Here is a 72,089-nt window from a genome sequence, read left to right on the forward strand (position 1 = left end):
CGGTATATAATTAAAGAAGTAATGAGTATTTAGAGTTTTAAATCGAGGCAGAAAGTGGGGGAGGATTTGGGAAGAAGCAGCCCCCCATTGTGATGTACATTGTAATTTTGGTAGTTAAGTGATCTGAATAAATTACAGTTTCATCTGGTATTTGTCAACTACATTCCTTCCTACTGTTGGAGAATGGGTGGAATTTAATTCTTTCCATCTTCGACAATAGAACAGTAAGTGAAAGAGTTTTTTGCATCTGCATTTTAATACAAGAAAGAAGAATGCAACTAAACCCTGAAACTCTTAGAGCCCTGTTTCCGCACAGCAACTGACTAAATTTGTAAAATGAATATATTATTTTTATTTTTTTTATTCATATAACATCATTTAATTTTTATTTATTATTTGTCATTTTATTTGTTTATGTTATTTATTTATTTAATTTTTTATTTTTTTTGTGGGTTATGTGTAAAAACAGTGCAGGTTGGTTAGATTCAAGTCTAATATAGTGGACCCACTCAGGACTCCATGTATAAGGTGATATGAAAATTTGAAAAAAACTTTTAGTGGTTCAAAGGTTGATTTTTAATAGCAGAATATATGGTAATAAATGGTTAATGCATAATACCATAAGAAAATCTCCAAAACAATGAACCATAAAGCACACACATTTTATAAATGATATTTGTATTTGATATATATTTTTGATGAGATATGTTGGCGATAAGATCCCAAGAGTGTATTCCAAGCTTACAGTAAGAGTTAGCATTAGCATTAGCAGAGGCATATGATGCAAGAAAGCAAGCTTATTCAGCATCAGCCAAAAAAAAACAAAAAAAAAAAAAAAACCCACTCCCATTTCACCCCTCCGTTCGTTCGAAATACCTGTCCAGTTGAGCTTTAAATTTGTTTAGGCTATCAACTTCAACAACCAGTGATGGAAGTCGGTTCCACCAACCAACCACCCGCTGGCCAAAGGCAAATTTCCGCACATCTATCCGACATCCGTCCTTCCTCAATTTGAATTTATGCCCTCTGAGGTGATTATTCTGAGAAACATGAAGAATCCCATTGGCATAGAGCATGCTCAAACCATTCAAAGCCTTATACACCTCTATCAGATCACCTCGCCGGTGCCTAGTCTCCAGACTCTGTAATTTGCAAAACTTAAGCCTTTCTTCGTAAGAGCAACCCTTTGTTCCATTTACTAATCTTGTTGCCCTTCTCTGTACCCGTTCCAGCAGCTCTACATCCTTCTTGAAATGAGGCCTCCAGACCTGTATACAGTACTCAAGATGTGGCCTTACCATTGCCTTATACAAGGGAATAATCACCTCCTTATCCCTGCTAGAAAAATTCCTGTATATCATTGACAAGACACCATGAGCTACTCTTGCAGCTCGTCTGCACTGCTCAGAGAACTTCATATCTGCCTGCACAATTACCCCCAGGTCCTTTTCATTCTCCACCACTGTCAGTGTAGTACCGCAGAGTTGATACGTTGCTCTGGGGTTACTGTTTCCCATATGCAGCACTTTACATTTGTCGATGTTAAACCTCATTTGCCACCTCTCAGCCCATCTGTTCAACCTGTCCAGATCCTGTTGCAGCAGCATAGCGTCAGTATTGTCCTTAACGACCCTGCCAACCTTTGTATCATCTGCAAACTTGGACATTAAACTTGATATCCCATCATCAATATCATTCATAAACACCGAAAACAACAACGGACCCAACACTGAACCTTGAGGAACTCCACTAATAACATTAGTCCACGTTGAGCAGTGTCCATTGATTACCACTCTCTGTCTTCTGCCACTCAACCATCCCCTTATCCATAGCAGCAATTTGCCTCCAATGCCACATTGCTCCAATTTGTGCAGCAGTCTTCCATGTGCAACAGTATCAAAAGCCTTTCTAAGATCCAAATATATAATATCAAAGTTATTCCCTGCATCCAGTTCTTTTGTGACTACATCATAGTATCCAATCAAATTGGTCAGGCAAGACCTGCCCTTAACAAAACCATGCTGCGTCTGAGCTATAACTGAATTCTTGTCTAGATGATCCTGCAGTGCTTCTTTAACCAGTGCCTCCATTAATTTACCTGGAACAGAAGTTAAACTAACAGGTCTATAATTACTTGTGTCAGCCTTTGAACCTCCTTTGTGAATTGGGGTCACATTTGCACATCTCCAGTCCATAGGTACCTCACCTGAGTCCAAGGAAGCTCTCATAATTATGGCTAAGGGTTTGCTTACTCCCTTTGCTGCCTCCTTTAATATAACTGGATAGATCCCATCCACCCCAGGTGCCTTTTTTATGTTTATCCCCAACAATCTCTCCTCCACTTTCCTCTCAGTTATTACAAAATCATCCAGCTCACTGCCAATGTTTACTTTACCTACATCATTCTCCTTCCTGAATAACTCCTCATGCGTGAATGTAGATGCAAAATACTCGTTTAGATTGTTAGCCACCTGAGCAGGATCCTCAACTGTTGAACCATCAATATCCAGTGGACCAATCTGATTCATCCCTTTCCTTTTCGAGTTCAAGTATGTAAAGAACTCTTTTCTGTTTTTCTTTGCATCCTTTGCCAAGGATTTTTCATAGTCTGCCTTTGCCTGCCTAATCTCCTTTGTGACTTGGTTACAGACCAACTTATATCTGTCATAGGCTTCCATGTCACCCATTAATTTGTATGTATCCCATGCATTTTTCTTCTCTGCCACATGTCTCATTAGTTCATCTGACAACCATTTAGGCCTAAACCTTGAACAATATTTCTTAGTTGGTATGTAAAGCCTGGTAGCCTCCAAGATTAGTTCCTTGAATGCTTCCCATTTTGAGTTTGCTGTTGGTAACATCATCAGTTGGTCCCACTGTATAGAATTTAAATACTGTCTCAGACCATCATAGTCGCCTTTACGAAAACAAAAACCCTTCCCTTTACCTCTGATGGTAGTTACCTCCTTGAGTAAATCCCACTTCAACACACTGTGATCACTGCCACCTAGTGGTTCATTTATCTGCAGGTTCTTAATGCATGAGGAATCACTACTGATAATCAGATCAAGAGTATTGCTCCCTCTTGTTGCCTCACGAACATGCTGATGTAGAAAACAATCATCCAATAAATCCACAAAAGCCTTGCTAGTGTGCGAGTGACCAACCCACAAATTCCAGTCAATATCTGGGAAATTAAAGTCCCCCATTATAAGACTCTCTGATTTACTGGCCCACTCTATTTCCCTGTACAATATCTTATTATACTCATCAGAGTCATTAGGCCTATAGCACACTCCTACTCTCAATTTTGATTTCCCTATGCTTATGTCACACCAAACTGACTCGACGCTGCCCTGTCCATCGATGTCGACTGGCTTCACTTCCTTGGACTTTATGTGTTTCTTAATTAATAGCATAACCCCTCCTCCCCTCCTGTCCTGTCTATCCTTTCTATACACATTGTATTCCCCAAATTCCAGTTCCGCATTACTTATATCTGTGTGACACCACGTCTCTGATATCCCAACAATATCTGCCTTTGATGTTTTGAGCAATACCTCAAATTCATCAAATTTATTTACCAAACTCCTAGCATTGGTGTACACGCAGGTATACATGCACCTGTTTCTATTCTTAGCTACCCTAACACAACCCATGTGTTTACTTGTACCGCAATGACTACCAGCAGTCTCTGAAATATCCTGCATCCTGTTTTTCAGACTTCTGCTCTTTTCAATAAAAGCAGTGCAAGAATCACTTCCACCTCTGCCACTGGCTACTGTTAATCTATTAGTCCTTGTATCCCCCCCAACTAGCAGTTTTCCGACCCACCTAACACTGCCTCGACAGCATCAGCAAAAATTCTTGCACCCTTTCTATTTAAGTGTATCCCATCCCTGTAGAAGCAATCTCTCCTGTTAACAAGTACAGTCCAGGCTGAAAAAAATTCTACCCCTTGAGCCTTGCACAATCCCTCCAGGGCCGAATTGATCGACAAGGCTCTCATCATATACTCCCTCCTATCGTGTCTGGGCAGAATTGCAGACACTTTCAAGTTCAACCCTAATTCACGGCTTTTTTTCAACAGTGACCTGTACTTGCTAAGTAATTCCGCCGGTCTCCTACTCTTAATATCATTAGTGCCAACGTGTACAACTATATCACCTTTTGTGCCCTTAAAAGATGATATCCGCTCTACAACGTCATCAACCTTTGCCCCTGGCAGACATACCCTGGTCCTATTCCACCTATCCTTTTTACAAAGGATGTTCCCCGTTTCCCTGACAATAGAATCACCAACAACTACTAGTTCCTGTGGGACCAGTGCATTCTGCCTAGGGGGCTGCTTCTGTGTTGCCTGATGACCAAGTGCAAGCTCTGGCGTTGATGTGGGCAGCTGAGAGCTTGATGGGCCCCTCAATTTATTTCCTTCGAGGGCATCCACCCTGTCCTTCAAGCTCTCATAAAGGCCCATAACAACGCTGAGTTGTCGCCTGATTTCCTTGCACTCCTTACATCGTGCACACACAAAGACATCCCCCTTGGCAGTATCATGTCCCGTACCCGACTGCTCCGCAAACATCAAGCAAACAGTGCATTTTAATAGACTGTGATTCAGAGGGCAACTGCCCCCCTCAGTTCTCCCCTGAACCACAGCACTCCCATTAGCTTGAGCCTTTTGCTTTGCTGCTCTGGTCAGAGTCATGATTCCGATTTAATTCAATAAAATTCAAAACAAAAATTAAATCCTTAAGTTATATCCCAAAACAGTTATGTTATATATATATTTTTTTCGGTATCTAGTGTTTTCTACGAGTTCCTGAAACACGAGTTTCAGACTACGAGTTGTCTGAAACATTTGGGACAAAGGTCTTTTGGATAATTGATTTTAGATGAAATTAATCTATTTACAATACAAATTGTAAGGGTGTAAAAATTAATCAGAAAAATGTACAGTATTTTCAGATGAAACCATCACAAATAAAACTGTAGTGCTAATTCATATAGACTGTACTAGTTATATTTTCAGACAAAGCCATGTAGTTATGAATACAACTGATGTGCAATTAATGCTTGATTTCTGGATTAATGCATTACTGTTAAAATGTCCAAACAATTTCTTGTTCACCAAACAATTTCGAGTTCATCAAACTGTACAGAGAAAACTCTTGTTTACAAAAAGTTAATTGAGAGACTATACAAATAAAAATTAAAAGAATAAGTCATCTAAAAAGCTAAGGAATTTGTCGCTGTGAAAAAAAAAAAAAAAAAAAAAAAACTGCACTGGTGTGGTGCAGGAAAACTTTACTGAAAAAACTGTCTACGAATTGACCGTTATATAAATTTAATATTGTTTATACATAGCCAGTAGGCATTCAGATGTAACTTAGTTTCACATAGTCACTGCCATTCATTTTAATAGTATTTTAGGTCCCCCATTGGCTATTATGATACTCTACACTCATGGGTAGGCTTTCCACCAATGAACAGTGGGTATAGTAGTAGTAGTAGTGGCACTTGATGCAAGAAAGCAAGTGTAGGAGCTTATGCAGCATCAGCCAAAAAAAAAAAAAAAAAAAATCACACCATACCCTCCAATTGCCTGTCCAGTTCCTCCTTAAATTTATTTAACCTATCAACTTCCACAACGACAGATGGAAGTTTGTTCCAGCAATTAACCACCCGCTGGCTAAAGGCAAATTTCCGCACATCTATTCTACATCTATCCTTTCTTAATTTGAACTTATGTCCCCGTAGGTTCGTATTCTGAACAAGTGGGAGGATCCCATCAGAATTCAGCGTGCTCAACCCTTTCAAGGCCTTATAGACCTCAATCAGATCACCGCGCAGGTGCCTAGTCTCCAGCCACTGCAATTTGCAGAACTTAAGCCTCTCTTGGTAAGAGGATCCCTTCATTCCCCTCACCAATCATGTTGCTCTTCTCTGTACACGCTCAAGCAAATCTACATCCTTCCTAAAATGAGGCCTCCAGACCTGTACGCAGTACTCAAGGCGTGGCCTGACCATTGCCTTATACAGAGGGACAATCACCTCCTTTTCCCTGCTAGCAAAATTCCTATATATCATTGACAAAACCCCATGACCTGCCCTAGCAGCCTATCTACATTGCTCAGAAAACTTCATATCTGACTGCACAATTACTCCCAGGTCTTTTTCATTTTCTACCACCTTAAGTGTAGTACCACACAGTTGGTACGTTTCTCTGGGGTTACTTCTACCCATATGCAGTACTTTGCATTTGTCAAGGTTAAACTTCAGTTGCCACTTCTTAGCCCATCTGCCCAAATTATCTAGATCCTGTTGCAGTAGCACACTGCCATTACTGTCATTAACAACCCTGCCAACCTACATTCCTACATTCCTCCTGAAGAATAGTGATCAGTTGAGCCTCCAGTCATTTGTCAAACTCAAATAGGTAGATAGCCCCCCAGGCTTCCGCCGATATGCTGTTTGTTCAAATGCAGCGACTGTTTCTAAACCTTGTGTGATTAGAATTTATTCCGTCAAGCTGACTTCAACTCACAACAAGAAATTAAAGAATAGTGATCAGTTGAGCCTCCAGCGGGGGAACTGCCAGTCTGACTGTCACGTGATGTTCTAGTTCGTTCTATAGGTGTTCTGTAGAGTTCAAATTGGTCATCTGCTCCAGCCATTCCAACTTTTGTACATTCGTGTACACAAACTGTTCTTGAACACCACTGGCAATATGGCATGGGCATTATCCTGTTGAAACAAATGGATCTCTACCAAAGAACTACCACATTTTGGACAATTTCATTCTTTTGTAAGCACATAGAATTGTCCAAAATGTTAAGATGGGTGTTGACATTTGTGGTTCTCTGCACAACCACCAAAAGTTGGTCTGTACCAGGAAAAACAGCTCTACACTTCCTTTGAAAACTTCATTGTTGTCATAATGCACTCCAGCAGTAGACATTATCCAGGCATCCTTCACACTTGCCCATCTGACCAGAATAAGATTTGTCACTCTGTAGAACTGGTTTCCACTGCTTTGTGGACCAATTGGGGTTGTGTGCCTTATGTGCCACTGCTGCTCTTCATTGAAAAGAAGACTTAGAGCTCCATATGTAGGGTGTTCGTGTGAACGCTAACACCAGTTGACACCTTAAACTCCCAGTTGGTGTTTTCCAGGAATTTTTTTCGAGATTGTCAAATTTTCCTTTCAAGCGCCCTCTGGTCATGTGAAATGAGCTCCTGTCTTCTTGGGCACTTTTGTGTGGTGGTAGTTGTACTAACATGCTTCCATTTCATGATATCACTGATAACTGATTTTGGATGATGTAAACTGTCAGCAATTGTACAAATCAATAAGCCAGAAATGTGACATCTGACAACATTCTTCTTGAAATCAATCAGCTTATACCATCTCAAGAACACCATAGCTTATGTGGACTTATATCTTCATATATCAGTCCAGGTCACATATTTATTTATCCAGGATGAGCCATTTAATGAAATGGGGGGGGGGGGTAGTCATATACTTTTGGGAGTGGGGTAACGTTTTATACATAAGGTAGGGTCATGCAGGTGTAAGGAATTGATACCTAATCAACTTTAAAAAATCAGGTGTTTTTATTATCTTGTCACTCATGTTTGACAATGGTGATTACTGCTTAGAGCACTAGTTGCACTTTATTTTTATTTATTTATTATTTTTTTTTTTTTTCAGTCTCATTAAAAAGCATAAAATTGTACATTGAATTTTTTAAAATTCCATTTCCATATTTCTGTAGCTCCAGGCATTAACTTGGGATACACAGCACCGAATGAACTTACAGCAATGCTACTGTTATTGTGGAGGCCCTGGAGAGTAAGTTTTATGGTGCAACCTTATTTTATTGGTAGAACCTGAGCTTATAAAATCATCTTATAAATGTTTCATAATTATTACTTTTTTTTATGTGAAAGTGATTATTAACCATTTCCCTGATGGGAAAATCAAGCTGTCCAAGCAGTATTCTTGTATTTTATTTTCGTGATTGCATCAAGGAGATAACTTGAAGGAATTTCAGGAATGCTGTCAATGATTAAAAGAGAAGTGTAATGAGTGTATAGAGTCCCATACTTGTTAACAAGCATATAAATTCTGTATATTGATACATTTTGAAGATTTTCATAATAAATTCTGTCTTTATTGTGTAGATTAGGTTACCATGGAGTTCGTTGTTTAGGAATATGTTTTGATTTAAAAAAAAAAATTTGTTTCCAGCCATTTTTTAATTAGGCACACCATTATATTAGCCATTTAGGGCACGCATCTTGCACATTACTACTTACTTACAGGTGAAACATATCCTACTGGACTTTATGCGAAGGAATGACAGAATATTTTTTTCTTTGCCTCCCAACCACAGTGACCTATTCTGCTTATTCATATCATTGCAGACTGCACATTTATCTGAATTCTTATTTTTAAAGGCAATGTGCCTAACCTGGTAGGCATAATATGGCCACAGTAGCCTTTGTGGCTGTAATAAATATACCATACCACACCATGATAAATTCTTGTTGTGAACATTTTTTTAAAGAATTTTACTTTTCTCATTACTTCTCAAATCCCCTGTGGTTAAATTATAATTAAAACAACGCAGTAAAGCTATAAAGGTTGATGTGAAACAAATTGATAGAGCACTGCACATTTCATCACTTGAATTTCACAGAAGGATTTGTTTGGCACATTTTCATGTTACTCGGTCATGATGATAGTTTCGTGCTGATAACATAAAATTTCCATCATTATCCTATTATCCCTTACCTTCATTTAAGAATTTGTTTTGTAATTCAATAAAGCAGTTTTCATCTGAAATCTTTGTTTCATATTGTTCCAAAAGGCACCGCTATCTCCTTTTATTAATCAAGTTTCTTCCTACCATCAAGGTTGAGAAACTTCATATTGTAACATACTTTCATTGCATGTAAGGTTGAAGTTTTTAATTTCAGCTTTTGGAAATCGTGTGTGCGCGTGCACACACACATGAAAGAATTCAAGGCCCGCAATTTGTAAAACCACTTCAATAGCACATCAGTTACTGGAACCCTAAGCATGATTCAACAAGATGAAACATTACTTGCACTAATATTATAACTCACATATAGAATTTATAATTTTTTTAATTGACTTTCCTACATCTCTTTGACTAAGCTTTAAAAACACAACATAAGTGAAATATGTGTTATTAATTGTCCCCAGTTATATCCTTGTGTTTTGTTAATACTATATATATGTGGCTATAAGCATTTTGTGAATGTTGTCACTGTTTAGTTTAACAGGGATCGGTGGTTTGTTCCACATGTTGGAACCACCTACAAAATTTAAGCACCCAAATTAAAGTAATAACAAATCATTAATACTAAAAAAAAAAAAAAAAAAAGAAGTCCTTTCTATACTCTGAAATAGGGCTGGGATTACTTGTTGTTTAGTCGGCAAGTGAAAATTTTATACAGCCACTGGAGACTTGGGTTACTGAAGGGTTTGAGGCTGTCACCAGGAGGAGATGTCTCATCCCACTGCTAGGCTAAGCTTAGCTTGTGGCGAAATCAGCTGGGATCCAGATCCAATGTCCACTCCTCACTTTGCTATAAGGTAACCTTTTACATAGTAGGGAGCTAGCTATATACTGAATGAATGAGGATGGGCTACCAACATGAGACTAAGCCAACCAAATTGGATAAATTACAGGCTTAAATCATATCATTATGGTAAGACAAAACAACTGAGACTCATACTGGCTGGGACATTACATTTGTTCTGTAAATCTCTGAGGTGCTTGTCAGAGAACCAGGACACAGTATATGTCTCCTTTTGGATCAGCCATCATGATAAGTACCATTAACATTAGAAACTTAAATGGGAAGGAGTTGAATGGCTCTGACAACTAGGCTGATGTATTATTGAAACAGAAGGTTTCATAGAAATCAAGAAAATGAACACATGAGGAGCTGCAGCTAAATAAGCAGCAGTGCTACTGTTATTGTGGAGGCCTCATTTGCTATTTTGTGCCCTGAAACATGGATTATTAGCAACTATGACCATATTACGGCCATAATTGCTAATGTGCCAATAAACCCACAATGACAACAGTGCTATTTTCGTGGTTAAACCTAAACCTACAAAATTCAGTACAGTATCTTAAAAATGTATGGCAGCACTTTATCTTAGAAGTAAGATATAGTGCAAGGAAGGAATAGCAGTAATTTACAGAACTAGTTTTAGAGAGAAAGTTTAAATTGGTTTTGAAACACTGTCCAGTTAAAGTTATATAAACAAAATTTAAGATATAAAGTGGGGCATATGGCCTGGTTAAAGGCATAAAAAAAAAAATATATATATATATATATATATATATATATATATATATATATTGATTTATCTAAATGTATGTTGTTTCCATAAGCAGTCCATGTCTGGCTATACAGCTAATGGGAGGCAAAGTTAGGAAAGCACTTAGGATAGCAATAGACACTCCTGCCCTCATATAGCACTAATAGCTCAGAGTGTTGAAGAATTTTTTGGGAAGGACAGTGAAAAGAATATGATTGAAGAAAACACAGTTGGTGCTCAGGTAATCCGGGGGCACAAGTTCCCGTCCGTATTAGTAACAGCCCTGGATTGGGTAGGTTTTTGCAATTTGGAAGGGGGAGGTCTTGGTATCTCTGTATATCTGAAATGTTATGTTAATGTCTACTCTAATGCTCAAATTAACCCTAAAGCTATTAACTATTATAATTAGAAATATATAAACCAGCTAACATTAAGAACTTAAAAATTAAAATTTAGAAGGTAACTGGCAGATATATGCGAAACCGCATCTCTTCAGAATGCCACACTATTTCAGTAAATTGTACTGAAATACAGCCAGGCCTCGTATAATGCGGGTTCGATTAACGTGTTTTTCAGTTACCACTATTTGAAAAAATTATACCACTTTTCACTTTACACGATGCAAATTTCCAGTTAACGCGATCTTTTTTTTTTTTTTTTTTTTTTTTTTTTATTTATGCAATAGTTGAAAAAGATTTGAATCGCGCGTCGGACGGACAATAAACAAACGTTTGCCTCCTGCCCGCCTCAGTTGTGTTCCATTAGCCATTGGAAGAAATGTTACTTGTTTGTTTCCCGCTAATAAAGTCAATGCAGACTTGCATTCAAATTCAAATTTTTAAATGAGGCAAATGAAAATGTTACCGCGAAGGAGATAATGGTAAAAGAACTAGATGAAATCTTTCATATCGCAGAGGACCTCAAACAAAAGGTTTGAGGTTCTCTGCGATATTTATTTCGCCAAGGCCCAGAGAAGCTTGTCGGCTATTGGAAATTGATTGATGAAAAGAGAAAGTCAACACTGTTCAAATATTTCCGCAACAGTCATTTCTACATTGTGTATTTTATGTCAGAGGTTCCCAAACTTTCTCGGTTCAAGGTGCCCTTAGTGTCTTGGTAATTTTTTCATGGCGTACCCATACCAAAAGAAATACCTAACAGTTCCATTTAATAATTAGGTCCAAACAACTTAAGAAATGTTGAAACTGTGAACTATCTCGAGCTAGTAGTTCACGCGGTGTCCGACAGATGTCGAGTATCGCTGTGTTTCCCTCGAAAATTTAAAATATTCCGTGGTCCACAGTTTGGGACCCGCTGTTTTATGCAATAAACATTTTAATTCCATAATTATTTTCATTGTCTTTTACATTGTATACATTAAAAAGTTAATATTTAAAATAAATAAATGCACAAGGCATAATACTTTAAGAGTTTGGTATCTATATAATATTGGTGTTTAGATACACCATAGATAACTCTTAATAAACTACAAAGTAGTTGAAACAGTGCTGTCTGGGTGGTGGTACTCAACTGAGAATAAGTAACAATAGTCTTCTCTATTAGTGAAGAGTTACTTATTCGAAGTAGTGCAATACCATGGCAACTCGTCGTGAAGGCAGAGCACAATATGAGAAACAGCAAATGATGCCTACAACAACTACTTTGTAGTTTATTAAGAGTTATCTATGGTGTATCTAAACACCGATATTATATAGATACCAAACTCTTAAAGTATTATGCCTTGTGCATTTATTTATTTTAAATATTGACATCTACACCTCTTGGCATCTCTCATATTGTGTGATTAACTTCACAACTGGGTCGTCATGTCTGCATTACCAGGGTACCTGCCCACCCACTGATGATCGGCCAATAGCCGTGAAACAGTGCTGTCTGGGTGGTGGTACTCAACTGAGAATAAGTAACAATAGTCTTCTCTATTAGTGAAGAGTTACTTATTCGAAGTAGTGCAATATCATGGCAACTCGTCGTGAAGGCAGAGCACAATATGAGAAACAGCAAATGATGCCTACAACAACTACTTTGTAGTTTATTAAGAGTTATCTATGGTGTATCTAAACACCGATATTATATTAAAAAGTTATTAAAAGGTATTTTTAAAATTCTTTATGGACATTCTAGAAGGTCAAGGACCAATTATAATTTTTCCTATTGATTATTATATTTGATTAACGCGTTTCCGTTTTGTGCAATGCGCTCGTGGGACGAATTAATCGCGTTAATCGAGGCCAGCCTGTAGTCCTCCATATATGCCGCCATTAACATTTCAGTAGTTTCCTATACATATAATTTTGTGTTGGGGCCAAAAATTTTTAAAAGAAAGGAATTTATCTAATGTACAGGAAATTGTGGCATCCACGTTAAGTTACCTATACTTTGAAGCTGTTGACAATTGCTGCTAGTTAGAAATTAACAATATATATATATAAACATTATTAAATAAAGTCGCTGCAAAGATTTACCGAACTGCACGTGGCAGCCAGAACCAAAAAATGAGAATGATTTTTTGAGTTTGCTGCCCTAGTCCTGGACATAGGTGGCAACCTCTTACGGTCCAAGACAAACCAATGTGATGAAGGCATACTACTGTAAAGCTTGTGGGGGGGGGGGATAGAGGAAAACAGGTTTTTTGGCCAAAAAACCTGTTTTCCTTTGCTTTAAAAAGTAAAAAGTTAGCAGCTATATGCATACAACTTCACATTTTATACTTCGAATAGTAAGTTTTAACTTTGGATTTAATATAGCTCGAAAGAATGTGTCTAAAGAAAAGAGGTTCAAAATGATTATTTTTTATTTAAGTCTCTCTCTCTCTCTCTCTCTCTCTCTCTCTCTCTCTCTCTCTCTCTCTCTCTCTCTCTCTCTCTCTCTCTCTCTCTCTCTCTCTCTCTGCAATGTCTCAGATTGAATTGAGACTTTTAGTGTTAACATTAATAGAGGCATACAGTGCAAGAAAGCAAGCTTATGCAACATCAGAAAAAGAAAAAAAACCTCCAATTTCATCCCTCCATTCATTCCAAATGCCTGTCCAGCTCAGGCATTTGGAACGAATGGAGGGATGAAATTAAAGGCAAACTTCTGCACATCCATTCTACAACTGTCTTTCCTCGGGTTCTTAATCTGAGCAAGGGGAAGAATCCCATCAGCATTCAGCTTGCTCAACCCATTCAAGGCCTTATACACCTCAATCATATCACCTCACAGGTGCCTACTGTCCAGGTGCTGCAATTTGCAGAACTTAAGCTTATCTTGGTGAGAGCACCCCTTTTGTTGCCCTTCTTTGTACTCATTTTAGCAACTCTACATCCTTCCTAAAATGAGGACTCCAGACCTGTACAGTACTCTAGATGTGGCCTAACCATTGCCTTGTAAAACGGAATAATCACCTCCCTGTCCCTGCTAGCAAAATTCCTGTATATCATTAACAAAACTCCATGATCTGCCCTGGCCGCCCGTCTGCACTGCTCAGCAAACTTCATATTTGACAGCACAATTACCCCCCCCCCAGGTCTTTTTCACTTTCCACTTCCCTGAGTGTAGTACCACACAGTATGTTTCTCTTTGGTTATTGCTACCCATATGCAGTACTTTGCATTTTCAATGTTAAACTTCAGTTGCCACTTCTCAGCCCATTTTCCCAACTTATCTAGATCCAGTTGGAATAGCATACTGTCTTTACTGTTGTTATCAACCCTGCCAACCTTTGTATCATCTGCAGACTTGGACATTAAACCTGATATACCTTCATCAATATCTTTGATAAATATAAAAACAACAATGGGTCCAACACTGAACCCTAGGGAACTCCACTAATAACATTTGTCCATGAAGAGCAGTGTCCATTGATTTCCACTCTGTCATCTCCCACTCACCCATCCCTTTATCCATTGTAGCAACTTACCCTTAATGCCATACCTGTCCAATTTGTACAGCAGTCTTCCATGTGCAACAGTACCAAAAGTTTTCCTGAAATCCAAATATATGATATCAAAATTATTTTTTGCATCCAGTTCCTTTGTGACCACATCATAGTATCCAGTCAAATTGGTCAGACAAGACATCCCTTTAACAAACCCATGCTGTGCCTTAACTATTACTGCAGTCTTGTCTAGATGATCTTGCAATGCTTTTTTAACCAGTGATTCCATTATTTTCCCCGGAACACAAGTCAAACTAATAGGTCTGTAGTTAATTGTGTCACCTTTTGAACCGCCTTTGTGAATTGGTGATACGTTTGCACACCTCCAGTCCATGGGGACCTCCCCTGAGTCCAAGGAAGCTCTCATAATTATTAGTATTAGTATTTAGTATTAGTAACGGCCGCATGGTGCAAGAAAGCCTATGGCTTATGCTGCACCAGCCAAAAAAAAAATAAAATAAAATAAAAAATAAATAAAAAAAAAAAATAAATCCGAACAAAACAATGATAAAAACAAAAAAATAAAAATAAATAACTAAATAATAATAATTAATAAAATAAAAAATAAATAGAAAGGAAATTAAACCTATCATCCTATGTGCTTCCCTTACCCGAAAGTACTATCCAGATGACCTTTGAATTTCCCCAAACTCTCGGCCTCTACCACCCATGAAGGCAACTTATTCCAGTAATTTATAACTCGCTGGCTAAAATAGAACTTCCTGCAATCCAATCTAAACATTTCCCCCCGTAACTTGAATTTATGTCCCCTAGTTCTAGCATCATTTATAATCTTGAAAATTTCGTCCTCATTCATTTTACTGATGCCTCTCAGAGCCTTAAACACCTCAATCAAATCTCCTCTAAGGTGTCTAGTTTCCAAACTCTGCAACCCACATATTCGAAGTCTTTCTTCATAAGGACGCCCTTTTGCCGATCTCACCAGGCGAGTTACCCTTCTTTGCACCCTTTCAAGAAGCTCGATGTCTTTCTTCAGGTGCGGTCTCCATACTTGAACACAGTATTCCAAGTGTGGTCTAACATAGGCCTTATATAATGGGATTATCACGTCCCTATCTCTACTTGCAAAAGTTCGATAGATCATCGATAGGACACCATGGGCCTTCCTTGCAACCTGTTTACAATGCTCAGAGAATTTCATGTCTGACCGTATCGTAACACCCAAGTCCCTTTCCTCCAGTACTGGCTTTAGTTGAACTCCACCAAGTGAATAAGTTTTTTTGGGATTACTGTTTCCCAGGTGTAATACCTTACACTTTGTTGGATTAAAGCACAGCTGCCATTTTTCTGACCATTCCTGAAGTCTATCTAGGTCTCTCTGAAGAAGCTCAGCTTGACAGTGATCATTAACTACTCTCCCAATTTTAACATCATCTGCAAATTTAGACATCACGCCCTCTATCCCTTCATCAATGTCGTTTATGAAAATTAAAAACAACAGTGGTCCTAATACTGATCCTTGGGGAACTCCACTTCTTACATCAACCCAATCTGAGGAATAGCCATTTATCACAACCCTCTGCCTCCTGCCCTGAAGCTATCTTTCTATCCATCTAAGGATTTTCCCAGTGATTCCAACCTGTTCCAGCTTATAAAGCAACCGCTCATGTGGGACTGAGTCAAAAGCTTTGCTGAAATCTAAATAAACAATGTCGAAATTATTCCCTAAATCCAGCTCGTGAGTGACCCTTTCGAAATAGCGAACCAGATTTGTTAAACATGATTTTCCCTTTACGAAACCATGCTGAGTATCCTTGAGAATTTCAATTCGATCCAAATGATCCTGAATTCCACCCTTGATCATTGCCTCCATGATTTTCCCTACTACTGAAGTCAGACTGACAGGTCGATAATTTCCAACTTCACTTTTAGAGCCACCCTTATGTATGGGAGATACATTTGCACTTTTCCAATCCAAGGGAATCTCCCCAGAGTCTAATGATGCTCGCATAATTAGCCTCAATGGTTCAATGCACTCGCTTGCCGCCTCTCTTAAGATTATAGGGTATATTCCATCAACTCCAGGAGCCTTACTGGTCTGTAGGCTCGAAAGTTTTTTCATTAAATAATCTTGCGAAATTTCAATATCATTAATTACATATTTTTTAACTTCGCTCCCACAATTTCCCTTTGCCACAAAAGGCTTTTCATTTGTAAATATCGATGCAAAATAACTGTTGAGTTCATCTGCAACGGCAGCTGGTGTATTTATTACTATCCCCTTACATAAAGGTCCGATCTGGTTTGTCCTGCTCTTCTTGGCATTTATATATGTGAAGAATTCTTTATCCCCCCTCTTTGCTCTGTTTGCTAGTGATTTCTCATAAACTGCCTTTGCCTGTCGAACCTTTTCTGTGGCTCTATTACACATCACCTTGTAGCTGTTATAGGCTTCAGTACTTTTTATTGTTCTGGCTTTTTTTATTATTTATTATGGCTAAGGGTTTGCTGCCTCCTTTAATATAACTGGATAGTTCCCGTCCACCCCAGTTTATGTTTAACTTCAACAATTTTTCCTCCCAGTTATTACAATCTGTTAGCTCCCTGTTAGCATTTGGTAAACTTTGGCACTCCCCTCATTGAATAACTCCTCATGTGTGAATGTAGATGCAAAATACTCAGTTTATCAGCTACCTGAGCATGATCATCAATAGTCAACCATCTTATTAAGTGGTCCAATCTGATTCATCCCTTTCCTTCTAGAGTTTACAAAAGTAAAGAAATCTTTTTTCTGTTTTTCTTTGGATCCTTTGCCAAAGATTTCTCATAATCTGCCTCTGCCTGCCTAACTTCCTTTGTGACTAGATTACTGACAAGCTTATATCTGCCACGAGCCTCATTAATTCATCTGACCTCCATTTAGGCCTAAATCTTGAACAGTATTTCTTAGTTGGAATGAAATGCCTAGTAGCCTCCAAGATTAAGTCCCTGAAGGTTTCCCATTTTAAATTCAATGTTGGTAACATCAGTTGATCCCACCGTACAGAATTTAAAAACTGTCTGAGACCCCTGTAGTCACTTTTACGAAAGCAAAAGCTCTTCCCTTTAGCCTTGATGGTAGTTACATCTTTTAGTAATTCCCACATCAGTACATTGTGATCACTGTCATCCAGTGGTTCTTTCTTCTGCAAATTCATAATGCATGAATAATCACTGCTGATAATCACATCAAGAGTATTACTCCCTCTGGTTTAATGCTCCTAAAAACCAAATAACAAACAAACTCCCTCTGGTTACCTCGATGCTGCTGTAGAAAACAGTCATCCAAAAAAGTCTTGGTAGTCTACGAGTGACCAACCCACAAGTTCCAGTCATTATCTGGAAATTTAAAATCCCCCATTATAGGACATTCTGATTTACTGGCCCACTCTATTTCTCTGCACAATTGCTCATTATACTCATCAGATTCATTAGGCCTATAACACACATCTACTCTTATTTTTCCTTTCCCTGTGCTTATGTCACACCAAACAAACAACATTGAATTGTTCACCAACAGCTATTGGATGCATTTTCTTAACTAACAGCATAACCCTTCCTCTCTTGTCTATCCTTTCTGTACACATTGTACTCCCCGGATTCCAATTCTGCACGGTTTATATCTGTGTGACACCATATCTCAGATCTAGACCAACACCTCAAATTTTTTAAGTATTCTTACATTGGTACATCCAGATATACATGCACCTGTTTATAATCTTAGTTACTCTAACACAGCCCATGTATTTATTTGTTCCTCTGTGACTCCGAACAGTCCTTGAAATCTCCATTGCCTTGCTTTCCACGTTGCTACTCATTCTAATAGAAGCAGTGCAAGAATCACTTTTGCCTCTGCCTGTGGCCACTGTTAACCTTTTAGTCTGTGTATCCCACCAAGCTAGCAGTTTTCCGACCCACCTAACACTGCCTCGATAGCATCAGAAAATATTCTTGTACTCTTTCTATTTAAGTGTACCCCATCTCTGTAGAAGCAGTCTCTCCTGTCAACAGAGCATAGACCAGGCTGAAAACATTTCTACCTCTTGAGCCTTGCACAATCTTTCCAGGGCCCAATAGATAGGCAAGGCTCTCTTGTACTCCTTATCATGTCTGGACAGAATTGCAGATACTCTCATTCAACCCTAACTCGTCACTTTTTTTCAACGTTGACCTGTACTTGTTGAGTAAATCTGCAGATCTCTTACTCTTAATGTTATTAGTTCCAACAAGTACAACATTATCATCTTTTGTGCCCTTAAAAGATAATATCTGCTCTACAACATCATCAACTGTTGTCCCTGGCAGACATACCCTGTTCCACTTCTCCTTCTTGCATAGTATATTCCCCGTCTCCCTGACAGTAGTCACCAATAATAACTAGTTCCTTTGGGACCAGCGCATTCTACCTTGGAGATTGCCTCTGTGTTGCCTGATGCACAGGAGTCACCCCTGCTATTGAGCTGGGCAGCTGAGAGCTTGATGGCCCTCATTAATTTCTTTGATGGCATTTATCCTACACCTCAAGCTCTCATAGACATCCATCAGAACTCTTAAGTTGGTGCCTAATTTCTTGACACTCTAGGCATCTAGCACACACAAAGACATCCTCCTTGGCTAGATCATGTCCTGTTTTAGAAAGTTCAGCAAACACATCTCGCACATTTTTTGAGACTGATGCGTTGGAGAATCGCCTCCTTCATTTCTCCCCCAAGTTACAGCACTCGCTAGTCTGTGATTTTTGCTTTGCAGCTCTAGTCTGGGTCATGATTTCCGTTTAAATACAGTTTAATTAACAATGGAGTTTAATAAGATTAATAAATATTTTTTATTAATTGATAATACTATACTAAGCTAACAGATTCCTAATACACTGCTTCGTATTATGTTATCTAGTTTTACGTTATACTTACGCTATCAGTTTGAGATATATACGTTGCACTATTTCTTATCGATTACAATATGGTGGCTAGTTCAACATTATTGGTGCCAATACCGGGAGTCGTAACTTCCAAAAATCACTAGTTAAATTCAAAATCAGAAGCTAACGAATGCTACTAAACCTATTTAATATCTTTGTAAAACACAATGTAGTATGTTAATTAATGAAAAATACGGTAAAACTATCTAAATACTTATCCCTTTACAGCAACCAAAAATCCACCGACTGTTCTCTTCCGTGACCAGAGCGCCCTCTCCGTTATATGTATCATGACTGGGCAGAGCACATGAAAACGTGCCAAATATATCCTTCATGAAATTTAGTGATGAAATGTGCAATGCTCTGTCAAAGTATTGTATTGTCTTTAAACACTTTAGCTTTAAGTTTTAATTATGATTTATTAAAGTTAATGATTGCAATTTATATTCAGATTGACTGAAAAGGCAACAAGATAAAAGAAATCTAAAAAGAAAAAAAAATAATAAAGGCAGATATTCAGAAAAAGAATTTATTATGAAAATCATTAAAAACAAGTTTATGCAGTTCTGTGTACCTCTTTTAATTGTTGAAAGAATTCAAAATTTCTCCATAGTTATCTCCTTGGTAGTATGAAATCATTTCACTTTCTTCTTCATTTTTAAATTTGGGAATAGAAAGAAGTAAGCAGGGCCAAAATCTGGTGATTGGGGATTGGGTTTAATTTGAGTAAACCCCTTTTTGTAAAAGAAAAATTTTGAATAATTAACATGGGACTCACAGGTGCATTATGGTAAAAACCAGTTCTCATTCTCGTGAAACTCCAGTCTGATCCATGGAATTCTTTTTATCATTCATATTTAGAAGTTACGGAATGATTGTTACATAGAATTTGATGGATCAGACCAGAATTTCATGAAAATTAAAATTGGCTTTTGTTGCATGACAATGCACTTATGCATTCTCCATTAATCATTCAAAGATTTATTTTGCAAAAGGAATTACTAAGATAACCTCCCACCTTCCATTTATCTGATTTGGCTCCAGATGACTTCAATAATTATAGAATAATATCAATGATTAATTAAACTTCAAAGGTACATTTAAAATAATTTGATCGTTCGTGGATGATCAAATATTTTATAAATACATCTCCATTCAAAGTTATTCATTGTTCATAAACGTTGTTTTTGTGGGCTAATGTATGTAAAGGAAAACAAGAACCGAAAACTACTAAACAAGAATTGAAAAGAAAGGTAATGTTTCATAATTTCTCTGGATATGAAGTCTGGCTATTGCATTGTTTTAGAAAGAGATTCATATTTTAGGTGGTTTTTTTTTTTATTCTAAAGTGAATTTACACCAAGAAAATTACCAAAGGTCTCAGCTGTTAATAATAAATTTGACTAAGTTACTTGAATATTATTGAAATGTTTGTTGAATATCCTTGAAGAAATGGCATGATCATTACATGAGTTTTTCATTGCACTTATTTTTCTGGTTTTTCATCTGCTGCTCTGAACTTCTTGCTGTTGGCAAATTATAGTTTATAGTGTGTAATGAAACCTTTGCATTTTAACTCTTGTGTGCCCCTTCCTACACACACACACACACACACACACACACACACACACACACGCGCGCTCTTTTTTGACATTAATTCACTAATGTTAAACATCACTGTACGACTGATCTTGAGCAGGATGGATGCCTGGTAGGCCAGAGCCCATATGCAACTTAGTTTGCAATTTAAATTTAATAACTCAAATGATGAGCAGAAGAATTGTGACCACAGGCCTGCTTGAGGGACTGACACCTTATGCTGTCCAGTTACCATCCCTACTGTGAGGAGGTGGGTCTCTAGCTCTGGCTATCCTGCAAAAAAGATATTACAAAATCATTAAAGCATTTTAACTCCCTTTGAAAGGGAAATATAACTGGAATAAATTGTTCATATCAAGAATGAAAGTTTCTTTTTCCCTTCCCCCCCCAATCAGCTGACACTTGATGTCAACATAATTAGTGCAGTGAAGCATGGTGTGAACCAGTATATACTCCCCACCATGACTTGTGGAAGTGAAACTTGGGCACTCACCAAAAGAATGGAAGAGAACCTGAAACCACACAGTAAAGAATGGAACGAATTATGTTAGGAATCAGACTGTTAGATAAGAAGAGAAACACGTGGATTAGGCAGAAAACACAAAGGATATTCTTATCAAAACTAAAGAACTGAAATGGCCTTGGGCTGGACACAGCTCGAAGACATGATAACAGATGAACTAAGAAAATAACAGAATGGTACCCAAAAGGAGCTAAAAGAAAACCTGGAAGACAAAAATGGAGATGGACAGATGAAATTCACAAATTTGTGGGTAGTAAATCGATGGCCATTGCACAAAACAGAAGGAACAGGAAAGTTGCTGGAAAGGCCTTCATCCTGCAGTGGATTGAAAATGGCTGATGATGATGGCATGAAGGGCAGTCTCTGGCTCATCACAAGCACAAAGACACATTGTATGAGCTGCAACTGACTAACCCTGGACTTCAAGCCATGTCTGTTTAGGAGGAAGCAGACATCCATCCTAAACTGTAGCCACAGCTTATGCCCATGGTTCCAGTGGAGATGAAACCATGGAAGTTATATCAGGTAACTCTCCCCTTCTCTGAGTTGTCCAAACCATCTTGCCATATAGATATCAACTCATCATTGACTGGGGCTTGTAATCAAACTGAACGGCTATGTTTAGAGAACGTAAAACTATAGACTTTTAAGTGTTCTTTAAAGTTATAACCTTAGTGATTAATGGATAAAGAGATAACTGTTTACTTTTTACTTCTATTAGTCACAGAAAAAAGGAGAAAAATCAATTAAGTTAAGAAAATATTCAAATGTAACACACTGCATATGTTAACTAACTTGTTACATATACGAGCTTGCTCATACCTGAAAGGGATGATAGAGTTTTTTATTTTATTCTCTAGAATTTATACTCCAGATCAGTCGCTTAGTTAAGGGAAATTTATAAAGTAGAGAATTTAAGAACATTACCATATTTAGTAATCATGTGGGCTTGAGTCATAGTCAATGCAAATGCATGACAGTTGTATCTCTGCATTGACCACCCAGCTATATCAGGCTTGGGAAGTACTTTTTGCATCTTGGATCATTTTTATGATGAAAATGTCAAATGTTTCTATATAAATTCCGTTCAGTCTGTATTTGTGTAAAATTTCTGTGCCAATACATTAATGCTAATACTAAACAGTTCAACTTGAATCAGTATAACATCATATAATGAAGGTCAGAATGAGCTTATTATCATAACATGTGCATTGTGTTAAGTATGCTAGCATGCAAGCTACATAGCCCCATATAATGTCTTGATTTTGTTTGACAGTTGATATTCCTCTTGACCTTTTATGATACAAAGTTTCAATTCATTTTATGATTTTTAAAAGGAAAATGGAGAAATTAACTTACCTTTACTTATTTTTAGGTGGTATATGAAAATGTTACAATGCTGTAGGTGCAAACAGTGGTTCCATGAAGGTAAATAAGATTAAAAAACTAAATAAAATAAAAAAATAAATACTGAAAGCATTAAAGGTATTGCATATTCTTAATGATTTGATATGTTAATTAATACTGGCAAAGCCTTTTGATTGTTTCGCATACTTAATCCTTCATATAATGCTTAAAGAGTTTTTTGTACCATATTAGTGGTAAAAAAAAAAAACAGAATTTTGATACTGTTGAACATAAGACTGCTGTACAAACAGGCAATGTTGCATTAAGGACAAATTACTGCTACAGATAAAGGGATGGTTGACTGGAAAGAGACAGAGTGGTTATCAGTGGGCACTGTACTTCATGGAGTAATGTTATTAGTGGAGCCCCTCAAAGTTCAGTGCTGGGCCCACTGTTTTCAGTATTTATTTATGATACTGATGAAGGTATATCAGACTTAATTTCTAAGTTTGCAGACGATACAAAAGTTTGGCAGATTGATTAATAATAGTAATTGGGTGAGCTACTGCAACAAGATTTAGAAAATTTAGGTCAATGGGCTGAGAAATGCCTGTTGAATTTTAACATCGATAGATGCAAGGTACTGCATATGGGTAGTAGTAATCTCAGATTAACATAGCAGCTGTGTGGTTCTACACTCAGAGTAGTGGAAAATGAAAAAGTTGTGGTAATTGTGCAGTGAGATATGAAGTTCTCTGAATAGCGCAGACATGCTGCCAGGACAGCTCATAGGGTTTTGTCAATGACATACAGAAACTTTGCTAGCAGGGGTATGGAGGTGATTATCCCCTTGTACAAGGCCATGGTTAGGCTGCATCTTGCATACTGTAACACATCTGGAGGCCTCACTTTAGGAAGGATGTAGAACTGCTGTAATGGGTGCAAAAAAGGGCAACCAGATTTGTGAAGGGAAAAGTATACCTTTTGTGCCTTTAAAAGATAGCTGCTGTAATATTAGCTATAATAATGCTATGGAATTATATTGAAGACTACTAAATTGCATATGTTGTTCTATAACAATACTATAATCAGTATCATTGCTACGTTGATAGGTTAACAATGCAGCACAACTTTAATTTTTTAAGCAGTTTTGAAAACCAAGTGAACAACTAATTAATCACCTTTGTTAGATAAACACAAGTAACAAGTGTACTACTAATTTTAAACAAAAATATAACAGGATCAGTTATTTTTAAGTAATAAAAAAGTCAACTTGGTAGCTCCCAAAATGTGATCTGTTCCCCATAACCTTGACAGCAAGACAATTATCCTTATGTTAAGGATAAAGTATTTGCAACAGTTCCTGATCTGCTAACATTAAAGACAAGAATAATTAAATTCATGTGAATAATTTCATTGATTTCACCCGAAATGCTAAGCATTATATGGTTAGAGGTCAAGTACTGATTTGCCATCCTCAGAGCTAAAAAGAGACATGTTCGAGTTTATTGATGTACATAAAAACGTTTTGAGCTAATATTTTTGTGAGTTTGCATCTGTTCAAAGCTATAGAATTTTCTAATAATAAATTTTTTTGGTTTTTTTTTTCCCCCAGACACCTATTTTGCAATTAAGATTGCCACTGTGTATGGCTACAGTCCCTTCAGCTTCAGCCTTATTGTAAGGTATAGTTTTTGTGCGCTTTTGATTCTTGCACACTATGCACATGCTGGAAAGAATTCAACACCCCACTCAGTTTTATTTATGTTTAAGTTTACTTGAAATGCAGTGATGTGCAACTTCCTTTTCTTTCAGCCAAAATATGTAAAGAGTAATGGAGAGGGAGAATGTGTGATATCCAAGCACAAACTTAACCGTATCCCCGTCCGCTGGGGTACATACCAGCCCCAACTGGGTTCAGCAAGTTAATTCTATAATTTTTACTCTAATTACAGAGCTGAAACTCGCTATAGTTGGAGCCAGAACTGTTTTCTTGAATTTTCCCACTTAAATTTTCAAAACCTTCTATTGAATTTCACGCAAATGACAAAAATGTGACATCAAGTATGCAATTTTTTAGGCCTTTTCAATAAATTTTTTTTACCCCCGCCCTAACCAGCCTAGAGCTTATGAAACCCGACACTTGATTCGTTTCTTGGTGGAAAGCGCGCGAATTTCTTTTTACGGAGAGGAGCAGTTCTGATAAACAACTCCGCGTGAATACAAGCGAAGCGTGGGAAGTATATAAACAGCTACATCGAGACGGTAAGGGAGAAGTGTAAATAAACAAAAGACGAACAGGAGCTACTGTTTTTGACATAAGAGGCAATAAAGCCATACAGTACCAATAACAGTTTATGGAAGGTGAACAGATCGTATATCCTATCTTCAACGTGTATTGCTCCTACGAACAGAAGATCAAGGAAATTCATCTGTTGGAAACGGGAAAAACTGGTGTAAAACTGATAACACTGCAATGCGCATTTGATTAAAAAAAAAAAAAAAAAAAGTTTACTTTATTGTAATTGTTTTTAGTAAACAATATCAGAACAGCAGTTTCCTGGGTTTGATCTTCTAACCAAATTTCGAGAAAATATTTCTATTTATAGCTGCGTTATAAACTTCGAAACTGGTGCATCAAAAGAAAGGAAAAAAAAATCATCCGCTATGAATTTCTTTCTTTCTTGAAATGCGTATTGTTCACATAACTGCAATATTTGTAACAATACAAAGCTAACAGATTACAACTAACGGCTGCTCAAAAAGTATCGTTAGAAGATATTTGCTTGTTACGCTTTGATGTCATCGCAAAGGGAGAAATTCTGTTTTAGCTCAGAAGACGAATAAATTCACTATCCACGGTCATAATGCTGTTCTGAACTGCAATAAACAGATAAACTCCGCTGACAAATAGACTTACTCCCCATCACTTTTATTGTTTTACTGTGGTTTTTGGCAGATGAGTCGGTGACCTAAATGCAGTGCGGTTTCTTGTATTCTCTCTCTCTCTCTCTCTCTCTCTCTCTCTCTCTCTCTCTCTCTCTCTCTCTCTCTATTTCGGGATCTCTGACCGTGTGGTCATCACGTAATATAAACAGAAAATTTGTTTGTCGGAATGCTGCCCATCAATTATCAACTCTTTTACCGACCTTCTAATGTATGTTGTGTTCAAATAATCCACTTTGCAAAATTCAAAAGTGCTACATCAATTAGGAGCAAAAACGGTTTCCCCAACATAATGAATTACTTTATAGGTATAATAATGATTTTACTGACTGGAAGAAAGTGTCCACAATAAAACAATTGTACAAGGCGAAAACATGCGGTCACTAAAAGGATAAGCAATACAGCGATGTTTGAAATTTATAATGCAGTTCACTAGCTAATATTTCCAGAGGAATTATTCTGGATTTTTTATCAAATGAGCACCAGAACAAAATCGGACTAATTAGTAATTCCGCATCCTAGAATGAACTGACTAATTAGAACTCCAGCATCTGTGATGAAACGTCGTGCACACTGATATCGTTTGCGACAGCAATAATATAAAGAAACGAAGCAAAATATTGTAACAGAGCTATAATGCAAAATAATGTTAGAAAGTAAAAATGCAAAATATTGTTCTCTAAAACAATTGCAGTTTCGGCATCCTAGGATGAAGCTGACTTAGAGCTGCAATGCTGTTTTTTTTTTTTTTTTTTTTATTATTATTATTTATTTTCTTTATTTATTTTTTGTTTTTGTATGGGCGGCTCCTAGAACAAAAGTTCATCTCAGCCTCGTTGCTCTGTTCAGTTTTTACGCATTGTCAGGGTAAGGCCAGTGTGTGTCGGGAAAAAAAAAAAAATCATCCCGCTTAGGAATATCCCATGTTGGATGAAGACAGATGAAAAGGAAGGCAAGAGAGAGAGAAAAAATTTTTTCATTCCGCACGGGAGAAAGTGACAGGAAAGAAAAACTGTTTGTGAGCTTATGTGTGTGTTCTGTATTATGATGTTGTATTTGGGCATTCTGGCTACCTGGAAGCAGCGATCACCTGGACGACTGCCTCCAGGTACTCGTCCCTAGCAGGAGGGCAAGATCTCCCCTACTAACTGCATGCCCTCCTCCCTGGGGAACTACTAGTAGTAGTAGTAGTAGTGGCATGTGATGCAAGAAAGCAAGTGTATGAGCTTATGCAGCATCAGCCAAAAAAAAAAGTTCCCAGGGAGGAAAGAAAAACTTGTATAAGATGAAGAGAGGGAAGGAGAAAAGAGGAGAAGCACTATCCCGGCCCAGGGAAGCCCCAATCCAGGATGGATTGCTAGAATAACACAAGAAAAAAAAATATATATATAATAAAATAAAATAAATAATAATAAATAAAATAAATGAAAGTTAGCGCTCTGGACCTTTGACAATCTCTTGGCCTTCTGCCCACCAAAAGGGTATTTTTTATTTCTCTCTCTCTCTCTCTCTCTCTCTCTCTCTCTCTCTCTCTCTCTCTCTCTCTCCAGGGTCGGACTAGAAAGGGTGGACTCCCTCCCCTAAGGAGTTTTTTCCCCTCAAGTGAAAGAAGGGAATTGGAAATTTCATGAAAATGAACCTTGTTTTTCTTCATTCGGCGAACGGCTACTCTGTCAGCGCAAGAGAAGTGAAATTACATTTGCAGCTCAGAATGGAATTCAAACATTGAAACACATGACATTTTATGGTGAATTTTTCGGGCGTTGTGTGATAATGAAAATTCAATTTTCCTCTGGAAATTTTTTGATGATATCAAATGCATATCAAGGAAATATTGAAGTATTCAATAACAATTACTTACAATTTCCCAATCCCTCACTACGAGTAACGGATTGTTCTCACAATCTGTTACTAGCTGCGCATTTTTTTTTTTTTTTTTTCGTTTGTACACCAGTGAGATGCATGTGAAGTTCCTTCGATATCAGTTTTCGAAGTTTATAACGCAGCTATGAATAGAAATATTTTCTTGAAATTTCGTAAGAAGATCAAATATACATCCATGAAACTGCTGTTCCGATTTAGTCCTCTAGAAACAATTACAATAAAGCGAACTTTTTTTTTATGAAATGCGCATTGTAGTGATCAGTTTTACGACAGTTTTTTTCTTTCCGCTTCCAGTAGATGAATTTCCTTGGTTTTTTTTTAGTAGATAATACATATTGAAGAAAGGAAATGCAATATTTTAGTTTTTCAAAACCAATTCGTTGCAATTCTTTCGTACAACAATTACGAAAAGCAATAAAGCTACTGTTGTGAGTGAGCCATGCAAATTAGTGTTCGCAAGTAATGATGCTCAACTGTTTGTTTTCCACGAAAGTTGTTTACAGTTTCATTTTCTCCTTGGATCACCTTGGTAACGTTAATGACGTAAGCTTGACCAGTCAATTATCTCTCTGCATGCGTTGATTCGTTTTAGCCAGAGGCGCTGAGCTGACGCGCGAATTTTTGAACTAATGAAGTAACGCGTTTTATTTTCAAAGCTTGGATCTTGTTTTGCCGACATCAAAATTTAATAAATTGAAATGTGATCGTACATTTTTGCTGTTTTAGAGTGAATTAATAATTTTTGCTGAGCGCTAAAGGTAGGAAATCAAAGAATATACTTCTGTTTATGTATATTGAGAGTTTCAATTTGGAAAATTGAGTAGAAATTATGAAAATTATTAGTTTTCTTCGGGGGGAGCAACTTTCGAGTTAGGGTTAAAAATTAGACAAAAACAGGGCGGACTTTGACCGGGTTAAATAAGATCATTTGAAATTGACTACTTTAGTCACATTATCTTTCAAAGATAAAGGATGTTACAGCTGTTTTACAGATGGAGAGTACCTAAACCATTTACGATTTGCAGATGACATTGTGGTCATAAGCCATGATCCCAAAAAATTAGAGGAAAATCTTAATCAGTTATGCACAGCTAGTAAGGATTTTGGACTAAAGATGAATATGGCTAAAACAAAAGTAATGATGAACAAGTATGCCACAGAAAGGGAAATAATGATTGAAGGAGCAGTAATTGAAAAGGTGGAGTCATATACTTATCTGGGACAAGTTATTAGCTGTAATAATGATAAATGGCTGGAAGTCAAGAGAAGAATAAATTTTGGATGGATAGCATTCAGGAAATATAGTCACATACTGAAGAGCAATATCCCAGTTTGTCTGAAACGTAAAATAATGGACCAATGTATACCCCCCATCATGACTTATGGAAGTGAAACTTGGGCACTCACCAAAAGAATGGAAGAGAAGCTGAGAACTACACAGCGAAGAATGGAACGAATCATATTGGGAATAAGACTGTTAGATAAGAAGAGAAACACATGGATTAGGCAACAAACTCAAGTAAAGGACATTCTTATCAAAACTAAAGAACTAAAATGGTCTTGGGCAGGACACATAGCTCGAAGACATGATGACAGATGGACTAAGAAAATAACAGAATGGTATCCAAGAGGAGCTAGAAGAAAACCCGGAAGACAAAGGCGGAGATGGATAGATGAAATTCATGAGTTTGTGGATAGTAAATGGATGTCCAGTGCTCAAAACAGAAGGAACTGGAAAGTTGCTGGAGAGGCCTTCATCCTGCAGTGGATTGAAAATGGCTGATGATGACAGCTGTTTTAGAGCATGATGTGAAGAAATAAATGTAAATTTTAAATGTATTACTCAGTAATTGCATGTTGATCAATCAATTACATCAGTATATACTGTGAAAGGAAATCTTAGTGAAAACGATGTTGATATGATGACAATCCCAAGGTAGCATGACACCCACTTTATAAAAATCTGGTTTAGAGATTACTGAAATGCTTTGTCCTTTGTTTCTTTTGCTCATTAAGGTTTATGTTTCCTGGCAGAAAAAAATGCTTCCTTATATAAATTTGTTTAGATAATCTTATCTAAAAAACTTATTCACTTGGAGTTCAACTAAACCCAGTACTGGAGGAAAGGGACTTGGGTGTTACGATACGGTAAGACATGAAATTCTCTGAGCATTGTAAACAGGTTGCAAGGAAGGCCCATGGTGTCCTATCGATGATCTATCGAACTTTTGCAAGTAGAGATAGGGACGTGATAATCCCATTATATAAGGCTTATGTTAGACCACACTTGGAATACTGTGTTCAAGTATGGAGACCGCACCTAAAGAAAGACATCGAGCTTCTTGAAAGGGTGCAAAGAAGGGTAACTCGCCTGGTGAGATCGGCAAAAGGGCGTCCTTATGAAGAAAGACTTCGAATATGTGGGTTGCAGAGTTTGGAAACTAGACACCTTAGAGGAGATTTGATTGAGGTGTTTAAGGCTCTGAGAGGCATCAGTAAAATGAATGAGGACAAAATTTTCAAGATTATAAATGATGCTAGAACTAGGGGACATAAATTCAAGTTACGGGGGAAATGTTTAGATTAGACTGCAGGAAGTTTTATTTTAGCCAGTGAGTTATAAATTACTGGAATAAGTTGCCTTCATGCGTGGTAGAGGCCGACAGTTTGGGGAAATTGAAAGGTCATCTGGATAGTACTTTCGGGTAAGGGAAGTGCATAGGATGATAGGTTTAATTTCCTTTTTATTTATATTTTATTTTATTATTATTTTTTTATTTATTAATTATTATTATTTAGTTATTTATTTTATTTATTTATTTTTTTTTTTTGTTTTTATCATTGTTTTGTTCGGATTTTTTTTTTGGCTGGTGCAGCATAAGCCATAGGCTTTCTTGCACCATGCGGCTGTTACTAATACTAATCTGGATAGGAATTAGTTTTGTTAGATTCTGTTAAATTGATTTTTACAAGTCAGAGCCTATCAGAGTTTCCTAAGTTGCTGACAAGGTTGCTGGTGTGAGAATGCTACAACAAGCTGATGGAACCTTCTGTTAGGCTTTTCATTTCATTTCACAAATTTGCACACTTCTCTAATGTACTAGTGGCAGCATGCAAATGCCTGTTTGTTAGAGCTTTAAAAAATATTCTTTCGATACCAACACGTAATGTAAAATGCACATATTTGCAATTCCTTCCATGTTTTACATAAATATGAATGTGTAGTTGAGGAAAGGTGTCTCCTCCCTCTCGTTACTGTTGGTGAACTCTGAAAAATTAATCAAGTTTGACTTATTAGAAAAATATGCAATTCTTTTCTTTTTTTTTTTCCCTTTTCTTTCTGCATGGAACTGCAGTAGTGTATTTTTATTATTTTTTATATATATAGCCTGTATCCAGTGCCTTGATTTGCCTCTGATGTATGGAGACAGATTTTATATTTTTGTGTGTTCTGTTTGCAATGGTGGACCAGAATATCTTGCAAGGCTTGAGTTGAGGTGGTAAGTACTTCCCTTTTCCTATACCATGTAAGAACTTTTCTATGTTAAGTCTTGATTGATCTCATTAAGGGAGAATATCTTTTTTAATGGAAATTAACTTGCATTTTGTTTTCACTTTGGAAGGTTTTGCTGGCTAGGGTAAAGAAAGCCAACATGAGAACGACGAGAAACGTCGGATAACTTACATGGAAAATTAGTTTCCCGACACCGAACTCTAGTGCTGCTTGCTCAGTAAACAGACGGTAGGTGTTATCGGTCTTGAGCCAAAATCGAGAAGGATGTATTGATTGATGGGTAGGCATGGCAAACAATGAAATGATTGGTGTAGACGCGACAGACGACAAGCTACTGTGTAGTTATTGGTTGGCATTATAATGTGTATTTATGAGTAAAGAATGGTGCATAATAGTTTTGTAATGAACGATAAACTGGTAATAGTAGCGATGAATCTTTTAAAGATGGAAGAATTTTGTAAGGAAAATAAAACGGTTGATTTTTTGATGAAAACTAAAAAGTTTCGTTCCGTTCATTTTTATGTTCTTCATTATGTTGTGGTGTTTTTTTTTTTTCCCTCATCATTGAAAGCAGAGTTCATGAGTATTTTTACTATATTATCGATTTAGGTTTGGTTACAAAAAAGGAAAAGGTATCTTTATATTTCGTAACCTGACCTTAAATGGTAGGTTAGGGAAAGAAAGAAAGATTCTTTATATATATATATATATATATGAAGTCTTTCTTTCTTTTCTATTCGCTATATATATAATGGAAAAAATATCAGTTTGGTAAAGCGGTAGCAGTTTTGGGTGAGATACGGTGCAATATGTGGATGCCTTGTGCATCAAACACCCAAATGTGCATAGGCCAACGCCGGCACTATGGCAAAACCTAGAGATATAATATATGATACAATATCTTTTTGTTTTACGCTCACCTTTTATTATATATTGTATCATATATTGTATCTCTAGGTTTTGCCATAGTGCCGGCATTGGCCTATGCACGTTATTTGGGTGTTTGACGCACAAGGCATCCACATATTGCACCATATCTCACCCAAAACTGCTACCGCTTTACCAAACTGATATTTTTTCCATCATATCTAGTACTTATCAATACAGACCGATGTAATGCATAATCTTACACTTAGATGGCATTAATCGGTGCTGATCTCAATAAACGATCTATAACAACAAAATTCATAAACAATCCTTCCCCTAATACCAATATATATATATATATATATATATATATATATATATATATATATATATATATTATGTGAAGTAAAAGTTAGGCAAAAGTAATAAAAATAAATAAATATGGCTATGTAGCTATCATTAGAGGCAGCAAATGCACATCCTCCACATGATGCCTAATTATATCTGATAATTAAAATAAAACATATTTATTTAAAATAAAAACATCAGCCAGTACTGGCTGATGTACATATTTATTTAAAATAAAAACATCAGCCAGTACTGGCTGATGTTTTTATTTTAAATATCATATTTATTTTAATTATCAGATATAATTAGGCATCATGTGGAGGATGTGCATTTGCTGCCTCTAATGATAGCTACATAGCCATATTTATTTATTTTTATTACTTTTGCCTAACTTTTACTTCACATAATATAAATTAATGGTAGTAGTGGGTTGATATGCTAAATAAGCAGCGCCTGTGCTTCCATCTATTCCTTTCCTTTCTATTATATAAGCTGGTTAAGCTTGCATTATGTCAGTGGTGTGGCTTTGATCTAGAGTGCTGTCTGTTCTATAGATTATTTTTCGCTGCATAAGGACCACCGCCATGCAAATCCTCTGCATTGGTTGATCTATCGGAGAATGGAGGGGTGGTTTGGTTCTTCGATATTTCTGCCTTTGCGATGATTTGTATGACGATTGAAATGCAGTGATTCCATGACCATTATTGGCCTCGTGGTCCTCTGTCGATATGGGGCATGATGGTCAGTCTATTATTTTGATATTTTAGTTTTTTGGTAGTTTCTTTAACCCTTATTTGGTGATATTTCACGTCTTTTGGAACTGGTACCTTCGAGGGGGTTCCGCTAAATTATTTGTAATTGGCATTATTTTAAATTTACATCATGTTCTATTAATTGGGTTTAATGACTTAATTGACTAAATTATACAGGGGATTATCGACTACCTTTTTGTCCTATTATCTCTACTTTCCCTTCCCAGTTTGTTTATTTTATATTATTTTGCGTTTCGTTTCGCTCTGCATTATTGCCGTACACTACTGGCTGATGTTTTTATTTTAAATATCATATTTATTTTAATTATCAGATATATATATATATATATATATATATATAGTGAATAGCTATTGAGGTGTTGTTTGACATCATGATACGTGTGTATCTGCATCAGTGTCTTTAAAAATAAAAGTACAGTAATAAAAAATTAATATTTTGTTAATAAACAATTTATGTGTTAGTCCACCCATGATTCTAAATAAAAAGGGTTAGGTTACCCCTCCATTTCGGGAAGGGTTCAAGCTCCCATGGGATTCAAGTGGTGGTAACCTGACCTATTTTCACCATTAGGGCATATTATTGAACAAGAAAATAAAAATATAGTCATAAAGAAATTTATTTTTTTATGAATGTATTTCTAAATATGACTGTTATTCTAAAGAAAAAAGGTTAGGTTACCCCTCCATTTCGGGAAGGGTTCAAGCTCCCATGGGATTCAAGTGGTGGTAACCTGACCTATTTTCACCATTAGGGCATATTATTGAACAAGAAAATAAAAATATAGTCATAAAGAAATTTATTTTTTTATATAAGTTATCTGCCGTTTCTCGTTCTTGTGTTGACTTTCTTTACCTTTGCCGTTTTGCCTTCTTTCTCTCATTCCACATCTGTAAATGTTTTCTTCTTCATAATATGATAGATGAAGAATAAACATTTATGAAAGATACTGTGTTAATTTAATGATGTTTGAAGGATTAGGACTCCAGCTGTTCAGGAAGTTTGAGAAAGACTATCAGAGTGTGAGAAAAGTTTGTATATTTTGCTAAGGCAGCAAACACCTAGTTTCCTTGCATCTTTTGGGATATACTAAATACTAATACTAAAAATCAATGAAGATCTGGCTTTTTGCTACCTGGTATTGCTGTGCTTGCTAAACAAAATCTGTATTCCCGTTAAGATTTAAATGTATTTTTTAGGGGTTCTTCATTGATTATTAGTATTTAGTATATCCCAAAATATGCAAGGAAACTAAGTGTTTGCTGCCTTAGAAAAATATACAACATATATAAATAAATTTTCTGTTTATACTCCGGGACGACCAAATGATCAGAGGAGTTCACAAGATAGATAGAATACATGAAACAGCACCGTATTCAGCAGTCACGGGCTTGAACCCCGGTCACTCAAGGCACGTGTACTTATGCACCTGCGCGCCTGACCACTAGGCTACGGCGGCCTTCTTATCATTTACCCAGGGAAGCAGTTTATTATGTTCCTTGCCCTTATAATATGATGATAATAATAATAAAGCTCCTCTTCCCTCAGCTTAAGCTCTCACAAGAAACAAATTTTAAATGTCTATTATATATTACTAATTGTGGTTTTATCTTTTTGTATTGTAGTAACTGAAGTATAGTCTCTTACCAGTAACTTTATTTCCTCAGTAGTGGGGGAAAATATTCTGTTTATACCCTCTAGAAACAGTATCCTTCAGTGGCTTGACCTAATTCACCATCAGACCATTCATATTGCTAGTGCATTCAGAACATCTGTCCAAAGCCTATATGTGGAAACAAATGAATCATCCTTATTGCTTCAACAAAAACTCTACGGTATGCTTTTAAGCTGAACTCACTGCCAGACCACCCTGTGTGGATATTGTTTTTGGCAATGATGGAAAATCTGTGTAACACTCATCAAATTGCCAACTATCCACTTAGTGTTTGTATCCATTAGGTATTCAGAGAACTAACATCGTGGTAGACAAGGCTGCCTGATCACCAAGGCAGCCCCTTCCATCCTGGCATCACCTGGACTTCTTTAAGAACTAGATGACGTCTGATACTCTGTCTACCTTCAGTTCCATTCAGCACACGAGGATCTGCTGCTGTCTTTTCAGATGATACTGTATCTGAGCAGATTCCCACCCACCCCCAGTGCAGCATATATACTGCAGACCTGCATGCTACAGAGTTAGCCTTGGATCATAATAAGAATTCTCCAGTATTGATGAAGAATTCTTATTCTCCATCGTGGATGATGACTTTCCTGAGTGCACTACAGGCTTTATCAGCAATAGGATACACTAATCTTCCAACCCTATCTTGGGCTCAGCAGATGATATGCCTGCTCTATAAAGATGGATTCAATATCTGCTTCTGCTGGATCCCCAGTCACATCAGGATTAGCAGAAACAATTTAGCTGATACTGAAGCCAAATCAGCAGCCCACATGAATAATCTACAAAAAGACATATTCGCAGTGGCAAGATTCATGGCATGTGCAGGTAACAAACAAACTATATCAGATTAAGCCTGTGTTTGCAACATGGCAGTCTAGTCTACTCAAGAATTGTAAAGAGGAAATTATTCTTGCTCGGCTCTGTATAGTACACAGTCATCTCACATATTGCTTTCTGCTGAGCTAATGACTCTCCTATGTGCAAGCAAATGTGACACCATTTAATTCATTTTTTTAATTTTCAGTAAATATTTTAATAATACTTGTATTTTCAAGTCTTTCAAAAACCAGAAAGTATATGCTATTCACCTAAAAAAAAAAAAAAAAAAAAAAAAAAAAATTCAGAGGATATACCCTCCACTACAGCCCTGCCATTTACCACATTTATCAGACAGTGGCCATGTGTTGGCAATTTATAAATTTTTACAGGCTGTTAATCTGTATACACATCTATAAAATAGACAATTTATTTTTACTCTTATACTGCCTTTTATTTATTTCTGTACATATAACCTTTCTTCTTTGAAATTTTAACTTTGTCCTTGTTCATTATAGCCTTAGTTGTTTTTGTGCCATTAAAACTAAAATTTATCAGTCAACCAATCTTGTATGAGTATAAAATGCTGTGATTTTTGAATCTGTAGAAGCTCTCAACTTTGCAAGCAGTATAATCAGTGGTGTCCTCTATCACACCACATGGAAAAGGACTAGTTCCACTCAAATTGAGAATACTTCCTATCAGAACAGGAGAACAACTTCAGTAGACTTTGTTGCTCATCCCATGGCAGTTATTCAGTCTTTCAGGTAAAGGTTGCTTGGCTGTTTTTTTGAGAAATTGCTTTTTCATTCCATGGAACTGGTAGACTGGCAAACCATACGATGCACACATTTTGTAGATATGACTTGTGGCCACTTGTAACAAATTCTAAAACAACCCAACTCCTAAAATCAGTACAAGTTTTCTCATCTTCAAACGTAAAGCAATATTCCGTCTACGCAACTTTGCTGATTTTGTCAAGCTTTTTCTTAATATGGCACTTTTTCTTGTGACTTTTTTTTTTTTTTAATTATTATTTCTCCCACAGCTTGAAATTGCTATTTAGCAAGCCAATTGCAAAATTTGATTTTATAATGTCATCATGTACCCACCTCAGTACCTCCAATATGCAGGTGGGCAGGAGCAGTAGTGCGTAGCACACGCTTCTTGATTAGACTGGGGTTCGAGCCCATGACTACAAATACAGAGGATGCGGAAAGGTCAGGGAATGACCACTGCATATCCCCAGAGCAATGTGGCCTTAGTTGCTAATGCTCCTAAAAACCAAATAACAAACAATAACCTCCAATACGTCTACATAAACAAAATAGTGAATTAATGTGAAAATAACTAAATAGTAAAAAAAAGTAAATGAAAGCTATTTTTTCAAGAACAAAGGGATTTTGAAAGAAAAGAGACTGTGAGTAAATCAGCCATAGAAATGTTTGCAAGGGAAGACATAAATGCAGAGCATCCAAACTTTCTCATAGATCCATTTAAGCCATCTTTGTATAATGGAACATAAGAATACTGATGACATGCAGTTTCTCCCATATAAGTATACACTGGTTTGTCTCTACTAAACATATCTAAAGTCACAAGAAGGCCCTTCTGTATATAATTATATTATTTTTTGGGTAAAATAAATGAAAACCCAGCACTTAGAGCCATTGTTACCCTTGTGAATAATCATATTCTAAGTAGTTGATAAGAATTTATTCAATTCCTATCAGCTCCTTTATTTATTCCTATCAGAGGCAATGGCAGTTCAATTTTCACTATGTTCTTTCTTCACTGAATCTTCTGTTTACTTTAACCACCCAGTACTTTATATTATCTGTGATTATATAGATTCCAGATCAGTGTTTTCCAACATTTAATCTTTGTAAATCTCTTTAAAGGGTTAATTTTTTTAAAATGTTTTTTGAATGAATTCAATTTATTAAAAATAAAAAATTTTCTGTTTATACTCCGGCACGACAACCAAGTCAGTAGAGTTTAAAAAATAATTTTCTGTTTATACTCCGGCACGACAACTAAGTCAGTAGAGTTTACAATAAATCGTCAATACAAATATTTATCGTATTTAGTAGTCACGGCTTGAACCCCGGTCCACTCAAGAAACGCGTGCTATGCACTCGCGCTCCTGACCACTGGGCTACGTCAAGCTGTGACACATGCTCTTAGTGTGTATGTAGTCTTTTTAACAATGAATTCTCAGTTTCTAATACTAGCATCAGTTTGCAGTTGGATAATAATAGTAACAGTAATATTAAAATATTTTTGAAACAACAACAAAAAAAAATCACTTAATTAAAATTAAGAACCTGCCTTAAACTTCAGATACACAGAACAGGGTAAAGTCATAAATGTGGCTCTTTATCAAGCTTTTTGTAGTATTTTGGCTTTACTGAAGCATAAGTTGATAATGCTTTTTTATATATTTATAGTACTTAGTTGAAAGGTGAGTAGAGGGAATAAAAAAATAATTGCTTTTTCACAAAGTGCAAATTGAACTGCTTGGATGGTATTTTTTCATACTCATCTGAAAGCTTATTAGAGATTCAGTCTTGAGCAAAGATTTCAGCAGAAAATCAGTTAAAATATCTGTGGAGATTATTTGTTTATTTATTCTAAAGTTACTTGATTAGATATCAACTTTTTGTTTTTATACAATACAAGAAACTGAGTTTTATACTGCTGCTTACAAATCCTTCTCTGCAAATAATATACTGCAATTGAGATTCTTCTTTATCCCTAGTAAATGAAACACCAAACTTGACATAATTGTATTTTCATTTTTCTATATTAGCTTTTGAAGTTCCAGCACTTTCTTATATGGTAGATATAAGCTAGTCTGTAATCAAGTTACAAAGGAGGTTAGGCAAGCGAAGGCAGATTATGAGAAATCTTTGGCAAAGGATGCTAAGAAAAGCAGCAAGGACAACTTTACTTATATAAACTCTAGAAGGAAGGGTATGAATCAGATTGGTCCACTTGATATCTAGGGTTTGACTGTTGATGATCCTGCTCAGATAGCTGACAAACTGAATGAGTATTTTGCATCTACATTCACACATGAGTAATTTTGTAGGGAAGTGGAGGACAGAAACTTATTAAACTATAACAGGGACTTTAATTATTTTGTAATAACTGAGATCAAAGTGGGGGAGGAATTGTTGAAATTAAACATAAGAAAAGCACCTGGAGTGCATGGGATCTATCCAGTTATATTAAAGGCGGCGGCAAAGGAAGTAAGCAAACCGTTAGCCATAATTATGAGAGCATCCTTGGACCCAGGGGAAGTCCCCAAGGACTGGAGATGTGCAAATGTATCCCCAATTCACAAAGGAGGATCAAAGGGTGACACAAGTAATTACAGACCTGTTAATTTAACTTCTGTTTTGGGGAAATTAATGGAGTCACCGGTTAAAGAAGCATTGCAGGATCCTCTAGACAAGGCTGCAGTAATAATTCAGGCACAGCTAAGGGAAAGTCTTGTCTAACAAATTTGATTGGATACTATGATGTGGTTACAAAGGAACTGAATGCAAAAAATAATTTTGATATCATATACTTGGATTTCAGGAAAGCTTTTGACACTGTTGCATATGGAAGACTGCTGTACAAATTGGAGCAGTATGGTATTAAGGGCAAGTTGTTACAATGTATAAAAGGATGGTTGATTGGGAGAAGACAGAGCGGTAATCAGTGGATGCTGCTCTTTGTGGACTAACGTTATTAGTGTAGTCCTCCAGGGTTCGGTGTTGGGCCTACTGTTGTTTTGTATATTTATCAATGATGTTGATGAAGGTATATCTGGCATAATGTCCAAGTTTTTACAGATGATGGTTGGCAGGGTTGTTGATGACAATAATGGCAGTGTGCTACTGCAATGGGATCTAGAAAAGTTGGGCAGAAGTGGCAACTGAAATTTAACATTCACAAATGCAAAGTACTGCATATGGGTAGAAGTAACCCCAGAGAAATGTACCACTGTGTTGTACATTTCTCTGGGGTGGTACACTTAGGGTGGTAGAAAATTAAAAAGACCTGGGAGTAATTGTTCAGTCAGATATGAAGTTTTCTTAGCAATGCAGACAAGACTGCCAGAGCAGGTCATGGGGTATTGTCAGTGATATACAGGAATTTTGTTAGTAGGGAAAAGATAATTATCCCTTTGTATGAGGCAATGGTTAGCCCACACCTTGAGTACTGCCTACAGGTCTGGAGGCCTCATTTTAGGGAGGATGCAGAGTTGCTTGAGCGAGTGCAGAGAAGGGCAACAAGATTGGTGAGGGCAATGAAAGGGTGGTCTTACCAAGAAAGGCTTAAGTTCTGCAAATTGCATTGTGTGGAGAGTAGGCACCTGCGAGGGAATCTTGATTAAGGTGTATAAAGGCCTTAAATGGGTTCAGCAGGCTCAATTCTGATGAGATTCTTCCTCTTGCTTAGATTACAAACCGGAGGGGCATAAATTCAAATTGAGGAAAGATAGTTGTAGAATAGATGTGCAGAAATTTGACTTTAGCCAGCTGGTAGTTGATTGCTGGAACGAACTTCCATCTGTCATTGTGGAAGTTGATAGCTTAAATAAATTCAAGGAGGAACTGGAAAACCTTTAGAAGGAATGGATGTGTGAAACTTTTTTTTTTTTTTTTTTTCACAGTTTGTAATAAATGTGATTACTGATAGTATTATAAGCTTGCTTTTTTACATCACATGCATCTACTACTACTGTATATGAATTTTAAATGATTGATTTCAATTCCTATGTTTGATTAGAACTGTTGTGAAATTAATTTGTAACACTATCACATGGTTGTGCACTGAATTTCATTTTGTATTGAAAACATCAGCTTTTCTGGTAATTCCAATTTTCAACATTTGTCCAACAATAAAATATAATTCTGCACAACGTACAAAACAGAAGCTGGTCTAGTACAGTACTAGCAATACATTTGATACACTCGTTTGAAGTTTACTGCTTTACCCCACCTAACTTTGCTACTTTACCTAACTTACTGCACACTAATCTTGCATGTTACAGTAGTGTAAGCTTATCATATGACTTTTGGATGAACTGGTGAGCAGTTTAATGCCATTGAAGAAATGTGTGATTACAGTTTTATTATTTTTTTTTTTTAGTTTAATTTTTGTCCTCTGTTCATAAATAAGTTACTATTTACAGAAAGAAGTTAACTGTGAAAGATACTTGAAAAGAAAAGATAAGAATTGTCTAATGTTAACATGAAGCTATGCCATCACTAAAATTTTTTTATCTCTCATCTTTTAACATGGCTTAGCAAAGTAGTTTTGAAAATAAAAGGAAACTTCTAAGCATCTCTTCCATAAATAGCTGCCTCAATTTACCTGCACAAATGTTGCGGCATCTGGAAACTAGGCACCTGCTAGGTGATCTGATTGGCATGGTTAATGCTTTGAATGGATTGAGCAAGCTCAGTGCTGATAGGATTTTTCCTCTAACTCAGACTACACACATAAGGAGCATAGAACTTCTTCAGTGTCTGCAAAGACACTAAGGGTTATTATTATGGAATTTTTTAAAAAAATTTTATAGAATTAAAAGTTTTAATAAATTAAACTAAGATCTAATTCAAAGAATTTTGTTTTAGGATTAATTTTTATATATTTTTATTATTGTGAAATTGTTATTTTTATTTACTATATAAAAATTAACCTTAAAACTTTTAATTCTACTAAATTCTGCTCATTTAATTCTACTCATAATAGCAACCCTTAGTTGCTGTCTTTGCAGTCACTGAAAAAGTGGCAAGAAAATACCATGAACATTTAACCCTATTATGTACATATTTCCAATTTGGAAATAAACATAATGGGTACTCCCTCTATAGCAGGTAAATACAATTATATTTAATAAACAACACAGCTGTTGTTTTAATGCAACGCTCATATACATTGAGTAGTAACAATAGTTAGTGGGTGCTATTGAATGAATTAGGTTATCAAATAATTATTTGATAGCAGTAGTAATGGCAAATGATTGAAGAAAGCAAACTCATGTGTCAATAGACACACTACTGTAGCTGAAAATTTTTAGCAGTCTCTTGTGAGAGAAGGGAAGGGGTGTAAACTAGATTATGAAAAAATAGTTTTAAAAACATTTCAAAAAGTTTAAAAAATTGTGTTATTATTTTAAAAAATCTAAAAATTAGATTAAAAAGAAATCATAGACAGAATAGGTGGCAAGATCATAATCATACAGATTAGTCAAATCAAACAGTATCTTTATAAAATTGTCATGCTCAGCATGCCTTTTGCCTATGTATGTTTATAGTTACCATTCAGTAATTTAAATCATTAGCCTTAAAAATTAAAGGACCACTGTTTATATACTGGCTGCCAAAAACAGTTAAAATGAAACTGTATACTCCTTTGGCCACTTTGGGGATGCTTTTAAAATGGTGGCACAGAGATTGTCCAGTTCTGACAGGTTGTAAATGACAACCATTTCGTTAATGGTGTTAATGTTCTATGTCACGATTTTGCAATGGAACAACAAACAAATATCAAATTTTGCTTTAAACTGGGAAAATCTGCAACAGAAACATATGAAATGTTAAAAACTCTTTATGGTAATGAAATGTTAAGTCATACCAGTGTGTTTGAATGGTGTAAGCAGTTCAAAGATGGATGTGAAGATGATCACAATCACCCAAGAAGTATGTGGTCTGCCAGCCTCTCAAAATGAGTTGCAGAAGTTCAGCAGATCGTGTCAAGAGATCATCATTTGAAATGATGATGGCTGATGAGTTGGATATGAATTCAGAATTCAGAATGATGGCCGATGAGTTGGATATGAATAAAAAAGAGACAATTCGTTAAATTCTGCATGAAGATTTAGGGAAAAGGAAGATCTGTGTGAAGACTTCATCCAGACTTGTCAAGATAATCCTGATTTCCTTGACTATTATCACTGGAGATCAGTGTTGCATGTTTCAGTACAACCCAGAGACAAAGCATTAAGCATGCAGTGAACTACAAAATCATCACCAAGGTTTAGAAAGTTTCGTTTACAGAAATCCAAGATTAACACGATGCTCATCATGTTAATCTTGAATTTCTGTAAACGAACACCCTGTTCGCTGAAAAATTTTCAGCAAACAGGGTGTGATTCACAAAGAATTTGTACCTGAAGGGAATAAAGTCAATGCTGCATTCTACATACAGGTACTTCAAGGTGTATTTCTTGGGTGAAGCCACAATTTGAAGAGAATGGCAAAAGAGCAAGACAATGCCCTTGCCCATTCCACACTTGTTATGAAGACATGTCTGATGAATGGCATTTTACAGATCAACCATCCACCTACTCTCCCAATCTGACACCAACAGACTTCTTCCCCTTTCCCAAGGTGAAAACTGCCCTCAAAGCGAGAGATTTCAGAATGCTAAAGATGTAAATAAAAAGTTGACCACTGAACTGAACATAATCTCTTTGGATTCCTTCACTGAGTCTTTTCAGAATGGTGTAATAAATGTGATTACTTTAGATAAAAATAAAAAAAAAATTTTTTTGCTCCTTCACCTTGTGTTCTTTTTATTGCATCAGTCATGGAACTTTATTGCCACACCTCATACGTTTGATTTTCCCTGACTGTTTTCGCTGCAGCAATTTTCTTTGTTCATTTTGGTAATTGTGTATTGTAGGTGGGGGGGATTTGTATTATAAATTTAATAAAAATAAATAGCTTATTATTTTTAAACAGCAAAATTATTTATAATTTTGCTCCAATTGTGCACCATATGCATTGAATGAGAAATTATCTCTCTCAATATCAACAGTTCAATAGTTTTGAGCAGTTGAGTCTGTTTCAGTTGGTTTGTCCCATCCATCTGTTTTTGTGATTGGTGAAAAAAAATAATAAAATAAATTAGTGAAATAAATAAATCAAGAAGCCGTTTTGCAATTCCAGTCAAATTTCATTATATATGAGTGACTCGCATTTTGATTTCTGAACGTGGGCTAAACCAATGCCATGTAGATAGCGTGTTATCAAGGTGCTTGGCTAAACTGACTGAAAACTCAAAAACATTTGCTATTCCTTATACTTAAGTATTTCTATGTTTCAAAAGGCTTTTGGTATGCTGTAGTCTCATGTATCTGCATTTTTCTGCTTTTACCCAAATGAAAAATTGAATGAGTTCACTGTCTTGTTTCGGAGACAAAAGAATATTGCCTGAAAAATAATACAATTAATGTATAATATACAGTTTCATATGTTGGTAGTTTTAAATAGATAAGTTGATGGTTTCATTTGATTGTTCCCATCACTAACATTGGAAGCAACAACAACAACAATGTTATTATGTGTGAGAAATTGAGAAGTATTTCACATATCTTAATACTTTGGGGGTGGTGGGAGAATGGATAAAAATATAACATTTAAAGGTGACCTTACAGTAGCAAATTTTCATTCTAGTTCCATTCAATAGCATCAGCCAAAAAAAAAAAAAAAACTTTCCATTTCACCCATCCACCCACTCCAAATGCTTACGTAGTTCTGCCTTGAACTTATTTAAGTTTTTGACCTCCATTACAACAGATGGAAGTTTGTTCCAACTATCAACCACCCTCTGGCTAAAGGCAAATTTCTGCACATCTGTTCTACAATTGTATTTCCTCAGTTTGAATTTATGTGCCCTCTGGTGAATAATCTGAGCAAGAGGAAGAATCCCATCAGCATTCAGCTTGCTGAAACCATTCAAGGCCTTATACAGCTCAATTATATCACCTTACAGGTGCCTAGTCTTCAGATGCTTCAATCTGCAGAACTTAAGTATTTCTTGGTAAGAGCAACCCTTTGTTCCACTCATCAGTCTCGTTGCCCTTCTGTATTCATTCCAGCAGCTCTTCATCCTTCCTGAAATGAGGCCTCCAGACCTGTATACAGTACTGAAGTTGTGGCCTGACCATTGCCTTATACAAGGAGACAATCGCCTCCTTATCCCTGCTAGAAAAATTTCTGTATATCGTTGACAAGACACCAAGATGCCCTTAATGCCATACTGATCCAATTTGTACAGTAGTCTTCCATGTGCAACAGTATCAAAAGCTTTCCTGAAATCCCAGGTATGTGATATCAAAATTAATTTTTTGCATCCAGTTCCTTTGTGACCATATCGTAGTATCCAATCATATTGGTCAGACAAGGCTTTCCCTTAACAAATCCATGCTGTGTCTGAACTATAACTTCAGTCTTGTCTAGATGATCCTGCAATGCTTCTTTAACCGGTGACTCCATTAATTTCCCCAGAACAGAAGTTAAACTAAAAGGTCTGTAATTACTTGTGTCACCCTTTGATCCTCCTTTGTGAATTGGGGACACATTTGAACATCTCCAGTCCGTGGGGACTTCCCCTGAGTCCAAGGAAGCTTTCATAATTATGGTTAAGGATTAGCTTACTACCTTTGCTGTCTCGTTTAATATAACTGGATAGATCCCATCCACCCCAAGTTGCCTTATTTATGTTCAATTTCAACAATTTCTTCTTCACTTTGCTCTCAGTTATTACAAAATCATTTAGGTCCCTGCTAGTTTGATAAGTTTCTGGCCTCCACTTCCTTACAGATATCCTCATGTGTGAATGTAGATGCAAAATACTCATTTCAGTTTGTCAGCTACCTCAGCAAGTTCATCAACAATCGAACCATCACTATCAAGTGGACCCATCTGATTCATCCTCTTCCTTCTAGAGTTTACATAAGTAAAGAAGTCTGCTGTTTTTCTTTGCACTGTTTGCCAAAGATTTCTCATAATCTGCCTTCACTTGCCTAACCTCCTTTGTCACTTGATTACAGACAATTATTTATATAATTTATATGCATCCCATGCATATTTCTTCTCCGCCACTACTGTCGTTAGTTCATCTGACTTATTTTGAATTATTTGTAATAAAATGCATATAAAACTATTTTGTTAGTTGGGGAATGTAATGATTTCAAAATGCAATTATTTCACATAATCCACTGTCAAATTAACGAGCATATATTATTGTAAAAAGAAATCTGCAACCTTCAAATCATAAAAATTCAGCTTTGCAAACACTGAGTACAGAATTTCACACTACAAGAATAAAGCACACAAACTTATAGGAGCACTTCCTGTTGAGCAGATTATAGCACTCCCAATAGTTTTGTCTGGAATGCAACAAGCTGTCTCCAATTTGGACCAGTTACAAATCATGCTCTATGACCTAAGACTTGTGCTAACCAACCCTTGAGATAACTACAAAAGTATTTTATAAAGCAAGTGATAAAATATTAATAGCTAAGAATGTTAAGTTTTGCTTCAAGCTTACATTATGTTAAGCAATCGTTGATCTATCCCCACCCAATTATTTTAAATTTGTAGGTTTTTCAAAAATCCATGTTCAGTGACCTTTGTTTACTGCTAATTGCAGTGATATTGATATTATATATATATATTTTTTTTTAACTTCAAGAGCACTAAAATTGGCTCAATATTCTGATTATCTACAAGTCCTGAAATAACAGTGTTATAGCCTCAAATGATAATGTGTATATAAATCATAATAACGATAATCCATAAATTAAAATAACACCTGAAATTTTGCATAGGCTTTGGGGAACTTTTTTTTCAGCCTTATTATGTCAGTGTCTTAACTTTTTATGAGAAAAAATTCTCACTAAAATAACTCATTTAATATTTACAGGACAGATATAGCACATCTAGTCTTGTTCAATTTGACAATACAGCATAATAAGAAGTATTTTGATATAGACACTACAATTATGAATTTCATCCATGAAAACTGGCTACTGCTACAACTTCAAGGAGAGGTGAGTAGTGTTCCCTCACCATTCTTAGTAATAATTTTGAATAGGAACCCTAATAATTTAACATACCTTTAGTTACAGTAAAGCTTACTAAAGTTTGTTTGATAATGGTAAGAATTATTATTGTTTCTTAGTGAAAAATACTTTTCACAAAAAGATTATTATCATCATTGTATATTTTCAGTAACTAGAGTAAATGTCTTGCATTATTTTTATAAACCTTTTATGTATTTATCAAAATGAGTATCCCATTTTCTTATCATAAATATTAAAAATCTGCTTTTTTTTCATGAGCTTTCATTACTTAGAAATGTTGTCATTCAAGTGTAGAACATTTTTTTTTTTTTTAAATCCTAATATGATAAAACTAAATTTTTTTTAAAAAATGGATGGTTGTTTTTTTTTTTTTTTTTTTTTTAACTTGCCTGCAGGCCTTAAAGGTGGCAGGGCTTTCCACCTGCAAAATTTAAAAGAAAAAAAAAACATTCATTTTTGTTTAAAATTTTATCATAGGATTTTAAAAATATGTTCTGTACTTTAACATATACTTAACATATTAATATTGCGGAAAAATTAAATATTTAAAAAAAATTCATTTTTCAGTGTGACTTGGATAAGTTATAGGATTTCTTAAAGTGCCGATATGATTGGACTCAAGTTCAAATAGCAAAGCTTAGTAAACGGTACTCACTTTAGATAATCTGCAGTTGTTACATGAGGTAGGATGGATGAATAATTTTGGGGTTTAAGAGGTTTTGAATAATTTAGAGTTTAAATGAGTTAATTAGTGAGGATACGGAATTAAAAATTGAAAACGGAATTAAAATATGCTCAAGGAAGTAGAAGTGCACAACTCCGTCCCTGGTTGTCATTGAAGAATTAATTGATTAAAATATATGAAACCGGTGAAGCCAAAAGTCAAAACGACTGACTTTCGTTTTTTTAACATCTTCAGTTGGCAATGCTAAGTGAGGAGAGAACGCGTGTTTTTAAAGAACTTCTGTGTTCCCGTGATGCTCTTTGTTACAAGCGGGAATCTTAGGTGCGTGAGATTCCAGACCAGGGAAAGGTTGGAGGGTAGTTTCGCATTTATGACATTTAATTTGGAGTGATGGCGGAACCATTCTATAATAAGGGCTTCGTATTGAAAAATTTTGTAACTAGATTTTAATTTTATGATGGTGATGGCTAAATCAACTAAAGGGGGGTGTGGTTGTGGGAATGTACGTGTAGTGTAAGCCTGGTACTGGATTGCCCTGTTCTGAAACTGTTGTAATGGTAATAAGTCTGTGTGTTAGAGGTTTTTGTGGAACCATACTTGGTAGTGGTGCTTCCGATGTAGCAGGCATTGCAATTTTACTGACATTTGATTAAATATACAATATTATTGTATATATAATTGGGTATTTATATGTTTCTTTGTATGTATTAAATAGTGACCCAAGTTTGTTATATGAGGAAAATATAAGTGTAATGTCAGTGCCTGCGAACACTTGACGGAATTGTCTGGCGAGACTACTGTGATAAGGGAGAATGATGCGCATGCTCCCTTTTGTGTTGTGTTTGGGTGAACTATTGGTGTTATTTTTGGAGACTGAAATAATGTGTTGGATTAATTGGAACGGGTATTTCCTAGACATGAACTTTTTTGTAAGATATTTTAGTTCAACAGATAAGTCATCTTGTGAAGAGCTGTATTTAATAGCGTTGTGAATTTGGTTATAAAGAACAGCTTTTTTTGTGCTAAGTGGGTGGTGTGATTCAAAGTAGATATTTACCTGTGAGTGTGTTTTTCCTAAAAATCTTGGTTCCCAGTTTGGTGCCTGTTTTGTATATCGTGAGGTTAAGGAAATTGATTTGTTTGTTAACTTCTGTTTCAAGTGTGTATTTTAGTCTATCATGTATTGAGTTGAATTTAATAAAAAGATTATCAATTGTAGTTCTATTTCTATTAAGAGTATGTCATCTGCATAACGTATATACAGTTTAATCCCTGAAGGGTAAGGCTGTAGTATTTGGTTTTCTATGGTTGCTAAATAAATCTCAGATAAGGGGGCAGAAATTCCAAGACCAAATGTTTGTTGAAATATTTGGTTATGGAACCGGAAGTGTCTAGCATCCAGTAAAAACGAAGTAAGTTCTATGATATTGTTGATGGAGAGAGAGGTGCGGTTGATTAAAGTATTGTCTGTCATTAGGAATTCTTGTAAGGCTTGTAGTGTAAATGGTAAGTGTACATTTGTATATAAAGAAACAACGTCAAAAGAAGCTAAGATGTCTTCACTGGAAATTATGGTAGTATTTATTTTTTCAAATGCTTGATTAGTGTTACTAACTTTGAATTTTGAGACTCTTGTGGGGGGGTATAATTTTTACTAAAAAGGTGGATAGGTTGGCAAAGGCAGATTTGCTAAAGGAAACTATTGGTCTTAGGGGGGGTGGCCAGGTTTGTGTAATTTGGTGATGCTAAACATATGCGGGAGGATGTTGTTACATATACCGATTTGCTGTAATGTGTGTAAATTAATTTCTTTATTTGATCTTAGTCTCCTTAGAATAACAGCGAGTTTATTTTTAAGTTTGGAAATATTGTATGCATTATCAATTTTATAGGTGTCTTGGTTGGAAAGGATCTGTTCCATTTTGTCGATATAGGTGCTTTTATCTAGAATTACAATTGTATCAGCTTTTTGTATAATAATGTCTGGAATATTCTGTGGTTTTTGTATGTCTAATAGTTGTTGTTTTTTCATGTTGAGTTGGGGGGTGAGTTTTGAATTGATAATGGTGTTGGTTTGGTGCATGATTCGCCATTTATCGGGGTGGTTTTCGAGTTTAGTTTGTAACTCTATGATGCAATCTTTTACGGGATAATGGTGGTCCCTTATAGCGAAGTTAAACCCATGTTCCAGTCCTGAAAGCTCAGTGGTAGTGAAGGTTTGTGATGAAATATTAATGGTGGAATTTTGTGGGGGTTTGTATTTTTTGTATGGTGTATTCCATTTTTTAATATGCCTTTGTTCCACGTCTTTGAGGGCAGCATTAATGCGTGTGTCGTTGAAGGTAGTAAATTCTATCCAAGTTTGGGGTGACATTTCTTTTTTAAGATTGAATCTTAACTGATATATTTGATGTAATAATTGATATTTTTTATTGAACCTTTTATGTAATTCTTCCCGTATAATGGCAATTGAGGTTTGATGTATAATGTGTGGATATCTTTTGCAAGTGTTTTTGGGAAAAATACGAGCGAATTTTGGAATTATGTTGAGTAAGGCATTTTTATAAGAATGAAATATGGAGTTTGTTAGTAAAATACGTAACAAGTATTTTTGAAAGGTCTAGCATGTTCAAAAGCATCGAGAATTAAAATAGGCGGTGCAGATAAGGTGTAGATATAATTACCGTTACAACAGTTTCAGAACAGGGCAATCCAGTACCAAGCTTACACTACACGTACATTCCCACAACCACACTCCCTTAGTTGATTCAGCCATTACCATCATAAAATTAAAATCTAGTTACAAAATTTTTCAATACGAAGCCCTTATTATAGAATGGTTCCGCCATCACTCCAAATTAAATGTCATAAATGCGAAACTACCCTCCAATCTTTCCCCTGTCTGGAATCTCACGCACCTAAGGTTCCCGCATGTCACAAAGAGCATCACAGGAACATAAAGTTCTTTAAAAACACACGTTTTCTCCTCACTTAGTATTGCCAACTTAAGACGTTAAAAAAACGAAAGTCAGTCGTTATGACTTTTGGCTTCACCGGTTTCATATATTTTAATCAATTAATTCTTCAATGACAACCAGGGACGGGGGGAGGGGGGGGAGTCTAGGGGAATGAGGTCTTGGAAACTTTGGGGAGCATTCAAATACATCTCCTATCCAGAAACAGGTTTCGTATTGTGGGAACTGCATTCTTTATTTACCTTGCAGTATCAGCACTATACCTGTGAGGTGTAATTTGAAAATAATGAGCACGTGTTAATTGTTGGTTGAAAATAAAAATCTGAGATTTTTCTGTACTTTCCTAAATATAAACAAATTTTTACTTGGGATGGCTTTTGAATTTATTTATTGTTTCTCAGAGTTATAGTGTGAATGCAACAAGCATGTGTAGCCCCACCATATTTGTTCTATTTTTAATTCATAGTAATGCTAGTGGTGAAATCTAACTGCCATTTGGTGCTATGAAGTCTGGAATTATGTTTATTTTAGTTTATGTTTATTTATGTTTATTTTTAGCTCACATTATTCATAAAACTCTCCTGCATGATCTAAAGATTATCAGTAGTTCCAGTGGTCATAAATTTTATATATTTGAAAGTTCACTATTTTTGAATAAAATACAAACATGGAAGACAGGATTCACTTCGAATGGAGAGTTCACAACTTGTATAATATTTAAATTTTGCACATTTCCTGACGTGCCACATCTGAAAGAAATTTTGAAAAAATAATTGTTTAAAACTATATGTATAATAAGTAAAAATATATGCACGTTTTGAATTTCTTAATGTTTTTTAAACTTGAAAATGAAAGAGGCTAATAGCTTCATCTTTATATTAATGCCTAAAATATGTACTATATACAGTAGCTCCAAAAATACAGTAAGTCCCCAACATACGTAAGAGATATGTTCCAGAAATTCTTGTGTAAGTAGAGTTTTACGTAACTCGAGAATGACCAATAAAATATTGCTAGTATATCCCTGATATGCCAAAATTACAAAAACCACATATATCCTCAAAGAATGAAGAAAAATAGTTATATATTTTTAATGAGTTCAATTAAAAGCTTTATCTGGGGACAGCGGTAAAATAGCTGGAGTGGCACATAAGAAAACATAAAAGTAAGAAAATAACGCATGTTATTATACAGTAAAAACTGATATGTATTTCGTAGCCTTGATTATTATAGTTGAATTCATTGGGGCCGATCCCTTCACCACTTGTATTCTGTCTTTCTCCTTTATTATTGTGTTCGCCTTTGACACTGAAAAATCTGAATTCCGTGCAATACTTGTTAATGTTTGACCATTTTCATACATCCTTATTATTTTAATTTTCTGATCCAAATCAATCACTTTCCTTTCCTTGGTAAAGTTACTAGTTGTTGTTTTGTTGGTTTTTAGGAGCATTAGCAACTAAGGCCATATTGCTCCGGGATATGCGGTGGTCATTCCTTGACCTTTCCGCATCCTCCGTATTTGGTGGTGATGGGCTCGAACCCCGGTCTAATCAAGAAGAGTGTGCTGCGCACTGCTGCTCCTTCCCACCTGGCTACGGAGGCGCCTAAAGTTACTAGTACGCTGTCACTTATTCTCTTAGTCGGCACCATGATAACAGTCAGAATGAAATTTTCTGTAAAGACCTCTGCAGGTATTAAGGCGAAAACTCACTGTTATCACCCCACGCGAGCTCACATTTTACTAAAGCACATTTCTGGAGGTCACTCTCATAAAACAGTAAAAACAATTTGGACTTTTTGGGTTATTAGATTTTTTCCATTAGTGCAATTCATTATAAACGGATAGTAAACTCAATCTTATTGCATTTGTGATAATACCTATAGCTGGAATTCTGTGGGTTTTTAAGTTACTATGGTGAAATGTGTCTCCCCTTCACTGAAATCTTTAGTCATATAAAAAAAAAAAAACACAAATAAATTAAGAATCTTCTCTTCATTCCTATTTTTAAACTTGTTACTCTATATCTCACTTGCGCAATTTGTGCGTTCTGTGATTGTCATTATTGTTTGCTTATTATTATTTTATTTTATTTTATTTATTTATTTTTTTTTTTTACTGTTTTAAATTTTACAATCCTAAAAAAAAAAAAAATTGAGTGAAAAAAATTTACGTAAGTCGGGGTCTTACTGTATTGAAAATTGTTCAGCAACCTATGTAAAAAATATGGTAATAGATAAAAAAAACAAAGTTGCCAGGCACTAATCACTTGTCCAATGCAATGCTTCCCTTTATATTTTACGATGTCGATTTTAAATCTAATAGCTTCCCTTTATGTCACATATGGTTTGGTCACCAACATTATAATGGTTCATTACAGATAATAAAGAAATATATATTTATTATAAAAAAAAATTTCAACATCCCTGACATAAATAATGAAACCAAATGTCTTTTTGCAGTGCAGTGGAACACGATTAATTCCATGCACTAAAACAAACTAAACTTTTTTTTTTTTTTTTTTTGAGCAGAGGGTGTGAAGTGAAGACAGTGGGAGTTGCAAGATAATAGGTATGTTAATCTCCCAATGATGTCTTATAATTTCACTTCTTGTCGAGTATTTATGACCTTAGCATTAGTTGAGGCATATGATGCATGAAAGCAAGCTTATAGAGCATTAGCCAAAAAAACCTTCCCATTTCACCCATCCGGTCACTCCAAATGTTTGTCTAGTTCAGCCTTAAATTTATTTAAGCTATCAATTTCCGCACATCTATTCTATAACTGTCTTTTCTCAATTTGAATCTATGCCCCGTCATGTTCTTAATCTCAGCAAGTGGAAGTATCCCATCAGCATTGAGCTTGCTCAAACCATTCAAGGCCTTGTACACAGTGGCGGACTAAGGAAAAATTGGGCCCTAGGCAAGATTCTCATTTCAGGCCCCACCTGGGTTGCCACCTTTCAGAAATTGTAATGGAGGACACAGTTGAATGGGTTAAAAAAGGGTCTTCTATTACTAAATATAAAAATACAGGTCTTGTATTATGTTGAAAGTGATAACTATGGCATCAACTGGGTCAAGTTAAATACGCTTACATTTAGAGTACTTCAAAAACCACAAATCCCGAAACTTGAAACTCACATAAAATTCACTAAAAATTGTTCGAAAGCTCGTTACGTTTAAACATAGAGAATAAAACATTTGAACTCTATTATTGAAGTTGCCAACTTAAATCAAATTGTTCATACGTACAACAGAGACATTGATTAAGTGACTAAATCTACCTAATCAATGTGCGACTAGTGCTATCTGATGAATCATTGTGTATACTGTGCCAGGCACGATATACATGGTGATTCACCAGATAATGCGCCATGCAAAGATGCTTTGATTGATCGGTGTAAAACAAGCAGAACATTATAAATTTATTTAAAATAAATTATGAAAAAATTTATGATAAAACCATTTTATGGGCCCTAGGCATTTGCCTAGTCTGCCTAGGCCAAACTCCACCCATGCTTGTACACCTCATTCAGATCACCTCACAGGTGCCTCGTCTCCAGTTGCTGCAACTGACAGAATTTAAGCCTCTCCTGTAAAGGGAACCCCTTTGTTCCTCTCACCAACCTTGTTGCCCTTCTCTGTACTCGTTCTAGCAACTCTACATCCTTCCTAAAATGAGGCCTCCAGACCTGTATGCAGTACTCAAGGTGTGACCTGACCATTTCCTTATACAAAGGTATAATCACCTCCTTGTCTCTGCTAGAAAAATTCCTATATATCATTGACAAAACTCCATGACCTGCTCTAGCAGCCCGTCTGCACTGCTCAGAGAACTTCATATCCAATTGCTCAATTACCCCCAGGTCTTTTTCATTCTCTACCTCTGAGTGTAGTACCACACAGTTGGTACGTTTCTATTGGGTTACTGCTACCCATATGCAGTACTTTGCATTTGTGAATATTAAACTTCAGTTGCATTGGCCCATCTACCTAACTTTTCTAGGTCCTGTTACAGTGGCATACTGTCTTTACTGTCATTTACAACCCTACCAACCTTTGTAACATCTGCAAACTTGGACACTAAGCCTGATATACCTCCATTGATATCATTAATAAATACACAAACCAACAATGGGCCCAGCACTGAACCATGGGAGAATCCACTAATAACATTAGTCCATATAGAGCAGTGGCGCACTATAGCCTTAGATGCTGATGCACCATAAAAATCCTAATAACCAACCAACCAACCAACCATATGGAGCAGTGTTCATTGATTACCACTCTCTATTGTCTTCCACTCAACCATCCCTTTATCCATTGCAACAACTTGCTCTTAATGCCATACTGCTCCAATTTGTACAGCAGTCATCCATGTGCAACAGCATCAAAAGCTTCTCTGAAATCCAAGTATATGATATCAAAATTATTTTCAGCATCCAGTTGCTTTGTGACCACATCGTGGTATCCAATCAAATTGGTCAGACAAGACTTCCCCATAACAAACCCATGCTGTGTCTGAACTATTACTGCAGTCTTGTCTAGGTGATCCTGCATCACTTCTTTAACCAGTGACTCCATTATTTTCCCTGGAACAGAAGTTACAGGTCTATAATTATTTGCATCACCCTTTGTAAATTGGGGATACATTTGCACATCTCCAGTCCATGGCAAACTCCCCAGAATCTAAGGATGCTCTCTTAATTATGGCCAAGGGTTTGCTTACTTCCCTCACTGCCTACTTCAATATAACGATAAATTACATCTGCCCCAGGTGCCTTTTTTATGTTTAGTTTCAACAATTGCAAAACATCTGTTTATACCTATTCTAGTTATTACTTGAATTTTATGATTTCTGGTTTTTTTTTTTTTTTTTTTGTTAATTTGGAGTCTTGAAGTGTCCCAGTAAATCAAGAGTATGCTGTATATTTTATTTATTATTTTTTAAGTCAGGTGTATGCCACCACTAAAGGGTTATCAATTCAGGCTAACTTTACACAATAACAGTATCATCAAATCTGTAAGGCTTAATTATCCCACAAAAGGAGAATCCCATCACCATACACTGATCTCTGATGAGAATTGTTGCCTTGCTCACTAAACAGTGATGACAGTTTAATCTAAAATTTGCTTTTTAAAATCACTGGTACTGTTCTGAAAATATCACTCACAAAATTGACCTCATCGATCAGGGTTGTCTTCCTGAATCATGTGCAGTAGCAAAGATGTGAAAGGTTTGAATTTTATTTTCTTCAGATTATCATGCTTGACTCAAACAATTCTTGGAAACTCTGTTTTGATACTCTTTTCTTCCTACACCTTTCTGTATTAATGTTGTGAACAGCTGTGTTCTTCAGACTTTGATAGAGGTGTGTTACTGTAGAAAAAGATAGATGTGGCAGAAATGAAAGTATTTACCATCATTCATAGTAAATTAAAGTGGTAACTATAACAGGTTAAATCATAGCATAGCTGCCAGCTCTTTGAATTTATGACGGGGTGACTTAGGTCTTCTCTCCATTCTCTGCTTACCATCTAAAGATTTTTGTGGGAGGGGGGTTACAGGTTTCCTATTAAATTTTCAAAATTTTTTTAAAAAATCTGAATTTGCGCTTGAAATATTGCACCTAGTTTCTAGCAAAATATCCGAAACAAAAAAAAAATATATTGGATACACGGAGTTTCTTTTGCATTAGCAAACCCCCCCCCCCCATGTAGGAATAGACTAGTTTGTGATGATGGTGAAGGTTTAAAGTCAAGAATGGTTAATATAAGATTGTATTTTTCACACATGATGGCAATCAGTTTTTGAGTGTCTGCAAGGAAAAATCAGTTAGCACATAGATCTTTCCAACTTCGAATGTGGAATGATTATGGGAGAAAGACATGCAGATGCCTCTATCTTGACAACAGCCAACATGGTTATGTGCTCCATTCTGTGGTGTCGCAAGTCTACCATGACTGGCTTACAGATGTCAAACAACCATCCAAAGGTAATGCATGGGACAGCCATCTGTGTTGAGCGTTGTCTCATCCTGTAACACAGCATAGTGACCCATCTATCCTCAGTATAACTTAAGAATAGCAAGACCAATATCCACATGGACTATACACCATTAGTTCATATAAAGTTATGGCAGCCAAGGACTGTCACAGGTATCCATACTCACTACGAGACAAAAAATTGTAGCTGGCACGAGCATGTCAGCACCAGCACTGGACCACCAACACGTGGAAATCTGTTGCCTGGTCTCTTGAATCCCATTTCCCACTCTGCCATGCTGATGAGCTTATATTTACATTTAGAGGAAGCAGCATGAGCAACTGGATGCACCGTTGGTGTTTGGCAGGCTGGAGGTTGTGTTGTGGTTTGGGGGCTGTGTTTGTGGCATGCCCAGGGTCCTCCGATCACTGTTAAAATCAACAGCTCAATGAGAATGTCTGGATGGTTATTGCACCATTTCCTGTCGTAGCCCTTATAGGTTGAGAAAAGGTTCGTCTCAAAAATTTTGTTTGAAGATTGGTTCGCAACTTATTTTTGTCCTACAGTCAAACATTATTGCAAGAATAACGGCATAGATTTTAAAAGTTTACTCTTATTAGACAATGCCTCTCCTCATTCCAATTTCATTGCAACTTGAATAAAAATGTTAAAATTGTTTTTCCTATCACCCAACACAACATCATTATTGCAACCAATGGACCAAGGAGTCATTGTTTCGTTTAAGGCCTATTATTTGAGACGAACCTTTTCTCAAGCTATAAAGGCTACAACCGGAAATGCTATTGAAAATATTGGTGACTCTTGGCTTGAAGTAATGGCAAGAAATATGCGGGCTGTATGGCATCGTGTTTTACCACACTGCTAAAGATTCTACGGAATTTGAAATGTAAATTAATAACATTTCTGAAAACATCACTCAGCTTGGAAATGATCTCGGATTTGAGAACTTAAATGCCACAGATATACGCCAACACGTGGAATCACATTCACAAGAGCTTGATGATGAAACTCTTCTGCAAATTGAGGACCAGCGAGCATACAAAGATGAAGAATTTAAAATATATAGGTGTCTACAAGGGAATTTTCATTAAATGATCTTTCGATGTTGCTCAGGAAGATTGAAGATGTTTCTGATTTTCTTATGAATGCTGACCCTAACATCAAAAGAAGCTCTAGAGTTCGACATGCTATAGAAAGTGCAGTTCGTTGTTATAGAGACATGCATAGTGAGAAACAGAAGAAAAAGTGTGTACAAACTTCATTGTTGAACTTTTTTTCAAAACAAAAAATTGTAGCAAAGGTAAAGAAAACCCACACGAGAAGCACACAAAAGTTCGATAAATTTACCGGTAAACGTACTTTGCCATAATGGCATTTGTGCTGTTGGTCGCTCAGTAAACATACAGTGGGTGTTATCAGTCAGGAGTAGAAATTGAATCCCATGGGAGCTTGAACCCCTCCCGAAGTGGAGGGGGGTAACCTGACCTTTTTTTCTTTAGAATCACTGGCGGACTAATGGATAAATTTTTTATTAAGAAAAAAAAAAAGGCAAGGTAAAGGAATCCCACACTAGAAGCATGGCAAACTTCGAAAGATGTTTACCACTAAAACTACATTATGAGTATTTTTACAGTGTCAGAACTTCCGATGACTGTTGTTGATTCAATCACGTAGTTAATTCAATTAGTGATTCTAAAGAAGGAAAAAAATCAGGTTTCCCCCCCCCCTCCCCCACACACACTTCAGGAGGGCCTTCAAGCTCCTGTGGGAATCAACTTCTACTCCAGACCAATAGCACCCCACCATCTGTTTACCAAATGAGCAACAATGCAAATGCTGTTACGCCAGAGTACTTTTAACGGTAAATTTCATCAAACTTTTGCACGCCTCTCCTGTGGACTTTCTCTACCTTAGCCAAAATTGTTTCTGGCTTTCAGTAATAAACATTTCTAAAAGTACATGTTTTTAATTTTTTGGTACCGAATAACAAATAATTGATCGCCGGCAAGGTGTACGTTTGGCAAAATAAAAAAAAACAATCCATTGTATGTAATAATTAGTTTAGAAATGGAAGATTTACCTCTGTCTTTAATTAATAGTTAACAGAGCAGCAATGGCTCAATACGTTCTAAGTTATAAGTAAATTAGTTTAGAAAATAGTATGTAATAATGTATCGATTAGTACGGTTTTCTATAGCGCAGTGCTTCCTTGGAACCAATTAACCGTGTTATACACGGTATTACAGTGTGTTGGGGGGGGGGTGTTTTTTTTACGAAAACCCCAAGCTCGAGAGGTATAACCTATAGTACTTAGTACTATGCATGAGTTGGAGGTTGAGAAGACGAAAGAAGATATTTGTTGACATTAGACTTGAGCTTCTGTAGATTGTAATTTTCAAGAAATATGTATGAAGGAAGGTTTTTCCAAAAAAACGGCAGTTGAGTGAATAAACGAGGAAGATGAAAAGTTGGTTCTGTGAAGTTGGACAGTAAATGGATGTTGGCTGATAGCGGCACATGTTTGGGCTGTTTTGAAAGAGAGTGGGAATTAGAGAAGCCAATTCGGAAGAACAGTGCCCATGAAAGTATCATTAGAAAAGGCATGCAGCAGAAACAGTAAATCTATGAGACAGAGTGGAGAGACTGTTAGAGATGAGTCATTAATTAGCGTAATTGCCCTCTTCTGAATGGAATCTAGAAGCCTTAGAGAGGTTTTGGGGGCACTGCTCCAGATGTGGGAATAGTTCCATGGTAAGGTGGGTTTGCAATTTGTGCAGAGTGAACAGCTGTTTGGAAGAAAGCTGTTTGTCTGTTAGAAAGATAACGCTGAGAGCGAAAGAGAAAACCAAGTTTTTGAGATGCACAGGAAGCAATATTTGTAATGTGTTTGTGCCAATATATGCATATATATTGACTTTTTAAAAGAATAAGAGAAGTTTACCCCAATATGATATGTAGAACACATCCGTATGATACTCTCCAGAAATTAAAACAAAAACAATTTAAAAAATCAAAAAATGCAACATTACAGTCAAAAATAATTAAATCAATTGAACGCAATTAAAAATCAAGTAAAAAATTAATTTAACAAAAAAATTGCAAAACGGTTTTCCTTCCTGAAGCTGATAACGCTTTTCGACCGTATGTTGTGATCACAGGAATGAAAATTACCGAATAGGAATGAGTATGAAACTTAAATAGGGATTATTTGTTTCGCGCATGCACGTAAAAGACCACGAATCGGAGATTAGATATGGCTGGCGAACATTAGCAGAATTCTAATGTGATTTAATTTCGACAGTTTCTGCAATTAATAGTCTCGTATAATTACATTGGACACTAAGTTATTTTTTGGGTTTTTTTTTTTTTTTTTTTTTTTTAGGAGCATTAGCAACTAAGGCCATATTGCTCCGGGAATATGCGGTGGTCATTCCCTGACCTTTCCGCATCCTCCATATTTGGTGGTGACGGGCTCGAACCCCGGTCTAATCAAGAAGCGTGTGCTATGCACTGCTGCTCCTTCCCACCTGGCTACGGAGGTGCCCAAAAGATTGTTTGTTATTTGGAGCATTAGCAACTAAGGCCATATTGCTCCGGGATGTGCGGTGGTCATTCCCTGACCTTTCCGTATCCTCCGTATTTGGTAGTCACAGGCTCGAACCCCAGTCTAATCAAGAAGCGTGTGCTACGCACTACTGCTCCTGCACACCTGGCTACGGAGGCGCCTGGACACTAAGTATTTTGGGCTCTTTAAATAAGAAAATAAGTTTTTCGTTAACGGCATGAAATGCTAATTCTGACGCTGCTGAACGAGAAGCCCAAACTGAGGCCACATGTTGATTAACATGAAAATTGAAAGGAAACCACATAGAACCTTGATAAGAGGAGTTGCAATCGCCGCAAGGAATGTTGTATACTAGGTCATTTATTTGTGTTGTGAATGAGGAAAGCATTGAGCGATTTTTCAGTATAGTGTGTAATTTCCATATTAGCCTGGCCACTGTTTTAAATTCAGTATCTTTAAAGAATCTGTTAAGCTGTTTGTGCCTCTGTTCAACATATGGGACAGAAATAAAGTATTTTTTGATATTACTATTGTTGGTTGGTGTAGTGTTTTGTATCCTATCCTTAGATTGTACCCTAATTCAGTTTATTGTAGCAAAGGGGTAACCCTTGTTTAAGAATCTGCTGGTTAATATTTGTATTTCTGTGCCCAAAGCCGATTCTGTTATTGAATATTTATAGGTATTGAGAAATTGATTAAAGATAATCGATCTTTTGTAGGTGAACAGGTGGCAGCTGTTATAATGCAGAAGCATACCGGTGTTTGTAGGTTTACGATAGATGTTAAATTGGATTTTATTCAAGTCCCGAGTAAACGTGAAATTTAGAAAATTTAATGACTTTGTATCCGTATTCTCCCTTTCCAATGTAAATTTGAGTCTAGAATGAATATTATTAAACGAATGTAAAATGTCTTGGATAATGCTACTATCAGTAATAACAAATAGAACATCGTCTAAATATCTCCCATAGTATGTGATACGGGGTAGAAAAGGCATCAAATGTATAGGCTCAATCGTTGAAAGATAGATCTCCGATATTAAGCCACTCAGGCTTAATCCCATTGGCAACCCAAAAATTTGTTTGTATATTTTGTCTCGAAAAGTGATATAGTTGGCTTCAACTAAGAGTTTAATTAAATGAAAAATTTCCTTAATAGGAAGCTTAGTATAATTAATCGATATCGAGTTGTTATTTTACATATCCCAAATAATATCTAATGTATATTCAACTTTTACATTCGTGTATAACAAGGTAACATCTAGTGAGAATAAATTATCATTATCACCAAGTCTACAGTCCTTAAGGTTATTAATAAGAAAATAAGAAAATAAGTTTTTCGTTAACGGCATGAAATGCTAATTCTGACGCTGCTGAACGAGAAGCAGCGTCAGAATTAGCATACCGGTAATAATGTATCGTAGTTCTTAATCCCAAATTGTATCGCCTGTCTAAAGGGTTTTATAATGCTCTATACATGTGTGGCCAAGGATGAAAATGCCGAGTTTCTGTAGGAAATAACAGGCCAAATAGGAAATCCGGTCTTATGGAATTTTACCTTACCGAAAAGTGCAGGAATATTGTATGTTCTGGCCTTCAATTCCTTTAACCGAGCCATAGTAATGTGGTCATTTTTTCAATACATGGTTAATATTTTAATGTATTGATTGACCAAATTGGTAAATAGTGCTGGATCTACTTCAAGATAAGTGGAGGTACTGATAGTACTGAAACTAAATTATTAATGTAATCAGGTTTATAGAGTATTACCACTGTATCCCCTTTATCTGTCCTCTGAATAATAATGTCTTTATTTTCCCGAAGTTCATGTAAAGCTGAACTGTCATGAGTATTCAATTTACGAGGTCGTATTTCTTCTATGTTATTCACCACTTTGGTTAACTTGTTGAATAAATAAATCCTTTTGTGGAACATTACAAAGTCCAAATTCAATATCAATTACACGCTGTTTTTTAGGTAGTTTTCGTGGTGGCAAAGTATAATTTAATCCTTTGGATAAAAGAGAAATCTGGTCCTGTGCTACAAGAAAATATTTGTAACCTGTTGATATGTGACCTCAGTTCGGGCTTCTCGTTCAGCAGCGTCAGAATTAGCCTTTCATGCCATTAACGAAAAACATACTTTTTTATTTAATGAGGCCAAAATACTTAGTGTCCAACGTAATTATAGGAGACTATTAATTACAGAAACCATCGAAATTAAATTACATGAGAATTCTGTTAATGTTCGCCAGCCATATCTAATATCTGATTCATGGTCTTTTACGCGCATGTATGAAAACAAATAATCCCTATTTAAGTTTCATGCTCTCCCTTATTCGGTAATTTTCATTCCTGTGATCACACCATACAGTTGAAAAGTGTTCTCAGCTTCAGGAAGGAAAATTGCTTTGCAATTTTTTTCGTTAAATTAATTTTTTACTTGATTTTTAATTGTGTTCAATTGATTTTTAATTTTATTTTACTGTAATGTAAGTTTTTTTCGATTTTTTAAATTGTTTCCGTTTTAATTTCTGGAGAATATCATACAGAAGTGTTCTACATATCATATTGAGGTAAACTTTTCTTATTCTTTTACAAATATTGATATCAACATAGAACGTATTGAGCATTAGAGCTCTGGTTCATACTATATATATATATTGATTGTTCTGCTGACAAAGTGATAATTCTGGCTTTTGTTGTTCAAAAGCCAGAATTATCAACATCAAGCAAGAGTAATGATTTATGTTGCAACTTTTGTTAATATAAAGTTATATTGCCTATTGGAAGGCACCTGAAAATGTGAAAATTTTTACTTATTTATTTTACATGTGGTCTAATTTCTCTTGCCAAGGACAAATTTATGAACTCACAGTAACTAGAAAAACTTTTCATCCCAAGCTTTCTGGATAAGAGGTCCAATACTGTACTTGGTTTCATGAGTGTGAAGAGTCATGGGTCCTCAGACAAACACTTTCACTGAACCTACGCTTCTCCTCTAATTCCTCTTTTCTGTAACTTACAGCAGTAGTCTGGGAGCACCCTACACAATGTGCGGGTGCAGGGTGACAGTAATCAGAGTGATTCCAAGCTAAATCCCATTATGGTGACCTCCTAATAAACAATATAGAGAAATCAAAAGCATCTCTACAGGATACCAGATTGGTCATCTTCTGAACAGCCTCAAAGCAGGTGGGAGTCCATTGAAAAATATCTTGCACTTAGTGCTGATAATGCTCCTGTTATTATAAGCAAAAAAACTGGAATACCAAGGGTATTAAAGATTTGAGCACTTGGTGGTAATAAGTTTTTCTTGTTATCTCTTTAATTTGTTGGATGATTGTTTTCTACAGTAGCATCTTCGAGAGGCAACTAGAGGAGTAATACTCTTGATCTGATTATTAGTATTGATTCTTCATGCATTAAGAATCTGCATATAAAAGAACTACTAGGTGGCAGTGATCACAGTGTGCTGAACTGGGATTTACTCAGAGGTAACTACCATCAGGAGTAAAGGGAAGGGTTTTTGCTTTTGTAAAGGTGACTAGGATGGTCTGAGACAGCATTTAAATTCTATGCAGTGGGACCAACTGATTATGTTACCAACAGCAAATTCAAAATGGGAAGCATTCAAAAAATTAATCTTGGAAGCTACTAGGCTTTTCATACCAACAAAGAAATATTATTGTTATTATTTATATGGTGCAAGGATGCCTGAGGCTTATGCTGCACCAACCAAAAAAAAAAAAATAAATAAAGAAATTCTGAATTACCCTGAGAGAGAGAGAAAACAAGAGTCAGAAGTAGAAGGAATCAGCAAGAGAGAATAATGATATCCAGCTCACAAACCTGGTGTGCCAAGCCCTACTCACCAGTTGTGAGCCCCTGTATTGTTCAAAGTTTAGGCCTAAATGGATGTCAGATGAACTAATGAGACATGTGGCAGAGAAGAAAAATGCATGATATACATTAACAAGTGACACGAGAGCCTATGATAGATATAAGCTGGTCTGTAATCAAGTCACAAAGGATGTTAGGCAGGCAAAAGGCAAATTATGAGAAATCTTTAATCTTTGGCAAATCATGCAAAGAAAAACAGCAAAGAGTTCTTTACTTATGTAAACTCTAGAAGGAAGGGGATGAATCATATTGATCCAGTTGATATTGATGGTTCAAATGTTGATGATCCTGCTCAGGTAGCTGATAAATTGAATGAGTATTTTGCATCTACATTCACACATGAGGAGTTATTCAAATAAACTTCTGGCAGAAAGCTAAATGATTTTGTAATAACTGAGAGCAAAGTGGAGGAGAAATTGTTGCAGTTAAAAGTAAGAAATGCACCTGTGGTGGATGTAATCTATCCAGTTATATTAAAGGAGGCAGCAAAGAAAGTAAGCAAACCCTTAGCCATAATTATAAGAGCTTCCATGGACTCAGTGGAGGTCCCCATAGACTGTAGGTGTGCAAATGTGACCCCAATTCACAAAAGAGGATCAAAGGGTGACACAAGTAATTACAGACCTGTTAGTTTAACTTCTGTTCCAGGGAAATTAATGGAGGCACTGGTTAAAGAAGCACTGCAAGATCATCCTAGACAAGATATCAGTTATAACTCAGACACACCATGGATTTGTTAAGGGGAAGTCTTGTCTGACCAATTTGATTGGATAATATGATGTGGTCGCTAAGGAACTAGATGCAAAGAATAACTTTGATATTATATATTTGGATCTTAGAAAGGCTTTTGATACTGTTGCACATGGAAGACTGCTGCACAAATTGGAGCAGTGTGGCATTGGAGGCAAATTGCTGCTATGTATAAAGGGATGGTTGAGTGTTAGAATACAGATGGTAATCAATGGACACCACTCTTCATAGACTAATGTTATTAGTGGAGTTCCCCAGGGTCCATTGTTGTTTTCTGTATTTATTAATGATGTTGATGATGGTATATCACGCTTAACGTCCAAGTTTGCAGGTTTGTTAATGGCACTAATGACAGTGCATTGCTGCAACAGGATCTAGAAAAGTTGAGCAGATGGGCTGACAGGTGGCAACTGAAGTTTAACATTGACAAAATTAAAGTACTGTATGTGGGAAGCAGTAACCCCAGAGTAACGTATCAACTGTGTGGTACTGTACTGTACTGTACTGTACTGTACTGTACTGTACTGTACTGTACTGACAGTGGTAGAAAATGAAAAGGACCTGGGGCTAATTGTGCAGGCAGATATGAAGTTTTCTGAGCAGTGCAGACAGTCTGCAAGAGTAGCTCATTGTGTCTTGTGAATGATATACAGGAATTTTTCTAGCAGGGATAAGGAGGTGATTATCCCCTTGTATAATGCAATGGTCTGGCCACACCTTGAGTACTGTATACAGGCCTGGAGGCCTCCTTTTTAGAAGGATGTAGAGCTGCTGGAATGAGTACATAGAAGGGCAACGAGATTAGTGAATGGAACCAAGGATTGCTCTTATGAAGAAAGGCTTATGCTTTGCAAATTACAGTGTGTGGAGACTAGGCACCTGCGAGTTGATCTGATTGAGGTGTATAAAGACTTGAATGGTTTGAGTATGCTCAATGTTGATGGGATTCTTCCTCTTGCTCAGAATAATCACCTGAGAGGGCATAAATTCAAATTGAGGAAAGACAGTTGTAGGATAGATGTGTGGACGTTTGCCTTTAGCCAGCGGGTGGTTGATTGCTGGAACAAACTTCCATCTGTCGTAGAAGTTGATAGCTTAAATAGATTTAAGGCAGAACTAGACAAACATTGCGAGTGGGTGGGTGAAATGAGAAGGTAGGTTTTTTTGGCTAATGCCATATAAGCTTGCTTTCTTGCATCATCTGCCTTTACTAATGCTAATTTGTATGTAGGAAATGAGACCGCATGTCTTATGAAAGTGTATGAACATTTGGTCAGTATTTACTACTCTAGAAAGAAGTGCTAAAAGTCAAGATAAATTTAAAGTTTCAATTAATGCATGCCAATGAAGTAAGAAAGATTCTGAGGTATGTGTATACACATTGGCTTTAGTTAAATGTGTAACTATACTGGTAAGACAGTGATAACCTATTTTGATAAGCCTATTTAAAGAAAAGATTAGAAGTGCTGAGAAAAGTCATATGTGCACTTTAGTTACAAAATTCAAAATACAACAAGCAGTCACTAGTGGATGGCACTGATTCATGTTCAAATCCATTTCATGATTCAAAAAAGTTTTGGAAGATAAATTAATGAACTCCACTAGAAAAAGCACTTACTAATAACAAATTCCTGGCGAAGGAATATCTTAACGAGCCAAGCAAGCTGATAACTCTAGGCATGCTATGTTCACTGCGCTGAAAGTTTGTTTTTTCCTCGCTTCTGGATTGAATAAAGGAATATGCTCATTTATTTTAAATGTTACGTCAGTGTTTGAAAATTATAACATAGCTCTTCAATCCAATGCAGCTCACATCCACATATTGAGATTTTTTCCTTACTATCTTGAGGAATGTGACATGTAAATTCCTTATACCAACAATTTTTAAATCTTTCAGATCCATTTGGGGAATAGATTACCAAACTAGACAGGCTCTGACAGATGATTCTGGCTTAGTTATGGACATTTCTACTGCCAAGGTTGTGGAGAGTAAAACAAGAGGACAAAGATTCTGTTCTTTGTTCAGTGAGGAAGTATTTTATTGGTGTCTGTGACTACATGATGCACATGTTTCCAGTACTTCTCAGTGTCATTGAAGAGAAAGAAAAGAGACAAAGCAGTAGATATTTTACAGAATCAATTTTGTCAATTTTGGTGTGAGAACCTGTCAGTCACTATTATGAAAGAAGAAAGAATTTATGTATAAAACTCCTTGTTGGGGAACTGAAGTGCACAAAAACCTTGTAATATACCAAGTATTCCTAGCAGTGCTGTGCAAGTGCATGCTCGCTCACCTAACTGAGAGTTAAAGGCCTCTTCAATCAAGAGTATGATAGAAAGTGGTGCCCATGATTGTAAAACACTGAGTCTTTCTCTCCCCCCCCCCCAAGTGCGCAAATCTCTTCTGAAGACACTTGTACAGACATGATACATGATATTAGAGATCACTTCTAGTACCATATGAATCAAGCAACAGATCAACTGTTGACGGAAATGGCCCCATCAGTTTGTAATGTCTTTCATACTACTGATTGGGAATCATTGCTGTAAAGCACATGTATTTATCATTGATAATTAAAGCTACAGTATTTGCTTTTTTTGTTAATACAAATAACAAAATCCTTCCCCCTTCCCTTTTTTTTTTTAAGCCAGGATATCTTACATGATAAATTATTGGTATACTACCGTTTGTGATGTTTTTGTGATAGTTTCTGATTAATGAAGGCAAAAAATTATTTAATTTTTATTCAAAATGAAAGACTTCTGTCATGTATATAAAACAGGGTAATTAAAATTTAGGAATAATACACTACAGTGGCCTTTGAACCTAGGTTGTGGTTATTGTGCACATTGCTTCTATCTCCTTTTATTTCTTTGTTTCCTAATGTCTTAACTTTGTAAATTCTATTCATTATATTCCTCCCATCTCATTTCTTATTGGCCGTATATCCTCTCCATGTAACACTTAAACTCTAATTCCCGTCTTGCACTTGCACAAAGCAGTCATTCGTATTTTTTTTTAAAGTTGTTTGTAACACTTCTCTTGCAACATTGTTACCCTTTATTTTTCACTTATCTCTTCGTCAGAACTTTTGCCTCTGACTAGCCTCATTGTAGTGTACTTTTTCAATGTTACTGCATTTCATTATTTTTTCATTTATAAAAAAAAATTAAAAGGAAAAAATAGAAGCTCTCAAAACATTTCCTTTGTTTTGTTATTAAGAACATTAGATATAACAAATAAAAGTAGTGTTTTTAGAGATGACAGTGTAGATCAACTGCACTTTTGTATTTGTTTTTCTTTTGTCACAGGTATTTGTACTGTCATGTATTGCTATTTATTTTCTTAATGGGAGTTCTTGTGTCCAGGTACGCTTCTTGTATCTATCTCTTAATACTATATAAAATCTGTGATTTCCTTAAAAAATTTCTTTTCTTTATTGTAAGCTTCAGTATACCCTGTCGGTTTATATATCCTTAGACGTCACTGTTCTGCTAATAAAGAATCTTCTAAAAATATAAATGTGCACAATGTCCTGAAGTAGGCATTCAGAGATCTCTGTAAAGGATTACTCTTTGTAAAACTTATTTGCAAATAGCAAAAGTGCCAAAATGATGTGATGAGAATTGGAACTGTTTTATCATAGAGCACTTTAGGGCTATAAGCCTCAGGTTGCGAAATACTTAACTGATGCGTAAGTTAGTTCAAGTGCATCATTTCTACACACAGCCAGCTGGTGAAATGTTACTTATTTGAGGTAGTGCAATATCATGGTAACTGTGAGGGTATCCATAATGTGAAATGTACTTAATGATGCCAATTCCTAGTTACTTGTAACCGCTGCATGTAGAAATGATGCACTTGCACTAACTTACACGTCAGTTAACTATTTCGCAACCTGAGGCTTATAGCCCTAAAGTGCTCTGTGATATTAATTACTTGCACACCTCTAGACATCTCTCATATTGTGGAGTTATAATTTGCAACTGGGTTGTCATCATTGCATCATCGGGGTACCTGCCCACCCACTGAAGAGGAGCCAACAAGCTCCGAAACTGTGCCATCTGGGTGGTGGTGGTGGTATCTGCCAAGAATAAGTAACAGTAATCTTCTCCATTGGTGAAGTGTTACTTACCTGAGATAGTGCAATAGGTAATGTAACTCGTTTGTCGTATTCACAATATGAGATGTATTGAATGATGCCAATTCCTAGTTACTTAGCTGGCTGCGTATAGAAATGATGCACTTGTACTAACTTACACGTCAGTAAAACAGTTTTATTTAATATTTTTAGATAGCATCAACCAAAGAAGAAAACAGAAAGCTGAAACTAAGTACAGTTCTTTTGAATAACAGCAGCAGGTGAGATAATTTTTGTATAATGTATAATAGCAATGACCAAGTTAAATATACTCTTGTTTCTTTTTTTCCCCTTATTAATCGTCACGGAGGCCTTAATACGAAATACCAGTGTATATATATAAAAATAAAATACCCACATGCTAGTACTTAAATTAATCGGTGTCATAAAATAAGTTCCTATATATCATTGATGTTTGGAAGCTTTGCCATTTATATATCTTACAAGATCCCATACGTTTGGTCTATTAAGCCTGTCTACGCTGAACAGAAAACTTTGTATCAGATTGTATAGTTACTCCCATGTCCTTTGCATTATCTACAATCTCGAGTTTGGGAGCACCCAATGATTACTGCTACCCAGATGTAAGGCATTTTATTTTCCAGTATTAAGCCGTAACTATAGTTTCTTGTCTCATCCAAGTAATTTACCCAAATCTTCTTTAAGTAACATATCCTGATTACTGTCATTAGCGACTGTTCACCTTTGCATCATCAGCAAGCTTTGAAAAAGATTGCTGATGATGCAGAAAACTTAATAATAGATTTATTATTAATATCTTTAATTAATATTAGAAACAGTAAGGGGCAAACCCTGTGGAGCCTCACTCATAACATTAGTCCAAAGAGAGCAGTGGTTATTCTGTCTCCTGTCATTTGACCATTTCTTTATCCATAGTAGTAACTTACCCTTAATGCCACATGCCACCAGTTTATACCGCAGTTATTCATGTGGTATAAACTGGAGCAATGAGACTGTATCATAGCTTTACTAGTATCTAAGTAAATGTTATTCCTTCTATTCAATTCTTTACAACGACAACCTCATAGTAGCTAATTGGATTAGTCAGACATGATTTTCCCTTATGATTCCATACCTGTCTAAATGATCTCATATGACATCCTTAACTAAGGACTCCGTGAACTTCCTTGCTCAGAAGTGATACTGACAGGTCTGTTGTTGTTTATTTCACCCTTTTGCCATCTTTAAATAGGAGAAACTTCCACATCTCCAATCTGTAGCATTAGCAATGGAGGCATACAATGCAAGAAAGCAAGCTTATACATCAGGTCTGATGTATAAGATGTTCCATTTCATCCATCCATTTTCTCCAAAAGTCTATCCAGTTCTTCCTTGAATTTATTTTTTTTATGAAAATCCCAAACACGAGAGGTATTAGAACCTATAGTACCTGGTACCGTGCTTGGGTTGGAGGTTGAGAAGACGAAAGAAGATATTTGTTGACATTAGACTTGAATTTCTGTAGACTGTAATTTTCAGGAAATACGTACAAAGGAAGATGAAAAGTTTGTTCACAGATGTACTGTTTCTGCTGCAAGACAATTCAGAAGAGCAGTGCCCATATAAGTATCTGTAGAAAAGGCATGCATCAGAAACAGTACATCTGTGAGACAGCGAGTGGAGAGACTCTGTTAGAGAGGAGTCATTAATTAACCTAACTGCCCTCTTCTGAATGGAATCTAGAAGCCTAAGAGAGGTTTTGGGGGCACCGCCCCAGATGTGGGGACAATATTCCATGGTAGGGCAGATTTGAGATTTGTACAGAGTGAACAGCTGTTTGGAAGAAAAGTAATGCAGAGAGCCAAAGAGAAAACCAAGTTTTTACGATGAAGAGAAAGCAATATTTGTAATGTGCTTGTGCCAAGAGAGATTAGAAGTCAGGGTAATCCCCAAAAGAGATATATTAAGCCTAGAAATCGGAGTGTCACCAAAGGTAAGCATGGGAGTAGAAGAATTCTTTTTGCGAGAAATAAGACAAGACTGAGTTTTAGAAGGATTGAAATCAACTAAGTTGTCTTTGCCCCACTGGAGAATTACCTGGGAATCAGCATTTAAAGAATTGGTAGCAGATATTCGAGAAGTTGAAGCTGATTGAGCAGGGCAAGGTTTCTCAAAATGGAAAGTGGAATGCAATGTGCTGTCATTGGCAAAACTATGGATAGGATTTCCAGTCAGTGGAAGAATGTCATTAATATACAAGAGGAAAAGAGTGGGGGAAAAAACTGAACCTTGGGGGACACCAGCATTAGTGGAGAAGTTAGAAGACAGAGCCATTTACCATCACTCTTTGAGCGATCAGAGAGAAAAACTGGATAACCAATTACAAAATACAGTTGACAAACCAAAAGACGGAAGCTTGTTTAGAAGACCTTTATGCCAAGCACGATCGAAAGCCTTTGAGATGTCAAGAGCAACTGCTTGTATTTCACCGAACTTTTCCATTGAATTTGTCCATAAATGGGTAACATAAGCAAGAATATCACCAGTGGATCGACACTGATGAAATCCATACTGGTGATCGTAATTTAGACGGAAGTTTCTAGGAAGTTTAAGAGTTAGCAGTTAATTCATTTTTCCATTACTTTAGAAAGAGTAGAAGTAATCGCAATGGAACGATAATTAGATGGGAGGGAAATACCCTTTTTAGTGATGGATAAGGATTTGCTGGATAAGAGCAAATTTCCAAGCAGTGTTTTTCCTTCTTTCCCTTGGAATAAGAAAGTGAAAAAAGGCAGCAAACAACAGGAGTAAGTTCAGGAGCACAGGTTTGAGAACAAGTGGAGAAATACCATCAGGACCTGGAGCTTTCTTAACATCGAGATTCTTCAAAATCCTTCGGACATCCTTTTCACAGAAGACCACAGGAGGCATTGAATGGAGCGTGTTGGGAATGGCGGGAGGTGTTTTACCAAGGTGATTAATACACGAATTGGAAGAAAAATGGGATGCTACTAGGTCAGCTTTATCCTTGGCTGAAGTGACAACAGAACCATCTGGTTTTGACAGAGGTGGGAGCATAGATATGCAAAGGTTGCAGCCAATAGCTTTGGCAAGAGACTAGAATGCTCGGCTACCATTAGGGCAAGAAGCAAGTTTTCTACTCTTAGCCTGTTCAAAATCTAGTTTCAACTGATTAATAATTGCTTTACAAATGTTGTGAGCTTTGGTGTAGACAGAAAATGAAACTGAAGAATTGGAAACAAGCCAATTACGATATGCAACATTCTTCACTTGAACAGCCTTAGCACATTTATTGGAAAACCAAAATTTAGATAAAGGACAAGATTTTAAATTGAAATGTGGGATAAAGGATTCCATTCCAACAAGAATAATTTCACTGACACGATGTGAGCAAACGTTGACATCAGAAATTTCGAAATAGTAATCTGACCAGAGAAAAGAAATATCACAGGTCTTCCCACTTCGCATTCTTGTAATGCTAAACAACATGAGGTTGAGAATAGCCATGATATAAAGTCTCCATTTGGAGAAGAGACAATCACCTAGTTGTGATCAGAGGTCACTAAAGGATCACTCACTTCTACCATGTACTTAGAAGGGTTGTTTGTTAGAAAAAGATCAAGCATGTTGGCTGTATGGTTAGGCATGTCCGATATTCTTGTAGGTAAATGAACAATCTGTGC

The sequence above is a fragment of the Mastigoproctus giganteus genome, chromosome 2 (genome assembly GCF_048544385.1).
Source record: "Mastigoproctus giganteus isolate SK-2022 chromosome 2, ASM4854438v1, whole genome shotgun sequence".
Classification (NCBI taxonomy): Eukaryota; Metazoa; Arthropoda; class Arachnida; order Uropygi; family Thelyphonidae; genus Mastigoproctus; species Mastigoproctus giganteus.